The 72,089-nt window shown below is 24.7% G+C and overlaps 2 protein-coding genes across 2 annotated transcripts; one reads left to right on the forward strand and one right to left on the reverse strand.

Moving 5' to 3' along the window:
• Window positions 1–9,484: 9,484 nt before the first annotated feature.
• LOC145836044 (uncharacterized) lies at window positions 9,485–19,687 on the reverse strand. The gene is made up of 14 exons (XM_082943834.1): window positions 19,609–19,687; window positions 18,063–18,120; window positions 16,202–16,300; window positions 15,533–15,596; window positions 13,369–13,410; window positions 12,929–13,003; window positions 12,425–12,513; window positions 12,136–12,303; window positions 11,669–11,878; window positions 11,254–11,342; window positions 10,848–10,902; window positions 10,481–10,677; window positions 10,095–10,137; window positions 9,485–9,957 (listed from the first exon to the last, which is right to left on the reverse strand). The coding sequence occupies exons 1-14, from the start codon at window positions 19,623–19,625 to the stop codon at window positions 9,748–9,750; spliced, it is 1,416 nt and encodes a 471-aa protein (XP_082799960.1). The 5' UTR covers window positions 19,626–19,687; the 3' UTR covers window positions 9,485–9,747.
• Window positions 19,688–28,448: 8,761 nt separating this feature from the next.
• On the forward strand, window positions 28,449–32,004 carry LOC145836669 (testis-expressed protein 9-like). Its single transcript, XM_082944454.1, has 3 exons — window positions 28,449–28,710; window positions 28,915–29,298; window positions 31,299–32,004. The coding sequence occupies exons 1-3, from the start codon at window positions 28,449–28,451 to the stop codon at window positions 31,793–31,795; spliced, it is 1,143 nt and encodes a 380-aa protein (XP_082800580.1). The 3' UTR covers window positions 31,796–32,004.
• The last annotated feature ends 40,085 nt before the right edge of the window (window positions 32,005–72,089 follow it).

The raw sequence follows: 72,089 nt of genomic DNA on the forward strand, positions 1-72,089 counted from the left end.
TTATATATGTTTATATTTTAGCAGAATATAAAGTATTTAAAAAGCAAGCTGAGATAACTGTTTCAAGCAAATTTATATTAAAGAAAAATCTCTTTTTGAGTAAAGCAAAATTATTCTTTTTTATGTTTACAAATGTTATTTTCTTTCTATTATTTCAGTTAAGACTTAGACAAGTTTTTCAAAGAGAAAGGAGTTTTTTTTTTGATTGATTTAGTGGAAAGAAATTTGTTGTTGTTAATATCATTGTTGTTAAAATTATTATTGCTTTTTTTTTTCAACGTATCTTCATGTTTTTATTTATAAAAGTTAAGTTCAGATAATGTAAAAATCACTTCTTATTAAAGAAGTAAATATTAAAGAAATATTCTATAAAAAAAAAATTTACAATAGTTTATGTAGCTATTCAAATGTGAAATATTTTTATTTTCAACTTAAATTATCAAAAGAAAAGAAAAAAAAACCTTTTTAGCACAAAATACTTAATTAAAATAATATATTTATTCTATATTTTTTATCTAGTTTAAGCAATTTTTTTTTATGGATACAGCTTTATTTTACTTTGTTTGAATATTGCAGTTTTACGTTATTATTTTTTTTTTTTCAATGTTATAGTTATATTTTACTGTTACTTACTTTTTGATAGGTTAAAATAAGTTGGTAGTAGAGTCGAAATTCTTAAACACACATAAAAAAAAGGAAATAACTCAATATATATATTTTTTTTTCTTTTTAAATTATATAAAAGGGTAATTTATTTGCAAAGTTCTGGATTAATTTTAAAATTGAAATTTCAGATAAAAACTTAACCTTTTAACGTAAAGTTAGATATATATTTATGTGTATATAGTGTTAGATATATGTGTGTGTAAAAATTCTTTAATTTTTTTGGAAAATTCTTTTTTTTTTCTATTTATTTTTTTTAAGAAAAATATTTAATGTTGTAAAGTTTAATAGTGTCTCTTTCTATAGAGCTTTTCGTTTTAGAGTTTAAATTTTTCATTTTTTTCATTTTTAGCTCATTATAATATTGATTAAGTTTGGGTATGCAACTCGATGACCGAGAGGTCTTTTTGCTATCCAGGTCATTGAACCAAAACATTTTTGAGCAAAAATTTTTGTTTGTTTTTTTCGCTTTTTGTTCAATAAACTATATATACTAAGTTTACTAACAACTAATCCCGAAAAGAGCAAACTATTACTCATGAATTAAAAACTACGCACAGTAACAAAGTTGAAATTTGAAAACTTTTTAATGAGCTGGTTTACAAATGTGCTTTAGTTATATTATATAAAAACGTTATCATTATGGATTTTTTGAACTCTTTAAATAACAATTGTAAATTACAACTATAACTATTTTCACTTTTATATTAAAAACAGCTCAAATTTAACGATTCTCCGACTTAACTGTAAAATTCATCTGAAATTCATTTACAAACTTCTTATTGTTTTGGTTTATTTAATTGATTTCTTAGCTTAGAAACAAGGATTTATTAATTTGAGAAACTATGAACTACGTTTATTCCTAGCAATTTATTTATTTATCTTAAATAGTAAACAATTTTCATGGTGTTTCGAACTATTCTAAAGTTTTTTAAGATACGAATTAGCAAATCTTTTAATTTAAGTTTAGTGAAGATACTTAGTTTTAGTGGTTTTATAGGAAAGATTAAAAAATAGAGGATTTGTAAAAGGTGCAGGTTTGGACATTTGCACGTCATATATAAAGTTTATAAGAACAGAGTAGTAAAATAATAGTAATGGAAATGTATAAAGTTTTAATGTACAGTAAGTTGATTATTATACAATATATTAAAAATACAGTCTCTAGTTATTATTTTTGAAAGTTTTTTTTTTTATCTTTAATCTTTTTTAGAACTTAAATATAAGCAATATTATTTTATTTTTTTGGTTCTGTTTATATTTTTATTTTAAAGTTTGAAAAGTTTTGTTAACAAGCTAGCTAAAACATTTGGTTCAAAAGCTTAAAGGTAATGTTTTTTGGAATTTCTTACACGTTTAATTCTTTAGCTACTATTTTTCAGACTATAAGTTTAAAAATAACTTTGAATCTTTTATTTCAAAGGCTAAGTATTCTTTTGGTTCTCTCCTTAAGTTGAAGAGTTTGGGCTAGTAAGATTAGAACTCAGAATATTTTTGTAATAAAAATAACAACTTAAGTTGACTTAGCCATTTTTTGAAAAGATTAAATATATCTTTATAACTGTTACTTATGTAATATTTTGTTCTTTAAATTTTTATCATAAGCGAATTTTTATTAGGGTTTATAATTAGATTGTCTTGTTGAAATATAAAGTTTTTTTAGCTTTGTTTGTTTTACTCCATACCGCTGTGAATAAATTGTTTTATTAATTAGAATACAGTAAAAATTTTATAAAACAGTGTAATTATAGTAAAAATCGAATAAAAAACAACACAAATTATATATTTTTTTATTAATAAACAAATTATTTTTGAATATCAAAATGATAAATGTGAGTGCAAATTAAAGAAAGAAATACATCATCTTATTTTATGAAATAATCTTCAGTATCATCAGCAACGTTTTTTTCGATGAAGTTATCTTGAATGTTGTGATTTGATTACAATTCATTAAATCTCAGCATTCGCATATTTGACCTTGTGATCATCATTTTCTACGTCATCATTTTCATCCTCAACGTTATCATTTTCATCCTCAATTTCATCATTTTCATCTCCAACTTCTTCATTTTCATCTTCAACATTCTCATCTGTCACATCATCATATTCATAGTCTACGTCACTATTTTCATCAGTCACGTCATCATTCTCATCTGTCACACCATCATATTCGTAGTCTACGTCATTATTTTCATCAGCCACGTCATCATTTTCATCTTCAACTTCTTCATTTTCATTGTCTACGTCGATATTTTTATCATCAAGTTCATCATTTTCATCTCCAACTTCATCATTTTCATAGTTTACGTTCTGATTGTCATCGGTCAAGTCGTCATTCTTATTTTCAACGCCGTCACTACCAAAATTTTCATTAGATACCATCACCGCTGCCACGGTATCGGTTTTATCTACAACATCAGTTTTCAGATATCTGTCAGTTTCATCCCGCCATTTTATCGTGTCAGCTTCAGCTTTCCAGTGTGATTGGTCAGCATCAGAGGAATGAGCCACAAGCGAAGCAGCTGTTGTCAATTAAGTAAATTTCAAAAAAAAAATTATTTTTTTTTTTCAAATGGTGTATACCGCAACAACGCTGAGAAAAAGCATTATAAAGTTGTATAACATGCACTTTAAACTACACCTAATATTCTTAAATTAGTTTATTTAAAAGATTAATCGGTCGTATAAAATTTGAAGTTTTATTCTAAATAAATATTAATGTTTTTTGTTTAAGTTTTTAAACGAGCAAAGTTTGAAAATAATAATTATTATAAACAGTTTTTTAGGATGCTTTTTTGAGTCCTTTACACTTTAGCAACAAACTTTGCTATAATTCGTAACGAATAAAGTATAATGTAGTAATTATATAAGTAACTAGATAGTTTCATTTGAGTAAAACTAAATATAAAACTTATATTTTATATGTAAACAAATTTACACTTAAGAATTTATGTACTAATAAAGCAAACTATTTACTTTAGATGTATTATTTTGTATTTAACAACTACGAAGTCTTTTAAAGTTATACTGAATAAAATTTAATATTAATCTTATGTAAATGGTATGGTATAAATTTATTATTTTTGTTTTATATGTAGGGTATGTGAAGGCAAGTTAAAGATTATTTTTATGGTTTAAAAAAAAACAACATATTTGAAACCATGTTAAAACTATTGTAACTTATTTAAAATTATAAAATGAAATATTTTAAAGAACAATGTGCGTTTAATTAAAATCATGTATTTCTTTAGTTTAGCTGTTGCATTGTCAACAAATAAACTTTTTTTTAAACCAAATATGTAGTAATAGCTTGTTTAATTATTTCAAAACATTGTTAAAACAAAAACTACGAAACTTATAAAGATTAAGTTCAAATACTAAGTTTTAGTTTTCAGATATAGTTATTATAAGCTCTAAAACTTTTTAAATACTTATAGTAAAAATTTTTTTATTGGTAGTTAATAAAAGTTTAAACCTATTTTAGAGTTAGTTATTTTAAGCTTTGCGTTTTAGATTAAAACTTATATATCAGTAATAAAATCTATGGTACAAAATTTGTATTAAACTTGATACAAATTTATTTGTACCCTGATACAAATTTAGGTTAAAAGTTAAATTTGATAGTAAAACAGTACTTGAACTTCTAATATTATTACCACATTTATACTACTAAGTCATTTTAAACAATCATGTTATTCTATTTAATATTTATTAGCTGTTTAAATATCTTTTTAACTATTAAAACTAATTTTGATGCTCTTTTTCTACATAACATAAACTTAAAAAAATAATATTGCAACTAAATAAAAAATAACTAACATAAAACACCAAGAGCAGTTGATAGAAAAACGCAAAAGACGAATGAGAACAACAAATTCATGATTTTCAGTTGCTTCAAGAGTAAAATGTAAGCGTTACTAAAAAATAAATATTTTAATTTGTCATCTTCATGATGCGTAGGTTAAAAAAATCCTCGCCTACTGAACAAAGTATAAGTTTTTTTCTAGTTGTTATTATGTAAGTTTTAACTTTTGTGTTTAATATACTTTCAATTTGTCAAAAAAAAATTATTTTTTAAACCTTTCAAACTGCTTTTTATGTTAAAATTGTTCACTTTAAGTTGCTTTCTGTTATGTTCAACTTGTGTAAACGTGGCAAGTTATATAAATCAACTAAAGTTAACTTTCTAAAAAAATATCCTTATACCAAATTTTATAATGATAAACTTATATATTATTAAAGTTTAGGCTAAAAAAACTGTGTAATCAAATACTCTTCAAATATTATTTGCAGAACATGCGTTACTAAGCACATTTATTATTTAGTTTTGAGGATAAATTACAGTAATTCCCAGGCTATACTTTAGCACTATTTTCAAACGATGACTTAATAAAAAAGAAATAAATTTTCTAGCTAAATTACTAAATAAAACAAGCTCAAGTAGACTATTGTTCATTTACTTTCATTACTTCAACGATAAGCTATAATATTACTACTAGTTTATTTTAGCCCAGGTTGACTTTAAAATTATTACAGCACTTTATGTTTTCACAATTCAACGTTTTAACAAGCTACTTAGAACAAACAAGGCAGCTAGATCTTTTTCGTAAACGTTTTAATTGCAAAAAATATCTCAGACATTTGTCCAAGTGTTCTTATTTATTTTTTTTTATATTATCGGTAGCACCTACTTCTTAAGAAAACGGCTTTAAGCCGCTATAGCCTGCTCATTATTTCAATCAGTTAACGTTTTTCTAAAGTTTATAGATTTAGCATTAAAAGTTATTTTACAAAGCTACTTGGTTTATTTTTGATAAGTTAAAATAAGTTTTAACAATAAAATATTTTTTTACTGTAAACTAAAAAAATGTCATGTATAAAATTAATTTTCAGTTCTATTTAAGTAATCACCTCAGTTCGTTACTATTGTTTTAACTGATTTTTTTTTATAAATTAAATTTTCAAGACAAACAGTTTTACTGTCATGAACAGTTTGTATATCTCGGCTAAAGTATAAACAAAAACGATAAGTAAAAAGTTTTAAACATTTCCACTGGATATATAAAAGTAGCAAAGTCGGAATATTGAATTTTATGTAAAAAAAATGAGTATAACTTTAGCTAATTAAAGTTTATTGAAGCTGAATATTGTATCTGTTGCAAGTGAAAATTTTATATTGATTGTAAATCTTTATAAAATTAAATGATTAAAAATGAAAACGTAAAAAATTTGATCATTGTTATTACCCTAACAATTGTGGTCAATACTTTTATTCAAAATTAAGTTGGCAATAAACAACAAGGTAGTCATATGCTAAGTATAAACCTGCAGTAAACATTGTTGTTTTACATTTTAACTTTCACATACAACACAATTTACTTATTAAATATATAAAATATCTGTATGAAATATTTAAATTAAACAGCCGACTCCTACTTTACCAATTAATTATTTTATTAATAATAAAATACTATATATATTTAATTCAGGTCATTATGATTTTATGTATGTCGCTGCAAATTGATTATCGGTCAGTACATTGTAAGCCTAGTAATAATTATGTTTTTTGTGTTTTGTTTTTTCCTTAAAGTTTAATCTTTTCATTTTTTCACTTTTTGATTTTTACATTTGAACTAAATCTGCTTCCTAATTCTATATAACTTTGATTCAATCATTACTAACATTTAATATATAATATACATGTTACACCGAGTTTCTGTGACTTTTATTGCCTTCAGCGTCGTTAAGTTTTATTTAATTTTATTGATTTACTAACTAATGGTTAATGTTTTATTTTATTTTTGTTCTAAATAGATTACATAAAAACAAAATTAACGTTCTTGCAATACAAATTGAATAGTTTAGGTGGCCTCATTTACATTGTGACGTAATTATTAGTTGTAACAAATGTATTTTTTCGTTAGTTTACGACAGTAAATTTTGATTTAGTTATCTTTCCTATTAACGTAAGTTGTTTGTTTATATTATGTTTTGTTGTGTAATTTAGCTTACTTATTTATTTTAGACTTAATAATTACAAATATCATATAGTTTTATAACAGTCGGATTTAATATTAAGTATTTCACCTATTAATAACTATTATCTGTAGAATATATCTTATTTTAATGAAAACATATATACACCTACTTTATTCTATGCTTCTATTCTCTCATTACAGTAATTATTTTTTTACAGAACCCAGTTGAAGTGTGTTGATTCGTTGACACACAGAAACATATGTTGGTAAAATTTGACATAAGAAATAGGAATGCAAGTGTATTTTAAAAAGCAAATCATAGGAAAAAATATAATAGTCTTACTTATTATCTTATTCATACTCAAATTTGAAAAAGAACCAAGCCTAAAAAACCAAAAGGCGAACTAAAAACGATGTTCGACTATTGATTAAAAAAAGATTCGGAAATTTTTAGATTTCTATACAGTACTAACAGAAACTTTGAAAATAGCGACTACAACTTAGTAATGAAAAACAATCATTATTTTTGGAAAACAAAATATATACTCTGTTGCATTTCTTCACTAAATAAAATTTGTTTAAACTAAATTTTTTTTTGGTTATTTTAACTCGTGTTTTTATTAAAACTATGACTGTGTTCAAAACTTTAGTTTTAAGCTTCAATTTTATTCTAGTTTTAAAAGAATTAATTTACTGCATTGTAATATTAAATCTAGTGTGATTTCTTAAAACTTTTATGCAATTAATTATATTTGATATCTTAAAGTTTATATTTTCTTTTATGTAACTTTGTCGTATAATAAAAACTTCAGCTTTTATTTCATAGACGTCTAAATTTAAAAAATATTTTAACTTAACAAATTACTTTTTTCTATAATTTTCGGTTTTATACACTTTCAACATTCTAAAGATTTTATGTTATATATTAATTCATATAGATTTTTAACTGTTTTTATTAACTTAGAAAATTAATGCTTTTGAATTTATTTTATCATCAAATTGTTTAAGTTTTTCTCTATGAACACAAAACAAATTCCTTTTTTGCAAATAAGTTAATAAGCAAAACTAGCATAAATGTATGCAGTCTTAGCTAAAGTAATGATAAAACTATTATTGTTTATGATTTCGTATTTAAAAACAAAAAAGGTTCAAAATTATTTTATAAAAAAGGTTATAATAAGGATGAAATTGTGATTCATTTCACAATAATAAAACAAATCAAACTATTTTTGAGTTTGCAAAACTATTCTTAGAATTTCTAAAACTTCTATATAGACCACAATAGTAATCAATGGAATGTTGATTAAGGGATGTACGTCAGTCCTGGACATGACGTTAAACTGTTCTGGTGTATGACTTGATAACCGAAACGTTTTTTCGTACACCAAGTCCTTGTACTAAAATTTTGAGCGCTTTTTGTCGTTTAATAAACAATATTACTTTAAAGTTTCAACCAGAAATTAGCGATATTTCCCATTTTAGATAACCCTGAGTTAATATGATGTAATGGTAGTCCTTAAATATTTTAAGCTTACTTAAATAGCAGCTAGCATCAAAAATTACAAAGGTTGTTTAAAATGTTTTTAACTACCTTTATATCAATTATCTTCAAAAAACAGCAACAAAAGTCTTAACTATTATTTCTACGTACGTAATTTTAAGATTACAAACGTTGAAAAATAAAAGCTAAAAATTGCCCTGATACAGATGCGCATTGCATCGTATATACCAATTAGCTGTAAATTAATAAAGGTTACGAAGATATTTTATTGTTAAATTGGATTTTTTTATTCCCAAGCTTATTACCGTAAATTAATAAAAATTTTCGTTAACAAGGTATCAATAAGTTCAGCATAAGTATTGCACGTTTTAAATAGATACCGATCTACTTTTGGATAACAATTCCTAATACCGGTTTTCTACCAGACCCTATTTCAAACTAATATACGGATAGTGGTTACGGTTCATCACTTACGTCGACCACACTTGCGAGAAATAATTATTATCTATCTATTTCAAAGCTGATTTGTTATAAATGAAGTTATGTTAATTCTTACGTTTTTGAAACTTCTACTTTTCTTACCTTTACTAGTAAAATCTGACACATGGCCATTTAATTTCAAGAAACTACAGCAATTATAAACGCTAGATATACGCCATATACGAATTCTGGCAATTATTTTGCCGTTCAACTTGTAATTCTCAGTTAGCTAAAAAATAAGTTTTAACCTATTTAAAATACCCTTGTTAGCAAACTTCTAAAACTTTTTATGATAATAAAATATTTAACAGGTTATTAGCATTTTGTAACTTTACCAGCTTAATAGAAAAAAAACTTTGATATTAGTAAATATTTTCTTTGTACAAACAGATATTTAAGTTATTCAAACTAAAGTAATCTACTTATTTCTATGAATACATTTAAAAATTTTTGTAAAAATTTAAAGTTTATAGAGTTAAGTACAAAAAAGTATTTAAGTACTGCCTTAAATACAAAGATTAAGTATGATAATAAGTAAAGTACTTTTAATATTATTGAAGGTTCTTATACACTTTCAAGTTTTTAATCATAAACTAAAACCAGCTTGAAATATTTGAATATCGAATTTGAAAATAATATATATAGTGTATTTCGAAACTAGAGAGATAAAAGAGTTTACCTAATTTATTATTTACTAAATAAAGTTCGACTAGTAAACCAAAACTCATTAAAACGATAAAAAATAAGTTTCCATATAAATTCAAAGTAAAAAAATACTAACGCAATAAAACTTTAAAAATATTAAAAATCTATAAAATCAATTAATCTATATTTTCAAAGTTTAAAAACTAAAGATGGGTGTACTAAATAGACTAAATTATGTAAGTACTAAAACTTGACGAGTATTTAAAAAAGGTTATTACCTAGATAATATGTATTCATCTTTAAAAGTTATATTCTTAAATACTTTAAGAAATATAAATAACAAATATCAAACTTAGATGTAAATATAATTTGCTTTAAAGTTTAAACAACATTACAAAATACCAGCAAGTTGAAACGACACTACAACATACCAGCAAGTTGAGATTTCATTACAACACAACAGCAAGTTGAAATGACCCCTCAAAGCTTGGTGCTCCTGATGACGGTTCCCCTGATGCCGCTTCTCTCGCCCTGGTACTTCTTCACTTCCGTCACCACCGGCCTCACTGCCCCCTTCCTTCTGATCTCGGCCCTCCTGAACTTCTCCTTGTGCTTCACCCTCGGGTTGCGCTTCAGCTTTGCCTTCTTCCTCGACGCCTGAGACTTCTTGTACCCCCTGTTCTTCTCCATCTGATATAAAAAATTGTTGTTTTATAGTTGAAAAATATTGTTACATTCCAAACATTTTGTGGTAAATAAGTTAAATATTTTTTATTGCAACTTGAAGTACTTACAGTTTTAAAATAAAAAATAAAAACTAAATTAACCTGCCGAGTCACTTCACGTTTTTCTTCTTCTTCTGATTCGCTTCTGAAAGTAAAATTAACTTAAAACATTGTATAAATAATCCAGATAATATCAGTAAATTTTATTTTTTATAAACTTTTTTAAATAAAAGTTTTACTTAGTTTATTACTAATTTTTTTTTGTGTATTATTTTTTAAAACTCCAAAGTTCAATTGTCTCGAAACTTAAAAAATATTTCATTATACTCAAAAAAAAGGTTCTTTATTCAAGTGTCTTTATAAAAAACAAAAGTGTCTAAATAATTTCAAACATAAATAATTACGCTTTTAAAACTGGATCAAAATCTATACAATCATTCTAGTTTTTAGACTAAATTTTTCAATTATCTACTTCAAACTTAACTAACTCTTCTTCATTGCTGGAAGATTCTTCTTCAGAGCTTTCCTGCATCATTCTCATTTTCTTCCTTGCGACTTCAACTTCAGCCTTCTTCTTGGACACTTTAGGGAAAAGTCCCTTTTCTCTCATATCCTCCCGCCATTTGCTGATTCTCCCCTCTCTGAACTGCTGGTAATCGTCCTGGTGGTTTGACTGATATTCCTCCTGTGAAAATGAATACAAAATCTTTGTATTTTTACTAAATAGAAGTGTGAACACTTATTGAACTACTTTTTTGATAACTTTGTAGCATATGACTATAAATACGAACAGTATATGAGTCGTGAATTTGAAAACAACTTAGTTTATTTGCAATCTTTATGAAAAAAACTTACTATTTCCTTCAGCATGGTTTTCAAATTAACTGGTTTTTGTATTTTATCTGCACCCCTAAAAAATTAATTTGTTGTTATATTGAACACAAAGGTCTGCTTCAAAATAAGCTAAATAATTTACTTAATACATTAATTATATGCTGAGCCACTTTAAAACGCATGAAATTTTAATATTTACTTGAATAAAACTTCTGATGAAAGTGTATAAATATAAAAACTAAAACATTAAAAATAACAAAAGTAAAGCATATTACTTGTAAAAAATTTTTACAGAATGTTTTGAATTTAAATTGGTAGACACAATTCCTAAATTAAACTTATTAATATACAAAAAATTTTAATGTTAAAAATTGTTTTTCTCGTAATAGATAATCATTTTTCAAACAAAAATTATACTTAAACTAACTGCAGCCAGTAATCTTTCTGTTCGTCACTCAGCATGAATTCAAACAACGGTTTCAAACCGGACATTGTTTCGTCTTCTTTTTTCAAACGCTGTAAAATAGAAAAGTATTAAACTGAACACAGTATGCTAATATTGAGTTTATAAAAAGAATCTCCAAACCGTGGCAGACAACTCCGTATGTGTTGCGAATTACACAAAAATTAAATTCTTTACTCTTGTACTGAACACAATGCCTTAATATTGATTTTTTTAGCATATTATTAAGCCGAGGGCGACAATTAAAGATATTGATTATTACTCTTTAAACATTCAATATTTCCAAAAGAGGGTAATAACGCCGCATCACAGTTAGGAAAGCAAATCTAATAGTCTTAAAAAGGCATCAATAAAACTTTGCTTAAAAAACAATAACAACCTGCATGGCTTTCAAGAGTCCCTGTTCGATTTCGTTGTTGGGGTCTTCGTGGGTGGTCTGCTTGACGAGAAGGTAGAGTTTCATGTAATCGCAGTTGTTGCCCAGCGTCAAGTACCTCTTAACTGTCCACTTGGAGGTCTTCGTCTTGAACCTTTTCAAAAAGACGAGTTGAAGCACTTGTTCCATAAACCTGAACTCTTCTATTCTTTTCTGTTGGTTGAAACTTGTTCAACTTAAGTTTATTTTTAAGCAAAACAATGTGTTTATCAAAAACATAATAGACTTGTTTTTTATTACCTTTATTTTACGTTAATATTTATTTAAATTATCAGATTGTACTAAAAGAAAAAGCAAGGCGAGTCAAAAATTTTAAAGATTACTTCTTTTTGTTCTGAGATCAATTTAGAAATGCATACTCCAAATAAGTTTTTATTATCTTTAACTTTAATTCATTTTTTAACTTCAACCTTGAGCATTTGTTCCAGGGGAAGAACGAGCGGGTATTTTTTAGCAACTTCCTCTTTCAGCTCTTCCTCAGTCATGTCCGAATAATCTTTCCTTATATAATCTTTATCACCAACAGAAATTTCCCCGCCTACGTCGCCTTCAGCTTTACGCTTTCTATTCAGTTTCGGCTGAAAGTGAAAGTTTGAGTTATTCAAATTAAATCGTAACTTTAGTGTTTAAGCTTTCGTTTATTTTTCTTACTCTTTGTAGCAAATAATTTTAAACAATTGAAATAAATTTGTAACCAACTTGCATCAAGTCGAAGTCATTCATCAGTTCTTCTTGAACTTTTCTCGCTTCGGCAGCTTCGTTTTCCAACGCTTCATCCCTTTCATGTCCTTTAAATATGTTATTCATTATGCATTAATAATTCATTTCTTTAAAATAAACCTACAATACTATTCGTTAGTAATCTGTTCGATTACATTTATATATTAAAATATAAATATATTGTAAATTTTTTCAGCGTTTTGTTTTGTAGTTTAAAGTTTTCAATATGCCTATACTCATAATCATTGCAGTTTGAAAAAATATATATATATACTAATTTATGTTATGTTTTTATTGAATAGGCGATTATTACTTTCTTTTTTCTTAGCTTTAGGAGATAAAGCAAGAAAAAATGTGACATATTTTAAAATAAACTTCAATGAGTTTTATTTGTTTTTTTAAAACCTTATAACCTTGCAAAAATTTCAGTAACAATGTATGCTTTAAAATAAAAAATAAAAATACATACAACAAATGGATAACCTTCTAAATGGTCATAAGTATCAGCATCGTAGTAAGCTTTCTTATTTGTTCCCCAAGCTTTGCTACTAGCAACACCTGTAGTAATAATAGTTAATTACTTAAAAGTTAGTTACTTTATTACTTTATGTTTTAATCAACGTAATTAAAATCATACAAGTTAAAAAGTCGTAATAAAGTTCCAAACTACGCTACTTAACCTTAAGATTGTGATTTACTTGAGTATAAAAAGATAGAAAAAAAACTACAGTTTGTTTTACACAATGTATTATTGTTTTTAATTTTTAATTAAACTTGTAGTTATTAAATACGAATTAATTAAATACTTGTAGAGATAAACAAATTTCATTATTAAATAACGTAAAATTAAATATTAGCTTTGTTAAAAGTTAGAAATAAATGCTCTTTATTTAATTTATTCTAAATTATTTATAACAACTTACCAGGCAAATCAAGATCATCTTCCATTTCTGAAGCTTCTTCATCTAAAAAAATTGGTTTAATTTAAAAATAACTTATTCAAATTTAAAGTAGCTATATTTTCAACAGTTGGACTATTTAGCAGTTTTTAGTTTACATTAAGCTTATGTCTTTAAAGGGCATAGGGGAGTCCAAAAAAATTCTTTTACAAAAAATAACATTGGCTTTAATATGAAAGCAAGTACAAACTACAAGCCAGTTTTTATAAATTCTAAGAATCTTATTCACATTTTGAGATACTGTAGTTTTAGTAAAAAGTTTCCGATACAAATGCATGGTTGCCACAGATCAAGCTGAGAAAAAATTCCTGACTTTTCCTGACTTTTTACCAAAAATTTCCTGACTTTTCTAAATCAAACTCTTTGTTTAAACTAATTCTAAAATACATAATCTAACCCTTGAAACTATATAAAGCTTTCAGTATAATTTTAATACAGGTTAAAACAACAGTTTTTTTTTGCTAAATTCAATCATCGAATATCCACTACATCACTTTAACCATATGTGTATGATTGATGTATTTGCAATAAAGAGCTCTATCAACAAAATACTTGTATTATTACTTTATAAACACAGCTTGTCTGAAAAAAGACACAATTTTATAGCATTTCCTAGCATAAATGTATTTAAATATAAGGAAGTTTTACAATCAAAACCTTAAATTAATAATGAACTTTTACAATTAAAACCTTAAAAGAATAAAAAGCTTAATCATACTCTGTTTTTTTTTTACTATATGTACTAAAAATTATTTAAACGTTTCTTTGTTAGCACTTCAACATTTTTATCTAATGAAGATATGGTTTCCTTCATCTGGTTTGCATCCTGCTTCATTTTCTTGGCAGTAAAAACTATTTGCCTCACTTATTTTAATCGTTCTCATCTGCTGCCCCTACATTTGTCGAAGAGAATTTTTTCTCTTAATCTAGCCACAATTTGTCTTAATCATTTCATTTCTTTTTGCACTCATTTATTTTTACCTCCAATTTTTGCCTCAATTATTTACTTAAACAAAAAGCACTTTGATTTCAAAATCACGCTAGATAAACGTTTTTGTATATTTCACAGTTTCACTGTGGAAGTGTCCTTGCTATAAATCACCAATACTAAAAGGCTTACGAAAACAGCTTGTTGAAGTAGGGTAATTGTTCAATATGTTAATAGAAAAATTTTGCAGTTTTATAAAGGATATTTTATTAATTTTTACCAGATGAAGCGATTGGAAATTAAATAATTTTGGAAATTTTTAGAAAAATTTTGCAATTTTAGTCTGACTTAAAAGGATAACAAATTTATTTTTTACAATTTGAAGGCTTTGGAAAATAAGGAATTTTGTAAATTTAAACTGACAAAATCTGACTTTTTTTTAATTTTATCAATTTTCCTGACTTTTGTAATTTTTTTTAATTTTTCCTGACTTTTCCTGACCATGTGGCAACCCTGCAAATGTATGGACCGTAACTTTTTTAAGATCAATTTTCAAAATTTTAATAACATTATAGATAAGCAAAATTGTTATGTGCAGTTATACTATTTATATTATACTAGAAAAGATCGCAATTTTTTGCTACTGAAACGTGGTAGTAAACTAAATATTTAAATTGCACATCTTTATTGAAATCAATTATATAAATTTCAAACAGTTTAAGAAAATAATTTGGTAAGATATAACTTATCACAAATATTTAAGCAAGATTTTTAAAGTTGATAAAATGTATAAAACTATTAGTGTAGGCTAGTAAGGATTTTGTTAAAGGCTATTCTTTTACTACTAATTTTTGTTAGTTGCAAAACTACTTTTTTCTAACATTTAAAACATTTTTAATTATGCGGTTTATAGTCTGATTTGAAGTTTTTAGTGTATAAAACATAAAAACAGAACATTTGTTATATTTTCATTAGCTAAAGCATAACTTTTTTATATATTTTTTATCTGAACAGGTGAATAGAAAAAAATTGTCACTTAAAGCTATAATACTTAACTTTAATGCATAATTTATGTAGAGTATATTCAAAAACTTTCTTGCCTATGAATTAGTTTTATTAAGCAAATAAAATTTTATTTGCCTGTAAGCAATTTTCGCTATATATTCTTATCAGTAATAGTATTTTTAATCAAATTTATACCTTCATCATAATCTTCTTCTTCATCTTCATCGCTACTACTTGGGGCTACATTGTAAATTTCATCCTGTTTGTGAAATTATTACAAGTAATATTGTATGCAATTTTACAAGTCCTTTAAATCATTAATACTATAAAACACTTAAAGTGAGTACATAAAAACAGAAAGTGAGAAAAGAAAAACCGAATACTCTTTTTTGAGAACATGAATAAGAAGAATTATTATTTTTAACTATTTGTAACAAACATTAAGTATAAAAATTTAAAACTATCAATAAGTAAATATTCTATAATAAGTATAAAAAATGTATAACATTTTGCATAAAACACCAAACAATAAAGTTTTATAAATTTTGTATTAACATATGAAGAATTCCATAAAAACTAAAAAATGTACCAGTTTAAATAACAAACAAATCAGTTCTATACAAAAACAAGATAATAACTTAATTAAAATGCTTTTAGTAAAATATAAACAATACATAATTTTTTTAATAAAATATACATAAATACAGGTAAAAAAAAATCTTCCTAATTATAACAAACTAAAAAACTTTAAATCAATAAAATTACAGTTGAACATAAGTTGAATACAAGTTACAACAAAAAACTAGTTATTTTAAGTGGAAATATAAAAAAAACATTTTTTCAACATAAAAATTTTAAACAAACTTCTTCAGAACTTTCGCTGTCACTTGCACTTCCAAGCAGTGCCTTGTCTTGATTGTTGTGAAACTTATCAACTTCATCATACATGTAGTCTTCATCATTCTGTTACAATATTTGTTAGAGTTATATACCTTACTAAAACAATAACAAACAGAAAGTATATAAATAAAAAATGTATATTACATATATAAAAAATCAAGTTAAAATGACTTTTAATTAGGTTTACTAGGCTGAAACAAGCTTTTGTATAATTTATTTATATATTCATGAAATTATGGAAATTCATTTAGCTATTTTAATTATAATATAACTAGATTTTGACATATATAACATAATATAAATCACTGTTTTTTAGAATAATAAACATATAATACAGTGCTTATTCACTTATCCAGACACGTTGGGCAAGATTTTTCTGTAAACATGTCGTCCTGATAAGAACAATTAGCAATTTTTTTCATATAATTCTATAACTGCTACATATAATACAATGTATCATAAAAGTGTTATGGTAAAAACAAATACATAGTAATTGTGAGTAATATATAATAAAATGAAAAATAATAAAAGTTACATTTTAGGTTAATTTATTTTTTCTAAGGTAGAAAAACATTAGGCTTACTAACCCTCTGCAACGATATACGTTTTTTGAGGGTCAAGCAAGTAAAATTCATCATTTGTAATTCCACTTGCCCTTAGTATTAATTAAAAAAAAATGTTTAATTTTTGTTTTAGAGAAAATATAAATTTAATTTATCTTCAAAAACAAAAAATAATGTAAACCTATCTCTCTAAAAGAAAAAAAAAACTTTCAAACAAAGAAAAAAACAGAAATAAAGAAAAACTTTGACTAAGTTTGAAGTCAATTTAACGGAAACATATCAATACTAAGAAACTAGTTTTTATTGTAAGTTTTGCTAAAATAAGAAAGAATAGACGTATGTTTAATAAATTTTTCACGTTTTTCAGCTGAAAACTTACGGAATTTATAAAATTACTTAATTTTCTTATACAGCATGAAAGCTTAAATATTTGTATCATAAAAAAATGTTAGTGTTTAATACTGAAAATTTTTTGAATTTTCTTCTGAACTAAACTGTCCGGATAAGTGAGCGTCTGGATAAGTGAATAAGTACTATACTAAAATTGTTAAAAAGTTTCACAAAACCACTTATATTTTTTACATAGTTTAAATATTAAACATGCCTTTTTTAATTAATACACGATGGTTTCTTCATTTGTACTATCAATTACAAAGTACATCATTAATCATTTGCATAAAAACAATTTTTTACTTATAGTTGCTTGTTTTATCTCTCATTAAAAAGTTTTAACACCTCTAATTATTAGCTACAAGAATGTCATAAAGTTAATTATTTTTTATATTAACTTGTAAGAGCAATAATAGATTGAACAAAGAATTGCCTCAAGTGCGTTTGCAAATTTTTTTAAAACAGAAAACATTCATAACACAGTTTAAAAAATAAGACTGAAACAATGTAAATAAGAAAATAGTATAAGAGTATTATAAAAATTTAATTACCTAAGTTTTGCAAAAAAGGAAGAATTGAATTATTAAGTGGAAACCATGCATTAGATGAAACTTATTACTTCTTTTTTTTTTTTTTAATTTTAATAACGATTTTTTTTGAATATTTCTAAAAATAAGGCTTATAGGAGTTCATACATTTTAAATAAGTATTAAACAGAGATAAACTTAAAGATTTTATTCCAAAAACAATTATAATAATTTTAAAAAATAATAGACAAATTAAAAAAAAATACATAATTGAATACATGTTTTAATGACAAACTTTTACTAATTTGCTTAGGCTTCTATCTAAGTATACCATTAATAACTAACCGGATCTACAAAATCATCATTTAGATCTGCATCTATATCTTTTGGTTTAGAGAAGTTCCTGTTTAGTAAATACATTAAATATTTTTTTAAACTTAATTTTTTAAAAGAAAAACAATTAAAACATCATATTCCCATTAACTATACTAAACATTTAAGTATAGCTTTTTTAGGTAAACAAATTGATTAAATTAAAAGTTTTATCAACTAGATTGAATAACATCAAATGGTAAAATATAAAACAATAAAGTTATTTTAAGAATTTAAAACCAATTGGAAAATGCTGAAGAAGAATAAATAGGCTTATTTGGTATGTACAAACAAAAACAGCCTTTAAAACTTTAAATACAGTTAGCTCTGCCAACTTATACTTTACTTTGGCCATAGGAAAATCAAAAAAAAATACCAAAAATTAACATTAGCTCTTATTTAAAAACTTAAATTATTTACTACAACAAGGTTTTTATACACATATTAGTTTTAATTAAGGGTTTAGGGGTGTTAAACACTTTTTTTTAAATTTGATCTTATTTTATAAAGTTTTTACTAAGCTACAACATGCTTTTTACAGATGATAAAAATTCAAAACAACTTTTGAGATATAGCCCGGTCAAAGTTGCAGGCAGCTATTGGATCCTTATGGGAGGCGCAAACTAAAACAGCAAACAACTAGAAATCACTAAAAATCTATCTTCTCCTACGTTTTTTAAGATAACTACCTCAAAATTTCAGAAAGTGTTCCTTGATATATTTAGAAAATTATGTCAGAATAAATTTATTTAAAGAAAAAAATTAAAATTCTATAACAAAAAGACAAAAAAAAAATGATTTTTTTGTATTTTTATTTTATTTTAACTTTTTACTTTTTTTAAACTCTTTCCAACAGAGTTTTCTAAATATATCAAGGAACACTTCCTAAAAATTTGAGGTATTTATCTCAAAAAAACATAGGAGATGACAGATTTTTAGTGAAATAGTCTATTTTTGCCGTTTTAGTTTGCGCCTCTCATAAGGATCCTATTTCTGCCTCCAAATTCGACCGGCTACACCTCAAATGTTATTTTGAATTTTTATAATCAGTAAAAAGCATCTTGTAGCTTAGTTAAAACTATATAAAATAAAATCAAATTTCAAAAAAGAGTTTTGAAAAACATAATAATAGACTGAGACAACTTTGGATTAATTGCATAAAACACGATGGACAAAAAGTTTGAATTAAATGTTTCTTTTAGAGTTTTAAACTTGGTCCTTCTTTTAGAAATATGATGAATTTTATAATTTTTTACCCTTATATGTCTCTTTAAAACTAACTTGAATTTGAAATTCAATAAAACTTAACTGCTAGCTTTTTCAAAAATCTTAAAAGTAAGATCATCTTATAAAAAAGTACCTTACTCCCCATATAGATATTAATAATGCATAAGTGTCATATTTCCAATAAATTTTACTTAATTTTAAGATATACAACCAAGAGTAAAAAAAATTATGAATCTTATTGTATTTTAAAACTAAATACTAACAATTTTACATAAAAATAAAATACACTTACTTTCTTTTTCTAGGCATGTTGTTTTTCAGTAGTATAACCAGAGTACTTTGTATATTTCTTTATAAATCTTTAAATTTCTAACTGTGTTACAAAAATCAGCTTATCAATTAGTTAATAAGTAACTTTTATTAATTAACTTATAAAAAAAAACTCTATAAAATTTGTAAACCAATTTAATAACTAAATGTATTTATAAAACGTGATTATCATAAAATAATATTTAACTTTAAACTATTGCAATTCCTTATTATAACTTGGCATAAATCCTGAATGGGTTCAAAAGAATGAAGTTTTAGTGAGTAAAAACTTTATTTAAAATTATCATAACTAGTTGTAATCAGGGTTCCTTTAAAATAAGGAAAGTTTTCAGAGGCTCTCTGAATGCTTTTTAAGAGCAAATTCTTGTTTTCAACACTCATAGTTTTAAGTAAAAATTAAAGTTAATGTAATTTGCTGTACTTGACTACAAAGTACAATAATAAGTTTAATTTAAAATATTTTCACTCAACAATTTTTTTCTTTAAACTACTTTTTTTCTATTCATTATTTAAACAGTGTAGCCACTCTTTTGGTAAAAAAAGCTATCCTGAGTGACCTTAAACTATCCTAGTCATATTGAGTTTTTTCAAATACTTACAAAAGTTATTTTGCCTCTGTTGCAAACTACTAATATTATATGTTCATTTTTTCTTATAAACAACAGGGTTGCCACTCTTTGAGAGAAAAACCTTGAACAATACTTGTTATTTAAAATAACAAGATACTGAAAGTGGATCAACTAAATCTTATTTAAGTCCAAGAATTATAATTGTCCTGAAATTTTCTTAAAATTTTAAAACAATCCTTTTTTTTTAATCAAAACTATCCAGAGTCAGCCTGACCATAATATACTGAATTATTGAGAAATTTTCAAAAATTTCTCAATATCCTGAGTTATCCTAAATGTGTGACAACCATGTTATTATAGTGATTCATTATAAAACAAATAAAAACTTGAAAGTTTTAAATAAATATAAAAATTACCAAGTTCAAGATTGTTTGTTTATGTTTAAAGATTAAATATACGTTCAAATTTTAAATTTTTCTATCTGATGAGTCCTTTAATAAAGTTTGGTACTTTATTAAACTTTTTTTTTAAATGATAAAAATAATGGTTCCTTAAAAATATTTTATTTTGGACTCTCATTATGATTATAGACACATAATTTTCAAAAGAAAATATATAACAATTTTATCAAAAACAATAGTAGATTTAATCAAATTTTAGCCCAGCATTACTAAAAATAAGATAAATTAAAGAAAATTATGTATATTTTTATAGACATAAGTCAAGAGATTTTCATTAAAATTGAAAAGTCAAGGGAAATCAAGAAAAGTGAGAACTTGTAAAAAATAAATAGTGGTTCTGCACAGTGAAAAAAGTTTTTTATGATGTCTACTAATCTTATTAGTGATTTTCTAAACTTTGTAATTTTTAAGGCAAGTAGGAAAAATATAAAAGCATGACTATATTTACAAAGCAGCTCAAAAACTTGAAAAACTGAAATAAACAAAAATGATTAACGTTTATAGTGAACTTCAGCAGCAGCAGTTTTCTAAGAGTTGTTACCATTTATTTTTACTAATTTTACTTTGTATATTTTAAATCATATGTATCTTCTCCCTTAGACTTTAAGTTTTTTATAGTTTAATATTTTGCTTAATAAGTAGATGGGGAAAGCAGTTGTTTAATAAAATTTTGAACTCTTCACAGAAACAACTTATTATTGTAAGTACTAACTTCTTAAGTTATTTCACAAAATATGTTGTCAAGATAGGGGTTTTAAGACAACATTGAAAACTCTCTAAGTTGAAGCTTGCAAGTTTTAACCTGTGGTTGACATATATACATATGTTCAACCCTGTGGTTGACATATATACAGAAAAATATACTGATCATTAAAACTGTACTCTACCATAAGCACCACATCATTTACTCTCTTAAATTTCAAAATATACACAATAACAATCATGTTTTACATTTACCTTTTATACTAAGGCAACTAGAAAATAAGTGAGACACAAATCAAAACCATTGTCAAAAATGGTCAGCTTGGTTAGAAATAGGTTTACTTTTATTTTGTTCAGGTCTTTATAATTAGAATATATTGTTATTAAATGCAATTCTAGTGCTAAAACACAGTAGCATTGAATTTACATTTTTAACTTGTGTCATTTATACATGTGGCTTGGTGGCATAGGGGTCCTGATAACAGAATTAAAAACTCTCTGAATTGAATGTTACAAGATCAAAATATAAATATGGCCTACACATATACGAAAATTATATATATTGTTATTTACAGGGTATAAGTTGTATGTTTTTTTTGTTTTTTTTAAGGTAGAAAGTTATATGTAATAAGTAATGTAATAAATAATAAGTAATGTAATAAATATTGTTATAATTTTACTTTTAGAAAATTTATGATTTTATAAAATATATTTCATTTGGTATTAAGAAGTTATTTAAAGAAAACATAAAAACCTACAGAATATTTTATTTAAAAATAAAACTAATGTAAACCAATTCTATTTTAGGTTTTTGTAGTTTATTTTTATATCATAATCAATTATTTTTAGGCATAAAAAAACTGTTTTAAACTACATTTTTTATAATAACAAAAATTTCAAAGAAAACTGTTTTAATTAAAATATAATTTTACTTGCCTCTTTAGTATATAACTTTTAACAACCAAAATAAAATTAAAGCTATGTTTTAAACAAAATAAAAATCCCTTGGAGACACTCAAAATGATAAAATCTCAATTTTATACACAAAAAGTGTACAGAAACAAAGCTCAAATCCACAAGCAAGTATTCAAGCTTCAAAAAAAAAAACAATAACCCAATTATGGTAATCAATGTAAAAACTTTATAAAAACAATCAATGCAAATCAAATCAAAACATTCTACAGTTCAAGTAAAGTTAGTTGAAATATTGAAGAATAAAAAAAATTACCAAAAATTAATTAAATTATGTATTCATTGCTTTCTTTAAACAGGTTTTCGTTCATATTTAATATTATTTTTTCTACAATAATTTTAAACTTTAAAAATTTGATTTTTAGAAACATTCACTGTTCACAAAACAAAAAGACTGTTCAGGTTGTACCTTTTTTACTGGGACTGAATAGGCTAATTTCAAATTTTGTTTATATAGAACTTAATTAATTCAAAACTTTTATGAATTTTAAAATAGTCATAAAAAGCTAAATTAATTCTAAGAAAAAATCTCTCCAGAAAAAAAATAGTTTTTTGTTTCATGTTTTAATACAAATAGTTGTTTAATCAAAGAACTTTTTTGTTAAATTTTGAATATAATCAACAAATTTCTATAATAAAGTTACCATACAATTACTCTGATGTAAAATTTTAGTTAAAAACACACATTTAGCTTACTCAGTATTGTAAACTCTTTGATTTTGGCAATATTAGTTAAAATTATTGTTTATGTCACTACAAACTCACTAATTTGATCAAAAATATTGTACTTAGCACTAACTGACTAACTAAACAAAACTAATTTACTTAATAAAATCTTAAAAGTATACTTTTATTGACTACTCAAAAACCAACATTTATTTGTGCCTAAATATTTACTTCAATTAACAAAACAAAAGTACACAAACACACTTACTTTCAAATTTAATATTAATTTAAGCTTGTAAATTCTGCAGTCTTATCTCATGTATAGTTCTAAAATAATAAATTACTATTTAAAAAAAAACAGCTTTTAGCTTAGTTAAAGAAAAAAATAATTAAAAGTCTTTAAATAATTAACTATTTACATTTAGGGATTTTTTTTTACTTTCGTCTTTGTTTTTGAAAACTTCGACTTTTTATTAATGAGTTAAACTTACTTTATTATATTGAAATAATAATAATTTTTAGCTTAAAAATCATTAAGTTTCATATAAAATGAAGTTTTTAAGCTTACAATGAACGTTATCGTTAAACTTTGTTTTACTATATTTTATTTTAAGAACTGCTCAGTTCAAACCTGCGCAGAGTTCCCGCCCGATCAAATTAAAGATTCGCTTATCGACCAAGGGTAAAGGTTTGATTTATAGGTAACAGTGGTAGTAAAAAAAAATAATAGATAAAAATTAAAAATTTACAGACAGTTTTTTTTTAGTTTAAATAGAAATTGATCGCAGGTAGGAATTGTAAGTATACTTTTTGTTTTATTTTACTTGTTTAACACTTTTTTTATTTTTTTATACTTTTTAATATTAAAGTGAAAACTTTTTGTTTTTACAAATAATTTAAAACAATAATTTGAAATTATTAGATTCTGAACAAAAATACTTGCGATAGTAACTTTTTATATGAACCAAAATAATAAAATATAGACTTTTTTTCTAAACCATTAAAAAATATTTGATTCTGCTTGATATATTTTAAATCTAACCTTTCCTTTCAATCCCGGGTTTCTGAAAACTTGTTTAAAAATAAAAGTTTTTAATGCTATAGCGCCTTTAGTTTCCCTTATAGAAAACATACTTAACTTTTAGTAACAGAAATAACCACCAGCAACAGTAATGCTAATTCAAAATAAAATAAAAATCTAATTTTGATTTACCAACAATTAAATTATTCACCAAGTGATTAAAAAAAAGTATTACAACTTGTATCAAATAAAACTTTTTAAAAATATTGAATATATTTCATTAAACTAAGCATGTAGAACTATAAAATATTTTTAAAATTTATTTCAGAATTACAAATTAAAACAACATTAAAGCTCATTACCACCACATATACAAAAAAAGGTTGACTTGCAAAGATAAAAAAGGACACAGTTTTGTTCTTTTAGTTAATTGTTTTTGTTGTTTTTTTAATTAACTTAACACTCAAGCCATTTTTTTTTACTTATGTCCAATTTTTTTAATTAGTGGCTATGCTAGCCAAGATAAGGGGCTGAATGTGTATCATTCCTGTTGACAACATAAACGAAACTTGATCAACTTTAGTACTTCCTTCATGACTTATACTTCATTGTTTTTGTAATTTTTTTTTTTATAATGATCAAAGATTAACGAACTAACTTCTTTTATCTTTTAAGTTGTTTTGATTTTTTCAGAGAGACGTTTTAAAAATTAAACTAAAATTTGTCAAAAACGGGTTATTCTGATAGCCAGAATTAAGCAATCTTGGATTAGTGCTTTTTATTATTAGCAATTATTTTTATTCTCAACATAAATAGTTGCATAAAGTTAAATTTAGTTAATATTCAATCAAAAAAAAAAAAAAAAAATTCAATCGGTTTTGATATTATAAATATTATTCTACGATTGTTGATCAGTATTTATCGTCGATAGTAATCAGAAGGTTGCAGGTTCGAAACCGATTAAAATCTTTTTTTTTTTTTTTTGATTGAATATTAACTAAATTTAACTTTATGCAACTATTTATGTTGAGAATAAAAATAATTGCTAATAATAAAAAGCGCTAATCCAAGATTGCTTAATTCTGGCTATCAGAATAACCCGTTTTTGACAAATTTTAGTTTAATTTTTAAAACGTCTCTCTGAAAAAATCAAAACAACTTAAAAGATAAAAGAAGTTAGTTCGTTAATCTTTGATCATTGTAGATCATTATAAAAAAAAAAATTTACAAAAACAATGAAGTATAAGTCATGAAGGAAGTACTAAAGTTGATCAAGTTTCGTTTATGTTGTCAACAGGAATGATACAAATAGGGGCTGACCAGATTTTGATTTGAAAAAATACTTGATTACAGTTTGAACCAGTTCTAAAATTGATAATAAGGTTAAAATCTGGCTAAGCTCAACTTCAATCTGGGCATGACATTAAACTGTTCTGGTGTATGACTCGATAATAGAAAGGTTTTTTTACACCAGGTCCTCAGACCAAACCTTTTGAGCGTATTTTTTTGTAGTTTGTTCAAAATGATATTAGCAAGATTTGTATCATTAGTCTAAATTGACATCCAACAGAATCAGGTAGAGTCTTTTTTTTTTCAAATCAAAATCCAGTCAGACTAAGATTTGAATCTTTTTATTTCACAAAAATGTTTTTGGGTCTACATATTGCAAGCTATGGTTAGATCTGTCATTTGGAAACCACTTGTTTCAAGTTTTTCAGTTTTTATGTTAATAAGGTACCTATGCCATAAACTTGAAATTAAATATATGGTAATAGCACATTAACTTGCATAATATTTATAGTTGAAGATAGGTGATATTTTTTCACTTAAAGTTTTTTCCAATTTCAAATAATCTATTTTATATAAAATTAATTTAATAAGCTTTTTAAAAAAGGTAAGTTTTAAAAAATAAGTAAGAGATTAAATATAATTATTGATTCTGAGTAATGTTAATCTTGAGTTTCACTTTTTATTATAACAAAAATATTAGGTTTTGACATTGCTAGTTTTAAAAGTATTAAAAAACGTTCAAAGCTTTTGTGTTGCATGATATTAAGGGCATAGGGGTGGGGAAGGTACAAACTTTTTTTTGTAGAAAAATTTAAATTAGTATGTATTAAAGCTTAAAGTTTAAACTATAAGTCAGTTTTTATAAAATGAAAAAAATATAATTAACTTTTGGAGATATAAAATTTTTTCTAAAATTTTTTAGTACAAAGGTATGGACTGCAACTTTTTAATGTCAATTTTCCTAGAAATTAAGAAATCACTAGCAGTTTATCTCCTCCTTCATTTTTTGAGCTTGAGACATCAAATATTGGAAATAGTTTTTTTAAAAGTTTAAAAAAACTTTGAATGTTGCAGTTTTTAAAACATTGAAAATTAATAATTTTTGATAAAAATAACAAAAAATTGATGTTTTTGTTGCTAAAGGTTTTATTTTTTAAATAAAAAAACATCTGTACTTATAATTTTTATTATTAATTGTTGAAATATTGTGAAAAGTTGAAGAAGATTGGTTAAAAAATTAAGGAGGAGATAAATGTTGTGTGAAATAGTCTTTTTTTTGCGTTTTTGGTTTGCCCCTTTCATCGGAAACTTATCAAGCTCTCCAACTTAGGTTGCTTATATCTCAAAAGTTACTCTTAACTTTGTTAAGCAGTTAATTTCTGATACCCTAAACAAAACTCTACAAGTATAGATCATATATATATATATATCATATGGGGAATGGGATGTTTCTAATGAAAGATCTATTACTTTTTCACTGAGAAACCATGTCCAAATAGATTTAATAGTAGAACAGATGTCTTTTACATAAAGTTAAAAAGTAGTTTTTATATATTTTTATGAGATTATGTACATATAGTCAGTTAGATTTTTATCAATCATTTGACAGTTAAATTATACTAGTATTTTTAAAAGTATCAGTCATTTTGCAGTAATCTTAAGTGTTAATACTAAATGATATAGTGCAATGTTCGTTTTATTATGCAATGTTCTTTATTTCTTTATTATACTAGTCTCTATTTATTTTGCAATCATTAACTTAATGTTAATGCCATACAACATTATGTTGCCTATAATAAATTATAACTTTTTTGTATTTCGTTATGTTGTTGTAATGCAAATTGAATAACATTCTTAGGTTATTTTTAAATACTTATAGCTAAATGAATTATGACATCAAATATCCCATTAATATACATACAACATCACCTAAATTTTAAAGGTAAGTAAGTATATCTACAAAGTTTTATTTTAAAATATTTTGTTTTAATTAGATTAGACAACTAGCTATGCTTCTTAATTTTTCAAAACGCACCATTTTACAGATAAAATTTACATATTTTGTGTGATTATGACGTCATAATATTCCAAAAGCTATGAAATGTCATTAAGTGTATGCCTATAATTATTAGCTTTAATTTAAGATATAAAATATAAGTCTAGGACGTGTATGAGTGACTTTATTACTATTTAAGTCAAAAAATCAAAAATTATGTGATTTTTGGGTTCCAGATCAGTTTTTTGGGGTGCAGTTTTTTTTTTAGGAATTTTTTTAATTTTTTTTTTAATTCTTCTTAATGATACCATAACACATCCAAATCAAGACTCCTCATATGGATTTTACAACATGACCAAAAAAATGTGCTGTACTCCCTACCCCTACCCTCTTATTCCCTTAATATAAAACTGTATTTTGTTATACAAAGTTTAAATGAATACAATTAAACCCTTAATAACTTTAGACAACTAAAACTTTTACCTTCAAAACTAGTACAACAATTAATCAATTATCCTATAGTATTGTTAAAAAATTCTAATGATTATGATGAATAGAAATTACAATAAAGATTTATATAGACCAGACATATTAGTTTGTTTAAAATTTTCAAAAAATATAATATTTTGAAACTAGTATGACTTTTCAAAAATATTTTCAAAGTTTTAATTTGATTAAGTATAACCAAAAAAACCTTCTACTTAATGATTAGTAATATAAGCTCATTATTTGTTCATTTTATCTATCTTTTTTTTTTTAATTAAAAATATTTAGTGTAAGAGAAATAGATGCAGTTTTTATTAATATTTTTTATTAAAATTTAAAGTGGGTATAGTTGTTAAGAGGGAATACTAATTTATTGTTACGTTAGTGTAAGTTTAGACTATAATGATTTGATTTTAATAAACATTTTAAAACTTACTTAATTTCTTTTTTGAATTTTAATTGGAAAATATTTGGTAACAGTAAGCTTTTAGTTTTAAGACAAGTTATTTTTTTGAAACTTTTGAATATTAATCAAGAAGTAACTTCTGATAAATTTAGATAAAATTTGCTTTGAACCAAGAACCTAAAAAGTTTATTATGTAATAGCAAATGCAGACGTTTAGTTGTAAAAAAAACAAAATGTCTAAAAGCAAACAACAAGTAGAAAAGACTCTCGAGGAGAGAGAAGAAGAATACAAGAGAGTGAACGCAGAGCTTGAAGCGCAGACGGCGGAGCTGGTAAAGGAGGCTGACAAAGTTATGCAGAAGCAAAACAGTTTTTTGTACAACGAAGAAGTAGAAGAAGAACCAGCCGATCTAACACTTGATATTTCTGAAGACATAAGAAAAAACCTGTCAAGTCTTGATCATGACAGCAGTGCCCTGTTGTCCATTGCAGCAGGTTTTTGTAGTTAAATCCATAAATCTAGCACTTTATATTGAAAAAAGTAGCAATAGTATTTATTAATTTTCTATTATTTTTTTGTAAAAAACTACTACAATCACTTTGTATTTATAAGATAACTTATTTATTTAATTTTTCTAAGTATGTTTTATTCTTTTATTTTTCTTATTGGAACAACCATAAGCATACTTTTAACAACAGGTGGTTTTGAAGACTACTATGAGGACTTCAAACATATCACTGGCACTGCTTCTAGGCCATCAAGCGCTAGAGTTCAAAAACTACCAAGGAAGCAGGTGAAAGGAATAAGGCCATTCACATCTCATATTCCCAAGACTTCTTCAAATAAATATAAAAGTCACAATTTTGGAAAGAACAATGCAAATTCTTTAGTTTCTAAAAGAAACAAAAGTCTGCATGACATGGATGTGAATGACGCTGATGTCATGCCAGAAGCTGCTGCAGGAATGGCAACTGAAGCTCAACTGAGGCTCCTGAAAGCAAAAGTGCATGTTCTGCAGGAAGAGCTGTCAACAATTACGAATGAACTTAAAAAAGAAGTTGAAAGTCGTTCCAAAGATAAAGGTTTCTTATCCGTGTATTTTACAAGCTAAAAATATTGTTGAGTGTTGTTGTTACATATAAGCCATATAGCTGCAAATTTTTCACAGTATATTTTAAAAGTGTGTTTACTTTTACTAAAAAATGTTTTTTGTCAAATTCATAAAGTGATAAGTATTTTAAAGTTTGTTTCTGCTAGTTTTTAAAATTATAGTTATTGTATTTATTGTTAATTATTTTTTATAATTTTATTATTGTAAATTATAACTGTTATAATTAAAAACTAGCATTAGTTTTAATTAAAAACCATGCTTATAACTTGAGGAATTTATGATTATTCATTTATTATAGTTGTAAAAAGTTTTTGGTTTTTTATTTCCCTTGGTCACAATAAAAAACTAATTAATAAATGATGTTCCTTACAATTTATACAAATTTGTTGTATGAATAAGTGTGTCAAGTCTAAACAGGACACTTAAACAAAACTTTTTTTTATTATACACGTAGTGTTATTAGTCTCTACGTATAGGATCCATTTTATCTCTAACTGCACAGCATAGCTGACAAAAAAGATATTTTATTAGTACCTTACCTTTGAAGCAAATTTGTTATAAGTGAAGTTGGGGTCTAGCACTTCCGAAACTTAAGTTGCCATGCTAGAGCTGGATGCAAGACTATCTTAAAATAATTAAAAAACCTTTACAATAGCTAGAATTATATAAAAGTATTTTGTGGCAGTTGTGCTACACATTAATCATTGGTTTGCACCAAACTTTAACTCCTTCGTTAACAAATAATCAAAAACTATGATATAATTATAAGTTTTATAAACAAAATTCTCACACATGAATTTAATTAAGCAACAGTAGGAAATTTATACATCATTTTAAAAATAAGTGTTTTTTTCTTTAACTAACATGTATTAAGTTTTTAGTCAGAAGTTTTTATTTAATATTAACATCAAACTTTAATGTTCAAAATAAATTGTTATTTACAGCTTGTTTTAAAAGCTAATTTTTTAAAGTTTAAATTTAAAAATCATTCACGTTACACATTTTTGTTCTAAAAGTTATTTTGTAGTCAACTTTTCAAGTTTAAGTTCTTTAATAGTACACAAATCATTCTTAAAAACATTTTAACTATATTTTAATTTTTGTTTTAGTTATTTTATTACTTAATAATATTTTGATTTGGCAGAAAATCATTAAAATTAATCATTAATAGTTCCTATAAACTTTTTTACATATATTGCAGTATCTATCTGTAAGTTATCAAAGTATGATTAATTAAAGTTTATCTTTAAATTGATTTATTATACAAACATGTTGGAGCAGTATTCATACAATTTAAACATTTAATCTTAACTTGTTTTAATAATCATTGGAAAGCATGCATGATAAAACTTATGTTCCATAATTAAAATTAATAGTAAATAAAAATATTAAATATTAAAATCCTTTGAGTTCTGGTTATAATTTTTTAGTTCTGACATTTTATTTTTTAGTTATCCAACTACTATTTTAGGAAAAATTTATGTTCCATAAAACTTAAAGTAGAAAAAGACTTTTTATTTAAAGAAAAAAAAAATAAAAACTGCTTACCATATTTTATACAAGCAAATTTTTTCAGACTTATATGTATCTTAAAAATAAAGTTTAGTTTTTTAAACACTGAAAATCTACATGTAACTCTTATATTTTTAGCTACCATATTACAGCTGCTCTTAACAAATGCAAAAATACAGCTGCAATCTGTCTTGTAATTGTAATAACTTTAAAGTATTTCTAATTATAAACTTATAAGCTATAAATATAAAACTAAGTTTTTAAAAAATATATACTGAATTAGTTGTACAAATTCGTCAGTATATTGAATAGCTTGAGTTGTTTTTATAATTTAGTATTGTTGAAAGTCATCTTCACTTGGTGCGTCCGAGTAGCTTGAAACTAAAGCTTTTTTTTTCTTGAGTTTTATTATAATTAAATTTTAAAAAGTCAAACAAGTTAACATCAACATTGTATCAGGCGCTCTAAAGACCGTTAACGACGAACTGGAAAAGAAAAAGAAGACTTGCTCGTCCCAACAAAACCAGATTCAAAAGCTGAAAGCTCAGCTGGAAAGTGAAAGGAAAGGCTGCGAGTCGAAAGCGCAGCAGCTGAACGCCGCGAACAAGCAAATCGAAGCAAATAAGAGGCACGAGAAGCAGCAGAAAGCTGCCAGCGACGCCAATGAGGTTAGGCTCAACAGGGCGCTGGAAGAACTGGAAAAGGCCAAGGCGGCTCTGAGAAAGGAGAAGAGTTCGAGCAAGGAGAGCTCGGGCAAGCTGGCGGAGGAAGTGGAGATTTTGAGGAGCAGCAACAAGAAGTTGGAGAGGGTGAAGGCGGAGTGCGTGAGCATGGTGAAGAAGCAGCAGAGCCTCATCGGGGTCCTGAAGAAGCAGATCGTTCACATTGAAGCGGCCAAATTGCTCAGCTTCACTGAAGAGGAGTTTTTGAAGACACTTGATTGGGAAAATGTTTAAAAAAATTGTAACAAACGGAATATACTGTAAGGTTCATATTTTGCTTTTTATTTTATAATTAATGAAAAGTGTAATATTTAAACTAAATTTTGGTAACTTCTTGTACTTTTATTTTATTGTAAATAAAAATTTTACTTATGTAAGTTATTATTTTCATCTATAGTACCGACTGAGGAGCGCAAGTATGAAAGTTTTATTCAACGTTATGTTCAAAAATGACTGATACCTGACTAAATATTTTAAGTTAAATTTAAGCGAAAGTTTTCAAAACTATATAATTCAATATTGACTGGTTTAATATGAACCTTATTTCACTGTGTTTTAATTTTTTTGTTGCTTTTTTATGTGTAGTTTTGTTTTAATACTTTTTTTTCGTGTTTTTACTTTACATATAACTAAATATTATAAACATGAGGTAATTTTTTTTTTGCTAAACTAATTAGTTTTTAGCTGATAAAAAACATTTTTAAAACCATCATACTTTTTTTTTGTTTTTTAAGTATGACATTTTTAATCTACTGCTTCTATATAAAAATAAATTTAAAGTAAATGTTATTGTTGACGAATTTTGTTATGACTGCTGTTTATAGATTAAAAATTTATGAAAACTAAGATCAGAAAAACTTTTTAATCTTAATGGATTTATATCTAAATATTGTTTTACAACATCTTAACACAAAAACTATTATTTTTGTGCGTTTTCTTTAAATAGAAGTTTATGTTAAAAACGTATACTACTTTGTAAATGAAAATCAGTACTTAAATTGTGCCATTTTATAAAAACCAAAAACACCTTGTCTAAAAATTTGTTCAAAATAGTTTTTAAATTACTTTTTAGCTCTTATGTTTCACAAATTTACATAATAAATTTAATGTAAAGTTTTAATCTCTTTTTCTTTGGATTTTATTAACTAATGAATTTTAAAACATTTTTGGATTTTTCTTTTTTTTTGATAATTTTAATAGAATAAACAATTAAGCTTAACTCATTTTAATTATATAACTTATTAAAGTTTAACTATTTTTTGTAAACATAAAGATTATGTGGGTCATAATTGTTGTAGTAAGAATAAAATATATTAAGAAATTTTTATTTTATTATTGAAATAATTATTAAGATTATTAAAAAGGTTTTTTTAAAATTCAGTTTATGAAAGATGTCACTTATATTTTTATAATCTTGTGTTTTACTATTAAGTAGTTTGTTTTCCATATACCTCATTAGCATCAGTTTCTAAAACATCCTAATACAATTAATTACATTTTCGTTTTCTTATTTTTACATAAAAAACGTCAGTATAAATTTAATTCAGAATGGGAAAAAAATAAATTAATTAAGGATAGAGGTAACTAAAATGTTTTTTTCAATATTGTTAACCAGTGACAAAATTAATAATTTATTATTTAATCATAATGCTATGGGTCATGATGTACAAAAAAACTTCATCCACAATACTTTTTGTTCAAAAATACTTTCTTAATAGCAGCCATAAATCTACAATTCTAAATTAATTTACGTTAAAATAACATATATAGTAGTCGACGATTCTACTTTAAATAACTCTGTCTATTTATGCGCTTATTTATTTCACAACATTTTCATATACAATCACAAACATTAAGTTTAATACTACATGTTTGTTTTATTATATTATATACCGTGTATATTGTACTGTATATTTATTTTATTAATTTGTTACGACGTAACATTTCTGCACAACTTAATTTATGTTTCTTTAAAAGACGTGCCTATTCTTAGAGCTTTTTTGAGGTTAGTACATGTTTTTATTAAATTTGTAGTTTTTGTAGACAATTTTATGTTTTTATTCCAAACTTTGTTTTTAAGCCTTAAAGTATCCTTACTACTCACATAAAAATCATACATGCATTTTTTCTAATGTGTGTTAATATTTTATAGACTCCGTAGATCTGTTCTTAAATTTATTTGAGAGCAGTGAAACGCCGTTAGTCGGAATAAAATTTTAACACAAAAACATCTGTGGTATATAATAGTCTATATAGTTAAAATAGCGTTCTAAAAATATGGTTATTATAAAATAAAACTAGTTTATTTTTTCAAACTTGTGATAAAATTTAAAAACCTTTTTTTTTAATTTAATAGATTAAATGTAAAAAGAGTTAAAGAATACTTTCAATAATAAATTTTTATAAGAAGTTTTATTTACTTTTGATTTTTTTTGCTTGTACGTACAACATTTCAGTGAATAACTTTAATACAAACAAAAAGCATAAATTATGTTTAAGACTTATACTTAGTTGTAAGTTTTCAATACAAGAGAAAAACTATACAATAAAATCGCTAGTTTGTTTTAATTACAAAAGTGTTGTTGGTATTGAAAAGAATGCATTAAAATTTCATTTTATATATGACCTTTGAAAATAAATTTTTGTACAAACAAGACTTAGCCACCTCAAAAGTTCAGCACATTAGCATTTTGTTAACCCATGCTTGGGATGATACAGATTTCTTTGTTAAAACCTCTCAAGATCGCTTAATTATGGCATTTAGAGTTAAAAAAACAAACGTTAAATCAGTATTCAGAACACGTTACCTTTGGAATTCTGGCAAACCTGGTTTAGGTTTTTAAAATTCAGGTTATTTGTTTCTTTTCAAACTTATTTTATAAACACTTGATGATTATTTTTTTGTTTTATTTTTTATTAAACTGAAGCAAAATAGACTATATAGTTATAAGAATTAAAAACTTTTTAACGTGTATATTTTATAAATTCAACAAACTGATTATAAAATCAGTAAATAAGGGCTTAATTTGACCCTGTTAACAACATTAATATAAATAAAAAGTTCCTAGTAAAATATCACATAGAATTTAAAAAAAGTCTTTAGATTTTTATGATTACTTTGAGTATTTCTGAGCTCTTCTCTAAAGGTTGTAATCTGGATTTAAGTTTGAATGAGAAGTATTTAGTGTAATAAATTATATGATATTAAAAACAATTTATTTTTTTATAACAAAATTTTTATAAAAAACATTTGTAGCACTAAGACTAGTTCTAGTAGTATACAAAGACTTTAGTTTATAGCCACTTATTATATTGTTACACTAATATCTATTTTCGCACATGTTAATGATCAACTTCTAAAAAACTTTTGTCATTTCTAAACATTTCTGTATTATTTGTGATTTTATCAACATAAAGGTTCTTTTAATTGTTTTAAACTATTTCTTAAAATTTGTAGAACTAAGAATAAACAAGTTATTAGTATTAAACAGTTTTTTTTTTCTCATGTTTGTTCGCTTATGTTAAAAACAAATATTCGATTGTTTTTTACAAACTAAATAGCTAGCTTTACCAAAAGTTATAACCCTGGAGTTTTTACTTACTTAAACGAGCTGTTTTAGTAAATTTACAATCGACATTGAAAATAACTTTTAGAGTCAGATATTGATTTTATCTAAACTTTAATGTTTAAAGTTAAAATATAAAATTTTAATGTCCTAAAGACCTAAACCTAAAACTAAATGAAGTTGCATGCTTTATAAGAGTTTTATATGAATGTTTCTTAACTATTAGAACTTATTAGAAAGTTATTTTCTAGAGACAGTTAAAAAAACTTGAATAGCATTATGAGTGATACAAGTTTTTTAATACCAAAGTTATGGATTCTATAAAATCAAAATAAGCTTAAATAAGGTTCTAGCTTTTTACGGTAAGCTAGTTGTTTTAAAGCTATTTTAATTAAACATTAGTGAGTCCTTAAGAACATTTTAGACCAGCTTTTATTGTTTTATGATGAAAAATTGTGATAGCCATAATTTTAGCTTATACAAAAGAAATGATAGTTTTTTGTTATTTAATTGAAAAAGAACATGGGTGGTTTCTAAGCTTGAGATACTTAAAAAGTACTATTTTTTTTAAATATTATTTTAGTAAGTATAAAAAAAATCTTATTTAAATTTTTGTTATCAGTAAAGTGGTTTAGTCATTCGTTTTATAATTGTTTATAAACATTTCAAAATAATTCAATCTAAATATAGTTTAGTATATTTACACAAAAAAAAAACATAATACATAAATTAAAATTTTGATTATTTATCTTTTTGCTTAATTTTTCTTTTGATGATTTGCGTTTAATCATAATAATATATAGTTTTAGAATCTATCTAAACAAATGTAGTTTTTTATATAATTGAGAACATTGAAATTAATACACACTTTTAAGATTTGTTTTTTAAATGTGAAGTAAACACGTAGTCTTAAATATTAAAACTTCTTAGTATATTACACTACACTTATGTTTGTTAACAGTTAATTATAAACTATTTTTTTAGTTGTAAACTGCAATTCAGGTAGATAACTTATTATGCTTATTTCAAAAGTAAAGTTTATCTACATACCGATATTAAGTTTAAATATTATTAGAATAATTAAACTCTATTTTTAATGTAAGTAAACTAAACATTGTAAGTAAATGTTTTTAAGGTATTCTTTAGCTGACTCAAAACACAAGTGGTAACATCCTAAGAGAAATTGTGTCAAACGTATTTAATATAATGGATGTGGTGAAGAAAACAATTTGAGATGATATTCATCAGCAACTCGAATATAATTAGTGATGTACCGGACCCACAATTTCGGGTCCGGCCGGACCCGGATCCGGACTTTTTTTTCAAATTAGAATCCGGCCGGAACCGGATCCGGATTTTTTTTTCAAATTAGAATCCGGCCGGAACCGGATCCGGACTTTTTTTCAAATTAGAGTCCGGCCGGAACCGGATCCGGACTTTTTTTTCAAATTAGAATCCGGCCGGATCCGGATATCAGACAAAAATGGCAATATCCGGCCGGACCCGGATAGTGAGTCCGGTACATCACTAGAATAAACTAGTCTGAGTCAGAATGAGGTTTTTAAAAACTGGAAAAAATATAATTTTAATCTAATAATAAGTAGAACAGCTAGCCACAAGGTTTACAAATTTAGGTGTTATTTACAATTAAAAATCTGAAATCAAGTTCTTGAACAAAATACACTAGAAAATTACAAAATATTGAAAACTGGACCACCTCAAATTCATTCAAAGTCTAAAAGAAAACTAGCCTGAGTTTTTATAAAAAACTAAACTAGCCTGAGGCAATCCAAGATTTTCTAAAATTTCCAAAAATTTTCAAACTAGCAGGGTTGCCACTGTTTAAGTCAATAAAACTAGCTAGAGTGAGTATAAACAAGCCTGAGTCAGAATGAGGTTTTTAAAAACTGAAAAAATTATTTTAATCTAATTATCAGTAGAACAGCTAGCAAAGGTTGACAATTTGGTAGTAAAGTTGTGGACTGATTGTGGTACACTTAACTTATTAGTACTACCCATCATAATTAAATCCTACCTTATTTAATTAATATCTAACAAATACTAAATTCTAACTGAGACTACTTTCTATAATCAGACACGACAGTTTTGAGTGATGAATCTTTTATATAAAACACAACAAGAGATACTAGCGTATACAAAATTATTAATTACTTTGGTAACACTTTAAAAACTGGAAGCTATTTAAATCTATATGTAAAGACTGAAAACAAAAAACTAAAAATTAAATAAAACTTTTAGTAAACTAGAAACTGTAAAATTTTTAATAAACTATAAACCTGGCTTAAATATTTAAACAATTAAGCACCTGTTGAAATATTCACTTTTAAAACAAAACACTACTTACAATAAGCATTCACAAAAACGTTCAAGATATTTTGTTGCTTCAAGCTACACATCAAACTAACTAACTGCTTACATGTAAACTGCCTGTCATGTTCTGATGTCTTAATACATCAGTATTTAGTTTGAAAAATTTCGTCATATGATTCTCATTGGCTCGTACATTCAACCGTATTAACTCTAAATATTCACTGAGCTCAACTTTAAACAATAAATAATGCAAGTATTCATTACAAAGTTTTCAATTTACAACATATGTAAAGAGTTGCATTTCATGAAATCTTTATTTCATAGTTTAAATGTAAAACAAATGTAAATTAGTAACGTGTACAAAATGAGCCAATCATGGTAGGTGTTTAATTTTAACTGATGATAATGAATGTTATTAATTTACACAGGGTTTGTTTATGAAAAATACTTTTCAATATGCTCTTTTTTACTAACTAGATCCGGGTCCGGCCGGATCTCTGTTAGGATCCGGCCGGACCCGGATCCGGACTTTTTTTTTTCAAATTAGAATCCGGCCGAAACCGGACCCGGACTTTTTTTTCAAATTAGAGTCCGGCCGGAACCGGATCCGGACTTTTTTTTCAAATTAGAATCCGGCCGGATCCGGATATCAGACAAAAATGGCAATATCCGGCCGGACCCGGACCCGGATAGTGAGTCCGGTACATCACTAAATATAATGCAGTTTGTAAAAGTACTAGTAATTGTTTTCATTTGAACAAATGCATTGAAAATGCTGCAGAAAAAAATTTGAAGAAAAAATATCTCGAAAGTTAAATTATTTTGCAGAAAAAGGTAGTTAGATTTTAAAAATGGTAACAAAATGATGTTTAATTTATACTTAGAAAAAAAAAAGAATGAGCTTGAAATAGAAAAAAATAATAATTAAGATAACTCTTAGACAACATACATGAATTTATTTTATAATTGTAACTTTACTAATATAACACAACAAATATAAATAATAATAAGTATGTATAGAATTTTAAGTTTAATAAAGATATTTTTTGTGGAATTTTTATCTTGTTGTTTGTTTCTTAAATTATTTTTAGAAAATTTACAGTAAGTTTACAACAATTGGTAAATAAATTGAAGTATAGTTCTTTAGCCAAGTACATCGTACAAGAAGACAAATAATTAAATTGCATGCAAAAATGTTATGATTTATTTATTAAATGGTACACTGTTTTAATCAAAACCGTTATTCTTTAAAATCTTTATTGTTAAATAACTTTATAGCAATAGACTATTAAAGAAAAAAATTAAGTTTAAAATATCTACCTCAAACGGAGTTGTTAAATTTTAATTTGTTTAATTAATAAATTTAAAACATATAATATAACATACAAATTTTTAAGTATATGTCAAATTAATTCGAAATTGGATTTAAAAAACTCGTTTAAAGAAGCAGTAAATTTTTTTTATTGAAACTACTTATAATAATTTAATTATTTGAAGAAAAAATTATATTTTTCCTTAACTTATAAAAATTATAAAACATTTTTTCATTACTTAAAAAATAAACTATTTTTTGAATCTCCCTCAAATTCTTTATTAAAAACAAATTGAAAAGTTTCAGTAGTATTTGATATTTTTCAATACATTCTAGACTGAACATATAAGAACTCATTTAAAACTTAAGTTTATCTAAGAAGGTTTCTTAGAAACCTAAAGTGTTATTAAAAAAAAATCTGATAGTTAAAACATTTTAAATATTAATTTAATCTTTTCTGCTATACGTTTTGATGATTTTAAAAACCAATAATCATAAAGCTAAGAACAAGGAGAATAAATACAATTTTTTTTGGTAAAAATAGTTTACAAAAAACCAAATTGTATTAATTTTTTTAATGCTCATTTAGTTTTTGAATGATGTTTAAAAACTACAAGAAAAATATTATTTTAGAAATATTAAGAAAAACAATTAATTTTACTTACACACAATCACTAAAAACTAAATAAAGTTAACTTAGATATCATACTTTTAACATTTTTGTAAATTTACAAGTCTTCAAAATAACATATTAAAGCTTATGTAGTGTCTATATAAACAACTTTACAAACAATAAACTGTCGTTTTTTGTTTGTCAAGTCTTCATAAAACAACCGTTGCTTATATAGAACGATGTTTTGCAATGATGGTTAAATTTCGAAAAATACTTATTGAATCATACTTCAGATTTAAAAGAACTTCCAAGCTCTGAGCTTATCATTTCAGAAGTTGAAGCCTTTAACGCTGCTGTCAGATGGCTGAATTCCCGTATAAAAGCACTAAGCAAGTTTGCAAAATGTTTCTTACTAAAAGTTCGTCGTCATTTGTTATCAGAATATGTTTCGAAATATTTTTCTGAAAAGTCTTTATCTTTCTCTGAAATAGCAGAATGCTTTGCAGTAATAAATGGCATTTCGGAAAACAAAGACGAGTGTTTCGAAAGCATATTCAATATTTATTCTACAAATAGGTCTTGTCAACAAGAACTATCTCGCACGTTGATTTTAGGGCATTTTGATGTAAACTTGCATAAAAGTTGTTGTCACGTGATGCAGCTAAGCGACGGTGATTTCATTAACCTTGAAAACCTTCCGCCAAAAAACGCAGGAATACAAAAAGAGCGGGAACGTTTCGTAGCAATTTGCTTCAAAGGCGAAGTTTAAGTGCTTGGCGGCCGCAATAAAGTAGAAGATTTGATCGAACCCGTAGAAAAGTACTCGCCAGTCAAGTGTACGTGGAAGACATTAGCCGAGATCGATCTTAGATATTTTTGTGCTTGTGGGTTTGTTGATGGAATATATGTTATTGGAGGTCGCGATCGCCATTCAACTGCAACTAAATTGTGTTTGAAATTTGATACGAACGACTCAAACTGGAAAAGCATAGCTCACATGAACGAAGCGCGAAAATTTGCAGCCAGCGCAGTCTTTGAAGAAAGGGTTGTAGTATGTGGTGGTCGTGATAACTACAAAAATGTATCGAACACACTGGAATCATACGATTCTGTTGCTGATGCTTAGACACAAATGCCGAGCATGGTAGAAGGAAGAAGTTCTCACAATTTAGTTGCACTCAGAAGTAAGTTGTACGTAGTTGGAGATGACAGAACAGGACACAAAGTGTACGACAAAACTTTTAAACAATTTGTCGCTTTCAAATATTCGAAACAAATTAGTCATTTCAGCAGAGTTGTTTCGTTCGGGACTAAACTGTTTATAAATCAACCAAAAACACCATGCGTAGTCATCTATGACACTGATAAAAAAAATGGTCAGAAGAATCATGCGAAGTAACAGAGAGTGTATGCCATTTTTCTTGCGTTACATTATCTGCTTGCTAACAGCTTAACTTAAAAAATAAACTTATTTTCTTAGTAGAGTAAACTAGATGTTTTGTTTTTTTTAGCGTTAAAAATTTAATATTAGAAATAAATATATTTTTATAAAATTGGAATTTTTATGTAGTTATTGTTTTTTACCTTTTAAACAGGTAGTAATTGCTATCGATAAGTAGTTATAAACACATAAGAAAAATAACCAATTAATGTTTTCTTTTAAGTTTGAAGCTGCTGAGTGTAGAAAAAGTCATTGTTTTTAACAATAAAGTATTTGAAAGCTATCACTTTTTTTGTTTAGTGAGTAAACAAACATCAATATATTTTTTCACTTTTTAAAATTTCATAAGTGATGTTTGGAATAACAATTTAACTAGTGGTTTCAACCTTTTCAAAACCTTTGCACGCTAGTAAATAAACTACTTATAAAATTATTACCAGTAAATAAATGCGGTGCTCACTAATAAACTTTTCTAAAACATCGTTTTTTTACGTTAGCCTTCATTATTTTGAATTTTATATTTTTGAATAATTAAAAAAAATTTTAAACGACTGTTTTCGTTAGAAAATAATTTATGAAACATCTCACTGATTTTAAAGTAAGAACAGATTTACAGAATATAATACTTAACGTACATGTAAAGAAATATTTGGTAAAATATTTATGCATAAAAATAAACATTATATAAAAACAGGATGTAACAATTTTTCAGAACTAAAAGCTAACGAAACAAATTTGAAATTTAAAATGAGCCTACTACACCAATCTAATACCAAGATACAAATTAATTAGAATATATATTTAGTGTATATACAGTTTAATTAGAGCCACATGTCTCATTAGCTTCTAAAAAGTTCGAGATACGCTGATTTAGGTTACGTATTTTCGATTTGGAAGCTTTTTAATTCAGTTACTTGAAATGAAATGTAAGAATTACTTTATGTTTTTTATTTTAAAACAACATTTGTTCAAAAGAAACTTTTCTGTGTTTAACTTTTTGTTTTGAATTACAAATAGTTATAAGTTTAGCTTAAGACTTAAATTGTTTTATTGTTTTTAAATTTTTTCGTATCATTTGAACTCAAGGTTAAATTTATATTCCTAATATACTTGTTAGTTAATTTTTTATGTACAAAAACTTCATGTTTAAAAACTTAATGTGGTATTTTGAACGCATTATAGTTATAAAACGAAAAATAAAATGGATTGATCGAATTTATAGTAATATATAAGTAAACAATTTTTAAGTTTTATCAAATACATTTAAGGTATAAAAAAAAAATCCTAAAACCATAAGAAAACGATTTAATACTTCTTTGTAAACTTATATATTTCAAAAATTCTACTTTAGACTATTTTTTAAACATTTTGAACTAAAAATTTATTGTATATGTCAAAAACTACACAGTTTATAAACTTTACATTTTTCAACTAAGTTACCTTAATAAAACGAAAAACATTAAAAACGTCAATAAGTTAATAGTATAATAAGGTTTTTTTTTGTATTTGAGAGTAATTATATAATGATATAATAAAACTTTTAAGCAAATGTTTACTTGTACTTTACCTTAAGCGTAGGTCAGTTTAAAAAAATAACTAACGTACATAAAAAACATTTAGTTAAGAATTCAGTATAGATTACATTTATAGCTATACTTACCTATTCCTGGGTTTTCAACCCTTCAATAAATAAAATAATTTATAGATGATTCAAAAACTAACTTTTTTCTATTTAACTTATTTATTGTACATTAAAGTTTTTAACGAAGTTCAAAAAAACTTATTTAGGTTTCCTTTTTCGGTAAGGTTTGTAATAATAAAAAGGTCAAAAGATATGGTTTAGACATAAACACTATTAACGAAAATTATTAATTATTTTCCATTTGCAATAAAAAGAATTTTTTATGCCTTTGTATTACGAATAGCTCTCGCATTTCTTTCGAAGCTAGAAACACCATTGTTTAGAAATTGCTAAGTTTTAATTTTGAGACTAATTACATTAATAATTAAGTTAACTTAATTTAACAGTAATGCTTTTTATGATTTTACTTAACATTTCTCAGAAGTAAGGATTCAAATTACTGAGACAAGGTTTTCGTAACAAAAACTTTATTGATGAAGTTACTTTGAAAATTGTTAGTAGGTTCATTATATGCTTTTTAATATGTTTTAGTGATATTAAAATCAAAACGAAAATGATTTTAACTATAATTTTAGTTTATCTTTAGAATGTCTCAAACTTTTTATCACTTTTAGACTTGCCTCTGAAATTATTTTCATAAAAAATAAAAGGAGCTGTTAAAATAATTTCATACAAACATCTGTTTGATACTAATATTAACATTTACTTATTTTAATATTAATAGTATTTCAAACTCATATCAACTAATCAAGCTAATATTTATCATAAACGTTATTTAAATTTTTATTATATGTCATTCGCTTTAAAATTGACTGTATTATTTCGATAACTTATTGTAGTTACTACGAGTTTTAATGAATTGTTTAAATAATTTCAAAAATACGTGGTTGTAGAGAAGTTTATCAGTAACAAATTTGTTTTGAAACCAATTTTATTAAGGAATAATAGATTTATTTACTTTTATAAAATAATATAGACAAAATGTTGCGGCTTTAATTTAAGTAGTTAAGTTTTTACACTGCTTTTAAATTTTTAATTAGTAATATTTTAGCATTTTAATAATTTTTTTAAATCCAGATTGTTAAAAACAAAAGAAGGTTAACTGGATTGAAGAATTTTGCATAATATAAAAAAAAGAGTGATTGCTTATAATAAAACGTTATATTAATAGTGTAGTAAATATTGAAAACGAAAAAAAGCTTGATACATAAAATATATTTGAAAAAAGATTTATACTTGTTTTAAATAGTTTTTTTTCAACTTAAATAGGTGCACTGTACGTATTATTAATAGTATAAAATTTTTACAAGCATATAAATTTTGCAATTCAGTTTTTAAGCCATTTTTAAGTTTGAATGTTGTTAACATGGTACAACAACAGTATAAAACTTAAAAAAAAACATTTTAAGTCCTAAAAATAGGCTAAATAGCATTTTTAAAATCAAATTTTCGAATATTTTATGTTTACTTTACTAAACTGTATAAACAATGAACTTCACCGCACGATCTACAACAACAACATTCGAGACAATCCTACGACCGGTTTCGTCCTTATTAGGACGAAACCGGTCGTAGGATTGTCTCGGATGCTGTTGTTGTAGATCGTGCGGTGAAGTTCATTGTTTATATTCGATGGCATGAAACATCTCAACTTGTTGACGATGGCCGAAATAAATACTGGCTTTACTAAACTGATAAGTAGCTACAACCTTTGAACGAACCAATGATAAAGCAGACAAGATTTAGAACGAAAATCAAACTTATACTTTGTTCTGTGAGAGTTCAAATATAAAGTTTCGAAAATACAAAACGAGTCCAAATGCAGTTTGTTATTTTTTATACAAAAAAGATTCACAGTTATAAAGACACGGTAGCAGCAAGCCAAATGTTACGTCACAATAGTATGCAAGTTTTTCGTAGGCCAAAAAACGTAGTGTTCTCACGCGCGCTCAGCCCGATGAGTTTTGACGTTGCAGCATTTAGTGTAGTATTCGCCAAGTATTCGCCAAGTATTCGCGGAGTATTCGAAGTTTTTTTAAAAAGATAATTTATCATATTAAAGTTAAGTATATACCAAAAAAAGTACCTTCTTTTTCTGGATGGTCTGAAGTTTTAGAAAACAGTTTTTATTTTTAAGTATATAAGTTTTAAAATACCTTAAATTACGTCACAATAGTAGTATTTTTTTTCTATATTTGATATCCTAAAAAAACTTTGTTTCGGAGAATTCTCCTATAAAGAGTCAAAGTTAGTCTTTAAAAGAGGTATTGGCGTCTTCCTTAAGGTCTGTAGTTTTGCAATTCAGTCTTTGATTTTTAATTTTGACGTATTTTTTTCAAAAATGACGTCACAAAGAAAAAAAAAACAATTGCTATAATCAAAAAGTTTCGGAGAATTCTCATATAAAGAGACAAAAATGGTCTTTAAAAATTGAATAGGCGTCTTTCCTAAGGAATGTAGTTTTGCAATTCAGTCTTTGGTTTTTAGTTTTTGACATATTTTGTTCAAAAATGACGTAACAAAAAAGAGTTATTTTTCGTCGTTAAAAAAATGGTTTCGGAGAGTTCCCCTATAAAAAGTCACAAATGGTCTTTAAAAATGGTATTGGCGTCTTCCCCAAGGTCTGTAGTTTTGCAAATCAGTCTTTGATTTTTAATTTTTGACGTGTTTTTTTTCAAAAAAGACGTCATAAAAAAAGTCATTTTTCGCCCTAAAAAACTTGTTTCGGAGAATACTCTTATAAATAGGCAATATTGTTAATTTAAAATAGTATGGGGCATTTGCATCTATTAAAAAATTTTATTTTTGAAATTTCTTTTGACTTTCTATTTTTTTAAAATTAATTTATGTAAAATTAATCGTTTTTAAAACACTTCCTTAAAGTTTTTCCTAATAATGAAGATAAAGTAATAAAAAAACTTAAAAATCTATCTCAAGTTTTGTAGTTTTGCAAATCAGTTTCTGATTGTTTTAAAAACGTTTCAAAAATGACGTCACAAAAAAATCATTTTTTGCTTTAAAAATCTTGTTTCAAACATTTCACCTAGAAATATTAAAATTAATTATTCAGAATAGAATAGGCTCCTTCTTCAAGATTTCTATTTTTGAAAATTGACTTTTGTTTATCGATTCTATTACAATTAAGTCTTAGAAGAATAATCTTTTTTTAATTATTTCTTAAGTGTATTACATCATAACGAATATTAAGTGATAAGAAAAGATTAAGAGTCTTTATCAAGTTTTGTAATTTTGCAAATCAGTTTTTGATTGTTTTAAAGACGTTCTAGATTTAAAAAATTTAAATTTATTTCTTAAAAAAAGTATTTCCGTCCTCTTTTTGCTCAATAGTTTTTCAAATTAATCTTTAAGTTTTAAATTAGTTTGTTCAACCTAAATTGATTATAAATAAAATTTTTAAGCCAATCTAATATAAAATGACTTATAAAGTTTTTTACATTGAATAATTTTTAAAGGTTAAATAACAATTTCCAAAAAGATTGTTAAAGTTTTAATTCTTTATATAATTTAAAACAATATTAATTTACTCTATTCAATAAAATAAAGTTTGATTACAAAAATTTTCAAAAAAAAGTAGAAACGGCACATAAAAAAAACATAAAACTAGTTATAAAAACAAGTTAATAAAATATGTATTTGTCAAAGTTAAAATAGTGTTCAAAACACTAGTGCAATAAGTAATAAAATTTAAAATTAATTTTAAAAATAAAAGTATAGTTAATAGAGTAACTGACTAATTCAATCAATTCAGATTAAAGTTAACTAAAACAAGTTACTTGGTTTTTGTAAATAGCTATTAACTGATAATCGTTTGAAAAGATAATTATAGTTTGTAAAACAAACTAGATAAATTGTGGTGTAATTTGTATTTAAACTTTCAGTAATCAAATTGTTTTACAAACAAATTTTTGATTATCATATTTTTTTTTATGCAACATTAAAATAAGAAGTATAGTTTTCCTTTTTTTGTTGTTCTTTAAAAACGATAAAAATAAAAACTATAATGTCAGAGGAATTTTTACTGACGATGCTATATTTATATGTTAATTTTTTTTTTTTTTTTGGTTATTTATTGTTAAATAACTTGTCTAATTAATCAGCGATAAGTTATAAAAGCTTTTTTAAATTTTATATCACTATAACCTTCTTATACTATCAAAACTTTTACATTTCTGCTTTGAATACAAAAACATATTTTTTATAGTCCATAGTTTTACGATTCTTGGTTGCCACAGCAAAACAAACTCTAACTTAATTTGTGTAAACATTTTTTGTAAACAATCTAAACTTTCTTTATTAAACTCAATTTATAAGTATTTTAAATTCTAAAAGTATATTTTTAGCAACATTATGCTTTTTATATAATAATAATACTTGTTAAAAAATTATAGATCCATTTAAAAACTAAATAAAATGCCAAAAAAAAATATTTCACCATTGAGCCAACTTAGTGATGAGGAGCTATTTATTAAGACAGCTATTGACTGTTCTCTACTATATCACATAGAAAATTGTAGTGTTAGAACAGCTGCAGAAGTATTCTTAAAAACAATAATTAAAGGAAAAAGATCCAAAGAATTTATGAGAAGATTTATTGAAAAATTTTTACGTGTTTGGAAGAAGAATGGAAAAGATTTTGAAAAGAAAATCAAGCAAAGAGTACAGAATGAAAACATCACAAAAGTAAGTTCTTAAAAAGTGGATTAAATAATTTTTTTCAATCTTTAAGACTTTGAATTTCCTCTTTTATACCTTTGTTTTGCTAACTTGATAAAACAGAGCTATTTGAAGACATTTTAAAAATTTAAAAACAGGTTAAATGTTATGACAAAGAATGTTCTTCTGGTGATACTTTGGATGAGCAAGTAAGTTTACATTTTGTAGTTTATTTTATTTTAAATTTCTAATAATTATAAATTTATAAACAGGTTAAATGTTATGACAAAGAATGTTCTTCTAGTGATACTTTGGATGTGCAAGTAAGTGTACATTTTTTAGTTTATTTTATTCTATACTATCAATTGTTATAAATTTATTTTATTAGGTCGTTGAAATTTATTTTATTTTTGAACAAAGAAGTAGATTTTTGGTGTTTTTTTATGGTCATGTTTATAAAAGATCAAACATATCAAAAAATTCTACTGTAGTAGTTAATTTTTACAGAGTTTTATGTTGAAGGGGTGAAATTCTCAATCAAAAATTCCTTCTTGTATTATTTTTTCAATTTTTGATGTTATTATTTACTTCTGAAAACAAATTACGTGTCTTAAAATAAAAGTTACTGTTTAATGCAGTTCTTTATTAATTGCTTTAAAAGTTTCTTTACATTTTAAGTCAACTTTATATCTACAAAAAGTTATTACTGATGTTTATTTTTCTCTTTATTTTTACTAAACTATAGCTACTTAAATTTTGTTTATTTTAAAATTCATTGATTTTTAAATGCTAAACTTTGATTGATTTTAATAATTAAGTAAAACAAACCAATTTCCAACTAACTTATAGTTAATAAATTGCTTTTAAAAGCTTAGTTTTTTAATTTATTATAAAGCCGGATGGTAGTAAACTATTTGTAACATGTACTTTAATTTTTTTTCATCTACGAAAAAAGTACTTGACAACAAAAAGAATATACATACTATATGAACAACAATATTGTGTAGTAAATTGATAACTTTATAGGTTTCAGAAACATTTATCTATTTCAACTTGCTTAGACGAAGACGCCAATACCTCTTTTAAAGACCAGCTTTGACTCTTTATATGAGAATTCTCCAAAACTATTTTTTATGACGAATTTTTTTTTTTTTGTGACGTCATTTTTGAAAAAAAAAAGTCAAAAATTAAAAATCAAAGACTGAATTGCAAAACTACAGAACTTGGGAAAGACGCCCATACCATTTTTAAAGACCATTTTTGACTCTTTATGTAAGAGTTCTCCGACACTATTTTTTTATGACGAAAAATGACTTTTTTTTTGTGACGTCATTTTTGAACAAAATACGTCAAAAATTAAAAATCAAAGACTGAATTGCAAAACTGCAGAACTTGGGAAAGGCGCCCATACCATTTTTAAAGACCATTTTTGACTCTTTATGTAAGAATTCTCCGAAACTATTTTTTTATGACGAAAAATGACTTTTTTTTGTGACGTCATTTTTGAAAAAAAATACGTCAAAAATTAAAAATTAAAGACTAAATTGCAAAACTGCAGACCTTGGGAAAGGCGCCCATACCATTTTTAAAGACCATTTTTGACTCTTTATGTAAGAATTCTCCGAAACTATTTTTTTATGACGAAAAATGACTTTTTTTTGTGACGTCATTTTTGAAAAAAAATACGTCAAAAATTAAAAATTAAAGACTGAATTGCAAAACTACAGACCTTAGGGAAGACGCCCATACCATTTTTTTAGACCAATTTTGACTCTTTATATGAGAATTCTCCGAAACTATTTTTTATGACGAATTTTTTTTTTTTTTTTGTGACGCCATTTTTGAAAAAAAAAAACGTCAAAAATTAAAAATCAAAGACTGAATTGCAAAACTAAAGACCTTAGGGAAGACGCCCATACCATTTTTAAAGACCATTTTTGACTCTTTATGTAAGAATTCTCCGAAACTATTTTTTTATGATGAAAAGTGATTTTTTTTTTGTGACGTCATTTTCGAACAAAATACGTCAAAAACAAAAAATCAAAGACTGAATTGCAAAACTACAGACCTTAGGGAAGACGCCCATACCATTTTTTTAGACCAATTTTGACTCTTTATATGAGAATTCTCCGAAACTATTTTTTATGACGAATTTTTTTTTTTTTTTGTGACGTCATTTTTGAAAAAAAAAAAAACGTAAAAAATTAAAAATCAAAGACTGAATTGCAAAACTACAGACCTTAGGGAAGACGCCCATACCATTTTTTTAGACCAATTTTGACTCTTTATATGAGAATTCTCCGAAACTATTTTTTATGACGAATTTTTTTTTTTTTTTTGTGAAGTCATTTTTGAAAAAAAAAACGTCAAAAAATAAAAATCAAAGACTGAATTGCAAAACTACAGACCTTAGGGAAGACGCCCATACCATTTTTTTAGACCAACTTTTACTCTTTATATGAGAATTCTCCGAAACAAAATTACATCGAATACTTGGCGAATACTACACTAAATGCTGCAACGTTGAGTTTTGGCAGTAATCAGCTTGCAGTTCGCTGATCGAATTTCAACCACTTTAATCTAATACTAATTAATAGCGTTATAAACAAATTGTTAGTATTCAGATCTTTATCAACGGCTAAAATAACTGATGTTTATGGTATGTATTTTCATATCAAAAACTTTTAAAGTATTAAAATCAAATTAGAAAATTTTTTCAAGCTTTATAAAAAAAAATTTTTAAGAAATTTTACAGTTTTAAAAATTGCTAATAAAATTTATGAAAGTAATTGGTCGTCTCTAAAAACTCAATATGCGTTTAAAAGTTTTTTATAATTTTTTTAAAATATCTTTTAAGACTTATTTTAAATATCTTTTAAGCTAAAAACTTAAAAAAAATCTTTTTATGTTTTGATTAACCAGTTTATAATTTTGAAAAAACATACAGAGTTACAGCAATTCTTACATAAATTTTTGTAGAATTTCTGTATTTGATTGACTTGAGAAATATTAAAAAAAAACTACCAGAACAATAGCAAACTGAAAACTATTTATCTTCTTTTTTTATTACATACTTTTTAAGTTCAATGTATGTAACTAAATAAGTGCATATATGCAAACAAAAAACTAATTAAAATTAAAAAAAAAAGTTAGACTATTACTTACATATAGTAAAAAAAATCAAATATTAAAGTTGAGCTTTTTAATAAAAATAAGTTAAAGAAAATGAGATAGAAATAGTTTGCAAATCTAAAAACATAGTATAACGTGGATGGAAATTTAAGAATAAGTACTTTGCAAAACAATTTTTGGATCAAATAAACAGTTTAAGATCATAATCATACTTTACAAAAGATATAAATTTTTCTAATTAATTTAAGTTGTTCAAAAAGTTCATTTATTGAAGTTCTAATGAGTTTGTAATATCATACAATTTAAGTTTTGATTAAACGTAAGTTTTTAAGACTAGTCAATTTATATAGAAGTTTACTTAGTTTTGTTGTTACACTGACTTTTGAAAACAATTACATGTTTAAGCTTATACTGAAAGCTTCCTTGTTTTAATGCAGAATTTTACAAATGAATAACATTTATCGTAATTTAGCGATATTTTCTCCCATTTATATTATTTATATTCATTTTAACTTATAAATGCAACATTCAAAACCGTAAACGTATATATATATATATGTTTAATTTTTTACGTAACATCTGTTTAAAAAAAAGTTTCAAAACTGCATACATACTAAACTCTTTCTAAAATATTTTAATCTTAAAAACTTTAAATTAAAAACCAAAGTTTTTAAAGCATTGTTAATTTGTTTATTTCAATAAAATTTCAAATTCTTTTCTTTTTAACAATTAATGTAATGGTGATAACAAAAATAAGTTTTGTTACATAGTTAAAAATACATTAGGTCTTTTTAAAGTAGTTTTGTTTTATAATTCACAAAAAAAAAATTCAAGTTTGTCATTTTAATAGTCGTATCTAATTACGAAGAAACTTATCTAAACACTTGATTTTTCGATACAAAAATACTTGAATAAACATTTCTAATGTAGTTATGTTTTCCTTCTAAATTAATATCTATTTTTTTGTCTTATTTAAAGTCTGTTAGAACCGTCATATTGATTTTTAATTTTAAAGTGAAACTACTTTACTATTTATAACAGTATAATTTGTTAAAAAATGTTTTTTTTTGTTAAAAAATGGTAATAAAAAAAACGATAAGTGCGAAATTTATAAAAGTAGTTAAATTAAAGTTTGATTAAATCAATAAATCTGAACTTTTTCGATTAAATCAGACAGCGTATAACTAACAGAAGAGTGTTTTGGTAATAATGTTTGTACTAATAAACACAATGGTTTTATTTAACCATGTGACTATTACAAACTATACCTTTATTTTTATAAAATGTTCTGTAAAGTGAACTCACTAACGTTAATAAAATTTAAAAAGTTTTTTAAATTTTAGATTGTAATATCCTGTAATAAAAAAAAAACCTATTGTTCTACAGGTCAACTAACTTGAAAAAAAGTTAAAGACAACTATTTAATTTATTAGTGTTTAATTTTGAAAATAGTATAAGAACTTACTGACTATTAAAGAAATAGTCTGAAAACATTTAGTAACTTTTTTTGAAAGTACAAACCCACTTATTTCATTTATAATAAATATAAATTATTTAAGTCAAATTTACCAAATGTCGCAAAGGCATTTTGTATAGGTACAGATTAATTTATTGCAAACAATATCGATTAAGAAAATAAATAGTTAAACTATTAGCATAAAAAATTGATAAAAGTTAAAATGTTCCAGCTTGTTTAGTTTTTAAACAAATTGAAGAAACCGGTATAATCATATTTGATGTTAGGATTGTTTATTTTGTTATATGAGTTAGTTTTTCAGGTCTTGACTATATTTTTAGTTGTATGGTATTAGACAAGTTGTTAAATACATTTTAAATGCAATTTTTTCATGTAAATCTTCTTCGTAGTTAACTATAGTTTACTTTTAATTGATTTATTTTTATCGTATGTTTTATTTGTTAAAGTTTGAAAAATAGGATTTTTTTAATGAGTTTTTATTAGCTTGTAATAGATTGTAAAAGCATTTGGTGCACAACACAAAAACTAAAAGGCTCCTTCGTACACCAGGTTCTTAGACTTAACTTTTTGAACACATTTGTTTTGTCGTTCAATAAACAATATATTGTATTAATTGCACCTCCATTAGAAAATTTTTAGATATTTTATCTAAATAAATATTTTTTTTTGAGTATGAGAAATTTATTACTTTAATATTTATTAAATTAGTTTATAAATAAAACAATTAAATAAACTTTGTTTTCAATAATATTTACCTTACAATAGTATTGAATTTAGAAAACACTTAGTCAACCAATACATACATTCAACTTTTTCGTAATACATCAATTAGTATATTTTAGTTATTTTACTTAGATTGCTACTGGTGATTTAAATTGTAAAGTTTAATTAAATTTATAGCTATAAACAATATAAATTATTTAAATACTTTGAAATTGCAACCTTTTAGTTATACAGTTTGTTGAATTTAGAATCTTTAAAAAAATGTAACTATATTTATTATTTTGCTTGCATCATAATCTTAAGTTGTCGCATAAGTTATGTTAGCAACTCATTAATATCAATATACTTAGCTAAATAAATACTCCTGATACAAAATATAAAACTACATAATGTATAACTTGGGAACGGGTCAAAATTGCACGAGAGTAAAAAAAACAGAAAAAATGTACTTAAAAAAACAGAAACAAAAAACTAAAATATAAATTAATAAAAAAACAAAAAGAAAAAAAGTTACTGACCGAGGGTAAGGGTTAGGGGTAACAGTAATAAAAAAAAATAAAAAAATAACTAATAAAAATTATTATAAAAAACAAAAACAAAAATAATTAATTAAAAAGAAAAAAAAAAAGCTACCGACTGAGGATAAAGTTTAGGGGTAAAAGTGAAGATAAAAAAAAAATTGAGAAAAAAAAGTTAATCCGTGCAAAAATATCTCCGTGCAAAATTGTCTGCTCGTGCAAAAGTGTCTTCGTGCAGTTAAGTCCCCTCGTGCAAGTTTGACACCTACCCGTTTTACACAATTACTTACTAATAATTTAATTCTTTTGTGTATCATATAGAATAGACAGTGTAAAATTATTTTGCGCTTGAATTAGTTATAGACGTTTCCGAAAATTAGAAAAAAAAATCAAGAAGAAATAGGAAAACATCGTACAGCAAGCTACTAGTCAAAATGCAACAGGTTTTACTGCTGATATACCTTTTAGATATTTCAAGTAAAATAAACACTTATCAAACGTTTCTTGAAAACCAAAAGTTTTCATTGCTAACCAAATTAAACTATGTAATTACAATCTATAAACTGTCAACAAATGTTTATGCTTAACTTAAAAACTTAAAGTATACGTAAAAACTAACCATCACTTTTAACCTGAAGTTTGTATTTTTCTACGTTAGTTAATTGATACTGAATATGAATTGTTTTTAAAACACATGCAATTTTTATTAATTTGTAATACTACTTTGCAAATTTTATAATTTTTACTTTTAATTTTTTTAACTTCAAACTGTATGATACTTTTTCAAAGTAAAGTAAACTTAAATTTTTAAAAAGTAATGTTTCTTGTTTTAAATGCTTTAAGTTTTAAAGCTAAAAAAAGTATGGTTGCCATTTTTTTAGTATTGAACATCTTTAAGCTTATAAAAAACTTGTTGCTACGTTTGAAAAACACATTTCAAAAATGATACATACTATAATATATGTTTATGAAATGTTTTATATAAATTATAAAGCTACTAACATACTATTTCTAAGTACTTATTAAATTGAATGAATCATAAGTATTAGTTTTTAAAATATTTAAATAATAAAATTAATGTGTTTATAAGTCGTTGTTTTCTTAATCAGTTTTAGTAAAAAAAGTTCTTAATCTTAAAACTGTGATCATAGTTTAGTGATTTTTGTATTAGATAAAGGTATATTGATCTTATTTTATTGGTTGTACTTCCTAATTAGATTTTGTAAATTGACTGTAATTGGATTGTTAAGACGGATTCGATGAGAAAAGTTGTTTTTAGTTCAATGAGTCGTTCTGAAAGTTTTTCCAAAACACTTTGGCTTAGTCTACAACTTTGTAACCAGTACTATTTTGCACAATATTAGTAGTGTAATTTTTGAAAAAATATACAGTGTAAATTTATGTGTTCTTTTATTAACCAAAAAATCTTGATAAAGTTTTTCTCAAAGCACTATATAAAAAGTTTATATCTTGTTCATCCAAAATATCTTAAAAGAATATTTTGAACAAATAAGAGTTTAAAGAGAAATGTTTTGTAAAATTTCTATCAATTAATAGATTAAATGCAATTTTCAGTGAATAAAAAAGTTGAATTTAGGTTTCTAAACTCATGAGACAATTAATATTCAAGCGATAGTTTTATAAAAGTTTGATAAATCTTTTAAAAGTATTATCATTAAAGTTTTCAGGGCAATTTTCTAAAAAAGAGCAAGTTTTCAAAAGTATAAAATGAGTCAAAAAATATTCATTAAAAACTATACTGTTGAAAAAATGTAATCAACAATGATATCGCAAAGTAAAAGGTATTTATAAAACTATGATAAAAAAGTTAATGAACACTTTTACATATATATACGTATGAAATAAAAACATTTTCGACTTAAAAATATTGCGGAAAAATAAACACTATTTAGCATTAACTTTTTTTTTTAATTTGTGCAGCTATTTCATTGACTTAATGCATTTTTTTTTTAAATCTCTATAAAATTTCTAGCAGCATAATAGTTTACACAATTGTTAAACGGCACTTGTAATAAATAAAAAATGTGAAACAATAATATACTCGATTTTTTTAGGCTTTATTATAAACTAAACCAACGAGTATTTAGTTTAATAAACTTGGTCGTCATAAAAAATTAACGTTATTTACTATCACGATTCTTTTGTTTGTACTACATTAAACAAACGTAAATTTAAACAGTTTTTTAAAGTTTAATAAATATAATAAAAAGTTGTTACTACTTTAAATTTGTTACAGTAGGAGTTAACTTTATTGATTTTATACTTTAAAATGGCTTACATTTGAGCCAAATTTTATTATGTTAATAAAATGATTAAAGCTTCTATGTTAACACATAACTAACATTTTATTAAAAAATATATATCGAATATTTGTTTCAAATGGTTAAAATAACAATCTATTTTTAAGTTAAATTTTTCAAAAATCTTTTTTGTTGTTTTGTTTCTATACAGTTACAAAAAAGAAAACTATACAAGAAAAAAGTAGTTTTTTAAGATTATAATAATAGTTAGTATAATTTTTAAAATGAATTAATTTTTAAAACTAATAATACAAAACAACTATTTATTTTTATGAAAATACTATATTTGACAGTCGTTTTTATTTTGACGTGCTCTAATTGTTTTTTTTCTAGTATAAACGTTTTATTATGTTATATTTGATGCCTTATAACTGATTATGTTTTACTACCCGGTTTTTCAATTAACAGAAAACAAATTGATACACATCACATCATGTAGTTGTGTTTAATATTGAAACTGTTTTAATTAGTTGAATTATTTTTAAAGAAGTTCGATACTGTTGCAATCATGATATAAACTTTTTAATTTTATCAATATAAACCTTTGTGTAAGAAATACTCAAAAAAAACATAAGCCAAAATTTTATTGTACTATTTTTTATGTTTTAATATATCGTTAACCAATCAACGCTAAAAACAACTTAGCGATAAGTAATATCTTCTAACAATTCGAACAAAAGCATTTGTTTACAATTTTTAACTTAGTTATAGTTAACTATTTCAGAGTAACCAAAATTTTGTCATTTTGAAGTTGATCAATTTAGGTTTTTACTACTGAAAGGTTTCTTTAGTTAATGATGAGTCAATAACGATGGAGTTATTATAAAAAGAGATAAGATTAAAAAATAAAGGTCGAAAGAAGACTTAATTTAGTGAGAAATTTATAATTACTGAATTAAAAATTTTAAAACTTTTCGAATTTTATTACTTGTGTAAAAAAGCTATTTTGTAGTTTAGCCATTTTTGATGATAATAGATCAGCTGACTTAATGTGTTTAATGATAAGTGTATAGGCGTTATTGAATGATGATAACAAACCAGTTAATAATAACAAATTGACCCAATGTGATCAATAAAAGTTAATACTATTGTTCATTTATTTCATAATTCATTACCTAAACATTGCATTCTGTAGTTTTTTGAGATAATAATAATAATTAATATTATTTTTAAAATGAATTAGTTTTTAAAACAAAGTAAAAATCTAATTATAACAATTAATTTTAAATACAAACACGTTATATATTTTAAGTTTCAAAACCCCTAAACGATATATAGATGAGTCAATAGTAAAACTAAACCTTTTTTTTTAATTGAATCTTAGGACTTTGTTATATTCCTTTATGAAACTCTTAAGTATAGAAAATCTATCAAATTCCTAGATTTTTCATCAATAAATTTAAATTATATAGTATTCATTAACACTTATTTATACTTAAATTGCCGAAGAATATGGTAAACTTATTTAATATAAAAATTAGCTTAACGAAATGCTAAAATACGTTTTATTGAATACTATTACTAAAATAACATGATCTTTCTTAGCTAAAGATTTGAAATAAAATCGCGTCTTAAACGCAATGAAAATATACGGCAGACTTTAAGCAACGTACCAAGCTAGGTGGCTCGTTTTGAAAATTACAAACTTTATTGTATTTATAATTTAGGAACTTTCTACCTTTTTTTGGCTGAAACACTAATAAAGTAAAAAGACAAATGTAGACAAACCAAACGTCGTATAATTACAATATTGACGATAAAACAAAAACACTAAAATAATGTTTAACTCGTCTAGTTCAATGATGTTTAACAAGGTGGTAACAACTGTTAAATTATCACCGTTGAACTTAATAAAGTTTGAAACTAGGTTTGCTAACTTTTCTTCATAATTATTGACCTAGTTTCAACCTACGTAGACTAATATAGCGGGGTAAACATGTAAGAATAAGCACAAATTTTTACTTATTAGAAACTGCTTTTTGCTACTTTTTTTTAATCTACAGCTTCTTAAGTAAAGACGTTTTTTGCTGCTTTAAATTTGTTTACTTTGATATTTGGTTTCAAAGTAGGCATAAGATATCAGAGAAAAACGATTGAACATTTGTATTAAATGATGGTTTGTATTAAAAGGAGCGTTAAGTATACTTAAAAGCTGTGTAAGTTTGCAAACATTAAAGCAGACAGACTTATAGTTTACTTTTTTCTTTGTATAATAGAGACTTTTACATTTGCATTATTTTCCACATCCTTTTTCATCGGCTTGAGAGTGCTAGAAATAACTTTTTTACAAAAAAAAAATTACTTAATAAGACGGAATTTCCAAATTATCTTTAAAAATTATCACATAAACAGGTTAAAATACCAAACAGTTGGAAAATAAATACTTGTATACTAATCATTTGTACGACAAAACACGCCCGTAGTTTTGATAAACTAAAACATTTGTAAAAAATGTATATTAATCAGTAAAATACAAAATTTACTCCTGTAAATGATTTAAATATAAAACAAAACAACTATTTGTTTTTATTAAAATACTGTATTTGACAAATGTTTTTATTTTGACGTGCTCTAATTGTTTTTTTTTCTAGTATAAACGTTTTATTATGTCATACCTGATGCGTTATAACTGATTATGTTTTACTACCCGTTTTTTCAATTAACAGAAAAAAAACTGATATACATCACATCATGTAGTTGTGTTTAATGTTAAAACTGTTATAATTAGTTGAGTTATTTTTAAAGCAGCTCGATACTGTTGCAATCATGGTATAAACTTTTTAATTTTATCAATATAAGCCTTTATATAAACAAATACTCAAAAAAAAAATAAGCCAAAATTTTATTGTACTATTTTTTATGTTTTAATATATCCTTAACAAATCAATGCTAAAAACAACTTAGCGATAAGTAATATCTTCTAACAATTCGAACAAAAGCATTTGTTTACAATTTTTAACTTAGTTGTAGTTAACTATTTCAGATGTAACCAAAATTTTGTCATTTTCAAGTTAATTAATTTAGGTTTTTACTACTGAAAGGTTTCTTTACTTAATGATGAGTCAATAACGATGGAGTTATTATAAAAAGAGATAAGATTAAAAAATAAAGGTCGAAAGAAGACTTAATTTAGTGAGAAATTTATAATTACTGAATTAGAAATTTTAAAACTTTTCGAATTTTATTACTTGTGTAAAAAAGCTATTTTGTAGCTTAGCCATTTTTGATGATATTAGATCAGCTGACTTAATGTGTTTAATGATAAGTGTATAGGCGTTATTGAATGATGATAACAAACCAGTTAATAATAACAAATTGACCCAATGTGATCAATAAAAGTTAATATTATTGTTCATTTATTTCATAAGTCATTACCTAAACATTACATTTTGTAGTTTTTTGAGATAGTGTAGTATACTTAAACCTTATAGATTGAAAGAAAAGTGGAAAACTAAATCTGAGTACTAAAAAAAATATAACTATTTTTCATTAATATATTTTTATTAATCAAGGTAAGTTTAAATAAACTTCGAAGTTTTAAACTAAGTTTGTAAAAACTTATTTAAAGCTTGTTTTAACTGCTTTTTTTGAAACAAATTGTTATAGTATTATTTTAAACTCTTAAAAAACTGTTTTTTAAAATTTTGTTGCTGTTTACTTTTATGACTACTAAAGATAAGCTTGTTATAATTATAAAATTGCTAAAATTAAGTCAAGTACTTTATATAAAGTTATATTGTACTATAAGTAGAAGTAATAAAAAAGATTTATTAAAATAAAGTCAAGTAATTTATATAAAGATATATTGTACTATAAGTATAAGTATTTAGACAGATGGAGGAAAGATTTAAACATGTTTACAAAAATAGGTTTATATATGCTTTGCGTTAAGACTGAAATAAATATTAGTAAAAAATTTTGGACTATAACAAAAAAGATAACTTTATAAAATTTTCTGTTACAATATTTCGAACATCAAATTTTTCTAAAGAAACTAGTTTTTATTTACATAAAAAAATAATAATAAACATGCAGTAAAAAACTCAAGGTCTTTATTTAAAGTAATTTCTGCTTTTAACAACTATAAATACCTTGGTAAAAACACTTCTCAAGACTTTAATTTAGTACAAAACTTAAAAAATAAAAAATAAATGTTTGAAAAAGATTTGTATTAAACAATAAATCACGCTTTACTTTGTTGAAAATTTATTTCTAAGTCAAGCACTATTAGATTTTATTTCAAACTTATTTAAATATATAAAAATACAATAGGTAAAACTTGAGTAGATAAATTATCCTTTTCTAAAAATATTAGTTACTATAAAAACTGTTATATCTGTATGTTCAGATGCATATTTTCTATACAAATAAAAAAGCAGTGTTTTCAAATAAGAAAATAATTTTACTCAAAATACCTTAAATAGAATATTTTTTTATATTTACAAATCTATACTTACAATAAAATCTTTAGTTTACAACAAAGTTTTAACGCATTTTATGCTAAAAAAAAAATCCATAAAAATGTAGTTTTAACTTTTATAATCTAATAGCTCAGTAAAAAAATATTTGTAATGGTATTGCATTTATTTAAAATTCTGGTTTTATTTAAAAAAAAATATTTTAAAATTTTTGATTTACATAAAAAAAGAATTACATAGCATCTAAATAATTTTAAAACATTATGTTATAATTTTTTTCTAAAATCTTAGTAATGTAGTAGTGTATTAATTTATTAATTCCAATATTATAAATTACAGTAAAGATAAACTTAAGTTTAAAAAAATGTTAAAAGGTAAGTGACACTATTATGTTTGAAAAATTTCGTCTAAAAATAGTCTAACACACCCTCAGTGTTATAAAATAATATATTACAGAACCTATTTATTATCATACTTTTCAACTTACAAACCATTAAAAAAGAAGTTTTCAATATGAATCGATGGAATTATATCGGTGAGTCTTTTATAGAAATAAGATTTGTATCAAGTTAAAGTTATACATTTTTAGTGAATTTTATTTAAAAACACAAATAAAAAACGAAGTCTGCTTTTGAAATGATTTAAAGTCATTTTTGTTTACAAATTAAAGTTATTAAAGTTTTTTTTATGTAGATTAACACATTTGTTAGAAAAAATTAATGTAACATAAACTTTTATTAAAGTTATATCAACAAATTTACTAGATACACACTAGTTGTTTATTTCAGTACTAATGTAAAATATCAAGACACAACTTGTATTTTAAAGTTGAGCTAGTAGCAAGTGACAACTTCGTTTCTATTATAAAATATTCACAGGGGAGAGAGGTCAAAATTTAATTTTATAGGTATCTTAACCTTGAGCTTACAATAACTAATAGAACTTGTTCGTACACTCTCTTAAATTATTTTTATGGGTTTGTCTTTTTTAAAATACATTAACAAATCTACTTGTTTTAAAACTTTTATTCTAAAAAAGCTAAAACAAGCTGTTGAAATTATTTTCACACTGCTTTGGTTTTAAAACTTTGCTTTATTCTCTGTTTTAGAATTTCATTTATATTTTTCTCATTTATTTTTAAATTATTTTAAAACAATTTAATTTGATTTTAACAAATTTTTATTTATTTCGTAAACAATTTTAGAAAACCTCTTTAGCTTAATTATTCCTTTAACAACCTAGTATACAACACTTAAGTCATTTAGTACTGGTTTTACCTCTTAGTAACCGTTGTTTTAATAAATTGTTCTTTAGTTTACCAAGCTGAAAATAATTTACAACGCTCATAAATATCGAACAAACTCTAGTTTACCCTTTAAAGATAAACCACTTTCATTAGCTTATCATGTGAACGATATTTAGTTTATTATCACCATTAAATATTATTCTATAGCTTCAACTATTGCATTACAAGTTTCCAGTGGTATTATAATAGTGGAATACCAAAAAATAAGAAATTCCACGGGAAAATCTGAAAAGGTAAATCCTCTGAAAGATCTCAACAACACGGGTAATAAAGATTCTGGTATTATTACTAAAAACAAAACTGAGGATTGGCAGTTTTTCATCGAATAGGAAGGTCGAAAAACGTTCTACTGATTTTGAACTTAAAAGTTTATAAAAACACAAAATCAAAACAAAAACTTACAAGCGTAAAGCATTATGTAAAAAAAAAAACAATCTTCACCTTTATATCACCTTTCTAAACGCTTTTTGCTATTTGTATCATATATTTGTATTTAATCTGTGCTATTTTGTACATTCCGATAGTTAGTTTTAGGAGCTTGTAAAAAGTAGCCAAACTCGGCTGCTTCCCAATTTTAAATAGCTAAACCAAGTTAAATAGTTTTTTAAAGCCATGTTTTAGTCCAAACCTGCTTAAATATAACTTTCTACCTAAATAACTTACTGTATTATTAACTTAAATTTGTTGTTGTATTAACTTAAAGCAAATTACAACAAGTTGTTTAGCAAACACAAACTTACTGATAGCCGTTTTAAAGCATTTTTTTAAGAAACCTACAAGCAATTTATGAAAAACTACTTAAGAGTTTGATTTATATTTTAATCATTGTTACCAGTTATATTCACAAGTTATGTTATATTTATCAAGGATTAAATTTACAGTGATATTGTAAAACTTTTCAAACAGCTTGTTTTAATCTAAGTTTTTATTTAAAAATGATAATTCAAAATTCATATATTAAACTAGAATATCAATTATTCATAACTTTTCTAAGCAACACAAACAATCTGATTAATATGAGCAATATTAAGACCGATCAAATTTTAATTACCTGTAAAAAATAATTAAATATTAGTTTAATATCACATACATCCCATGATCGTATTTTGAACTGAATAAAATAAGAGAAAAACAAAATGGTAGTTAGTTTTTTTATTTTTTTGTTTTTACTTTATGAAATTAGCTGTTGATGTCAAAAGTTAGTTTAACAAACATTTTTTACTGACATCGAATTAAGAATCATTTACTATTTTATATAGCACTGTCTTTGATTAGTGTTTCTGCTCGTTTAAATAAAAATATTAACACAACTTTTTTAATGATTTTACACAATTTTTAAAAAGCTATGACTTCAGATTCAATTTTTAAGACGATTATATAGGTTGTTCAAGATAAGTTTTAAAGACTAGATACAGCTATAACGATAAGGGCTTGATGAATATGATTGCTATACGTATTTAATAAAATTATTATAACCCAAACTGTATTTATTAAAAACCTTGGCTAAATAAATCTGTAAATCTCTTTAAAACTATTAAGTTTAAAAGTAATATAAAAACAACAATTTTATAAAATTGTTGGATAACGAGACTTTTTGAGACTTTGTACAGAATTAAAGTCTAAAAAAGAAAATTCATAGGGAATTTTCTGAACTGAAACTACATATTTGAAATTTTTTAAAAAGTTTGACAAATACAAAGAATATTAATAATAAACTTTAGCCACATAGCATTCAATATCGTTTTTTTTACGAGCGTGAATTTGGCTTGAATGGATTTTTTTGTAATTTTTTTAAACTAAACTTTAAAACCATTTAAAACCAATTAATTATTGTTTTAGAATATATGACCATACAAGTTTTACCTAAACTCTTAGCACTTGAGCAAGAAATCCCTCAAATAGCTTTGCTAAGAGCTAAGGTAAAACTTGTACTGGTCATATATTCTAAAAACAATAATAAATTGGGAAAAATATAATTACATTAGAAACTTAACTATACAAGTCTGTCAAAAACAGAAACTATCAAAACAAAATTTTATTTTTGCATAAAAGTCTGTAAACCTAAAAATCAAAAATCGTGCAAAATTGGAATTTTTCTGAAAAATTTATTTAGGCTTATGGTATAAAAAAAGTAAAAATTAGAAAAAAAAATTAATTACAAGTTTAAACTTAGTTTAATAATCATGTGAAAGAAAAACAAATGAACAAAATTATTATCTTTGGATAAAAACTTGTAAGACTAAATAAATAGAAAATAAACTCTAAATTTTTAAAGGGGCCCATTACAAAAGTCAAACCCCAATTCGATGGAAATTATTGTGAAAAGCAAAGCAAAATAAAGTTCATTAAAATAAGATTAAAAGTTCAAAGTTAGCATTAAAGAATTTGAAAATAATTGGTTTTAAAGTTTGGTTTAAAAAGAAAATACAAAAAAAGCCATTCAAGCCAAGTTCACGATCGTATTTTTTTTTATTACGTTTTCGGCTAATACTTTTTCATACAATACATTAGTAAGTATTACTAAAGTGTAAAAGTAAACTCTACCGGTAGAACTTTTTATGGGTAGTTTTAAATTTCGGGTACTTTTAACTGCAGCAATTTTCCAAAAAATAAAGTACCCAATATTTCGATGATGTCATTAACTTTACTTTGGGTACTTTTCAAGCTTAAACTTTGTAAACAAAACAAAATTGCTGTCTAGGCCAATGATAAATTCACTTTGTTTATTTTTCTAAATATGAAAATAATTATATCTAAAATAAAACAATAGAATAGTATGTACTAAACTTTTCCCTATGTTAACAAAAATATAGAAATATAATTTTCAACCTTGATATTTTTTTGTGTAAGTTACAATTTTAAATTTAAACACAAATTAAGCTTTTGAATTTTTAAAATTTTCTTATATAGTTTATTGATGAATATAAGTCATAGAAAGTTTTGAACTAGTTATACATAAGTTATGTACTTCAATAAAAACTACTTTTTTTAGTTTGAAATAAAGTTAACAGAGTAGCCATCAAACCTAGATGCTTATATGAATATTGGAATGTTGTATAAAATCCTATAATGACTTGAAATTCTGATCACTTGTTTTTTCTAGAAAAGTAATTAAGACTCGCATTAAAAAAACATACTAAATTCAGAAGAATAGAAAAAAATTATCAAAAAAACTTTAGGAGTCACTTTGGGTACAGGAAGGGTGTAGATCACTTTAACTACAAGTTGATGTCACTTTATAAATTTTAATCTAAACTACAAGAAGCTTGATAAAGATTTTTATACCAAAACAAATTTTGATATGTAACATTAAAATAGGAGAGTACAGTAGGTTTTAATTGACATCTTTTTTTATTTTTTGTTTTCATTAATAAATATTAAAAGGTATACTTCCTTAAAATTCGAGTAGGGTTGCCAACGCACCTAAAATCCAGGAACTAGACATTTTAAACAAAAACTTGAAAAACCTTGAATTTGTGAAATTAAAAAAACTGAAAAAATCTGGTATTTGAAACAAAAATCACCTAAAAATCTGTAATTTTTAAATTAACTCTAGATGTAAAGTAATGAAATTTTGATAAAATATGATAACTTGAAGTCATAAAAAAAACTATAAAAGAAAAATTTAAAAAGTCAATAGCTTAATTTGTGTTTGAATTTAAAATTGTAACTTACACAAAAAACATCAAGGTTGAAAAATATATTTCTATAATTTTGTCAACATAGGGAAATGTTTAGTGTTATTTTATTGTTTTATTTCAGATATTTCATATTTAGAAAAATAAACAAATTGAATTTATCATAGGCCTAGGCAGCAATTTTGTTTTGTTTACAAAGTTTAAGCTTGAAAAGTACCCAAAATAAAGTTAATGACATCATCAAAATATTGGGTACTTTTTTTTTGCAAAATTGCTGCAATTAAAAGTACCCAATATTTAAAATTACCCATAAAAAGTCCTACCCTTTTAGAATTTCTATAATCTTACAAGCAGAGGCTTTGCAAACAACAACTAACTTATAATTCTAGTGTGTAAAATTTTTTCAAATACTTTATTTGGTTTACATAATTCTGGTTGTTTAGTTAACATAGTTTAAAACTTATTAATAAAACATATTTTAATTAAAATTCTATAATTACTTTAATAGCCATAACGTATTGCAGTTTACTTGTGTACATGTTACTTTTTTTTATTTCAGTTGCATGTATTGTATAGAAAAGTATTAGCAGTAAATTTTATGCAATATTATTAAATGCAAGGTTTTTGAATGAAATATGTCAAAATAATAATTGGTTAATCTATTAAGCTTGTAGTATACACTAAAAAAAAAAGTTAAAAAACGTGTTTTTGTTTTTAGTAAATATCAGTGGCGTAGCGTGGTATTTTGGTCAGGAGTGCGCAATCTTTTTTCTCAAAAAATCCCCTTAATCAGAACTTTTGTAATTAGCTATGCAAAAGATCTTTTATAAGTAATACAATTGAAATAAATTCATAAAGTAAAATAAGTTCGAAGTAACTGTTTGTTACTTTAAAGTTTTTAAGTTAAAAGTATACTTTTTAAATTTAATTTTTCTGATTGTATCTCTTTAAAATAAAAATCGCAAACAAAGTTTATTTCTCATAAGCCGACACGCTTTTTCTTGTATGTTTACAAAAATAAATATCAGAAAACTAGCAGTAGTCTAAACATTTATTGTAACATAAAAAAAAAACTTGTAAAAATGTTTAATTTTCCTTTAAGCGTGACGTATTTTTGCAAACTTTTTGTAGAAAAATCTGTCATACATAAGGTTAACTCTTGCGGTGCACTACATCAATTGCGTGCTTTTTGAGTCTAAATTCTTATGAAGTTATAACATTTTTCCTTATGGAGTTATTCATCAACATCGGTGCGCATTTTCGCTTGCGCACCGAATCAGTATATTGAGTAATTTCCATAACTTGTCACTAATTGGTATTCAAAGTTTCGTTTAACTTTTCAAATACTAGATAAACATAGACGAAAAAAGGCAAATTAAGTATAAAAAAAAACAATAAAGGATAAAGATATTACATTCTTTTTTTTTTCTTTTTTTTGGTGGCACGCATGCGCCAGTGTCCCTCCCCACGCTTCTTAAATACTAATATATGATAATTTGGTAAATACTTAAAACTTCAAGTATGTATAAGTTTTAAGAAGAAAAATATCTATTTTAAACCGATTGCGTTAGTTTGTGTTTGAGCATTTGTTTTACTTACCAAACTAATAAGTATATGTTACTTCGTGAAAAGCATGTTCTACAAAATATAAATTTTGTCTGTGTCAATATATAGCTAAAAGAAGAGCATTTATAGCTCGCTAATAAAATATTGTTTAACAATGCTATTTTGCCTAACGAGTTAATTTTTTTTAAATAGATGAAAATCTTAAGTAAATTCTATCACATTCCTTTAACAGGCAACTACTTATCTTAAGAGCATTATTTTTGTAGAAGTCAAGGAATTTGAGTAAAAGAGAAAAAAATTGGTTAAAAGTATTTCAGAGCCGAAATTTGGAATCTTATCTGTTCGTTGTAAATAAAATACGTAAATAGACGATGAACATTGTACACCGTCACATGATAAAGGCGAGTCTTATATCAAAACGATAGTTTTAATTACAACAGACTACAATTGTTATTATGCTAGTTTATTTAAGCTATCAAAACAATTTTTTTTATTAACAAATTCGAATTATTGCTTTAATTTTTCAATTTTTTCATCCAACATCTTAATTTGTTGGTCAACTTTTTTCATACTTTTGGAGAGTTTATGCTCCAAGTCTTCACGCTTTGTAAATTCTTCATGGTACGGACTGAAATCAAAAAACAAAGCAATCAATATAAAAACAAATACTTTATCTAAAGTATATGCTGAGTGTATTTCTAAGGATTTAAAAAATATAGGTTTATAATTAAATATGCGTTGTAAGTAACAATATTATATTATTTAGAATTATCTAATCGTCCTTAGGTATGTCATTTGTTATGTGCATTGAAAAGAGTTAACGTTACTTTGCAACATTGTCTCAAAAACGCCTTAATTTACTGCTTACTGCTGTTTAAAACTACAGTTTACTTAAAAATGACAATTTCTCTAGTGATAAAAATATAATAATTTTTGTTAATAACAACGAAAAAGTAACTGTTAAAACTAATATAAAACTAACAATGTTTATAAACTGTTTAGTCGTAGACAACTAATATAGGTAGAGATGTTATACTACTCCAAAATAAAATTTATCGTATACAAATTAAACTTGTCCCCTAATTATTTCTAAATCCTTTAGAAGAAATTGTATAACGTTTTGTATAGTATAAATTTATTTTAAATTCCTTTTATAGTTTATGATCAAATTAGAGTTGTTGGAGATATTTTAAATTATTTTTTTTAATTAATAAACATACATAAATTAAGTTAAACTAACTCCCAACTATTCCAAATTAAAGGAAAATAACTTGTAGCAAGTCCCATTATAAGGTCTGTTTCAAGATCGTAAACTTTCTGATCATGAACAATTTTGCGCCTGTATAAAAAAGTTTATCACTGCTTATTTTTAGAAGAATGAAAACTACCTTTTTTTAAATTGTTTATTAAACTAAATTATTTGTGTTGCTAGAGTCGTAGTCTTTGCTAAATGATTTTTTTTTGATATGACAATTTATTTACTAAACAAGCAACCAACTCTGCAAAGTCTTTCTCCATCAAGTTTTTAGTTTTGAGGTATTGGTCTCTCTGTTTTCTCAAATCAGCAATCTGCTTTTCTCCACTGGAAAGCTAAAAAAAATTTAAGTACAAAATATTTTAGCACGCTGATTTTTGTATCGTTAAATAAATGGAAAAAAATCTCAATATATTTACTAAACAAGTAGAAAATATTCTTAATAGTTTTAAAACAACAAGGCTTCAATACATATTATATTAATGATTTAACTAAACCGAGAGCATCAATCAAATAAATGGATTTTTACTTAAAAATAAGTCTAGTTTATAAATGAAATAGTTTAGCAGGCTGCAGCAAGTCTACATCAGTTTAACCATTCGTGGTAAAAAAAAACTACATATATAGCAAAGTAAGTCTAATTAAGGAAAAATATTTAATTTGATAATCACTACACTCTTGCATCAAACCAACCATCTTTGAGTTTTTCCCGCCAAATTCCTTACTACACTCTTGCATTGAACCAAGAATCTTTGAGTTTTTCCCGCCAAGTTCCTTACTACACTTTTGCATTGAACCAAGAATCTTTGAGTTTTTCCCGCCAAGTTCCTTACTACACTCTTGCATCAAACTATCCATCTTTGAGTTTTTCCCGCTAAATTTATTACCACAGTTTTGCATCGAACCAACCATCTTTGAGCTTCTCCCGCCAAATTCTTTGCCTTTTTTAGTTTTTAGTATTTTTTCTCCGCAACCGAAACCACCCGATGCATCTTGAACTCCGTACAACTGCTTGTTAGATGCCAAGGTTTTATTGGACGTTTCTTCGCTGCGTCTTGCGGACGTACCTACTTGCTTGCTTAACAGACTGAAAAAATATATGCAAAAGATGTGTTGTAGGTTTGATTATTGATAAAATCAATAGTTTCAATATTGTAAAAAGGAACAAATCAAAATTTTAAAACTTTTATTTGGCAATCTAAGTTTTGCTCGAAGAGCTTGTCAGTGCTTAAAATAAATATATGTAATATCAGTGCTACAAAATATATATTTAAATGTCATGAAAAATGATTTAAAAGGCTTTTTTTGGAGAACTGTAGTAAAAGTTGTAAATGATTAAAAATTTTGTACATAAACCTATAATTTTAAAACTAAAACTAGTTTTAGTCCAAATAAACTGTAAGTAAATAAAATAGTTGAAATTGAAAAACGTTATTATTATAGGTAGCTTGCCAATTTATAATGATTTTAAAATGGTAGTCTTTTATATTTAGCAAAAAATATCAAACTTAAGTTTTTTATACAAGTTTAATTTTTTTGGCTTAAAACTAATGATAAGTTATTTAAAAAAAGCCTAACTTAAATGCTAAAAAACTTTTGTTGTTTAGTATTTAAAAAGAAGTATGTTGTAGACTCTAGAGTCTAGACTACTGTTATTTAAAGCGACGGTGCAAACAAAACTGTTCAACGTAGTTTTTTATTTTAGATTCCACAAACTACATTCCATTTAAACTTAATGCTAAAAGCCAAAAAATTATTTACTTACATAGCTAAGGGTTTTGAATAAAAAAAAAACACTTTAAAAAATTGTTGTGGATTTGATGTATGAGGATTTACAACTATAAGTTTAACTAATTACATAAGTTCAACAAAAAGAAGTGATTGTTAGTTTAATTTAAAGTCTATTTTAAATCTAACTGTTGAGAATTGTACTGTAGTGTCTCTCTCGTTTCTTCTTTTTTCTTCATCAGAAGGTCACCATCGGTTATTTTTCCAGAAGAAGTTTTTGCAATGGGCTGTTGAATACATAAATTTTAATCAATCCAAAATATTTTAACAGCAGAAACTGTGAACAATGTACAAAAAGAAAAAAAGCTACGAACTTCCTTTCAATAAATAAAGCATGTAACAGAACTATTAAAAAAAATGTTTCAGAGCTAAGCAAAGAGTGTTTAAAAGTTAAAATAATATTTATTTAGACTTTTTTATTAAATTAAAATAACTACCAGAGAAAAATATTAGATTTTTTTCAAATAAGAGTAGGTTTTTGTCTGAAAGTTTTTTCAATGGTATTATTTTATGAGAAAAATTTTTCTTGATTTAATAATCATTGAGTAATTTTTTAAAGAAAACTAGTATTTTTTTAGTGTATTTTAAATATCATACTTTATCAGCTTAAACAGTTCTTCAAATACTAACCAACTTAAAACAAGACAGTTTATTAGTGTAGCAAGAATCAACATCGTCGTTTTTTTTTAAGTACTTCAACTTTTTTTTGTTTATATCAATTTTCATGTTCAAATTTGAAAGATCTTTAAAATACTCATTTTTGTATTTTTCAAACCTTTTTAAATTTTTATTTCCCAAACTAAAATTGTGTACATAAAAAGGTGTTAAAAACTTAAAATGTGAAAAACAAAAACTAAGCATAGACTTAAAGTTACCAGGTAGTAGTAATAAAAAAGTTTTGACTTATTTTTGCATGTAAATGTTAAATTTTTAACGCATAATCACTGGTATTTGTAATTTACACGTGTTTTAGCAGTTTAAAGTTCCCATGTGTAATTATAGCAGGTTTTCTTTTTTTTTTTTAAACTTAACTCAATTTAAAATTAGATTAAGTAGGAATCGAATCTTGAAGCTAATTGTGTTTTAAGATTTTGCAACTAACTAATTGTATTCCTTTTCTGATAACCCAGTCTTGAGCTTTTCTTTTAAGCTGTTAAACTTGTGTTGAAAATAATCTGAATGCCTGAAAATAAAATAGTTTCTTATTATGTGCCTTTTAAAACAAAATTACAGAGTTATATCGTCTTGTTACATTTTTTATGAACAATTAACAAGGCATTTTGTCCACTACATAGTTTTATAAACTGTTTGTAAATTATATCTTTCTATTATATAACTTTAACTTTTTTTAAATTTGTAATGCCTTAATAAATGTTTGTTTTAACGCAACGCATGTTATTTTTGTTTTGGGTAGCAAAAAACTTACAATTTTTTTTAAACTGCTAAAAATTAATTATTTTTTAAAACAAAATTTAGTAAGATAAAGATAATACAACAAATCATTTGTGAACCATTGTGTTTTATTTTAGGTGGAGCAACTGTTTCAATGCTCAACTCACGCAACGCACCTTGTAAAAACACACTACATGTTTTTTACGTATTTTTAAATTAATAAATTATTAGTTTTAGGAAAACTTTAGTCTATAAATAAAGTACAAACTACATAAGTTAAAAAAAAATATAATGCATTGAATATCTAGTAAGAGATTGAATAATTTTATAACTTTTCTAAAAAAATAAAAAAAAAAAATTTAACTTCAAACACAAGTTATTTAAAACTAATTATATTTATATTATCCAACGTTACTTGTAAAAAACTGAAAAAGTTGAATAAGTATAAAAACCACAAGCTTGATCACAAACATTATGTTGAACACTGTCTCATTTTTTGAAAAAATAAATAGCATTCATAGAACAAAAAGCAATAAAACTTTTATTGCTAACTTGTATTAAGTAAATTAAGTTAAAATTTGTAGCTGATTTAAATATTTCCTAGTCTACTAGAAACATCATTAAACTTTTATGTTGATGGAGGCTAAATACGTGGCTTATATTATGAGTTGTACAACTAAAACTCTCTACACAACTTCAAATTAAGCAGCTAACTTTTCATAATTGTTCAGCATTGTGTCTTTCATTTCACGGAGATGGATGCCTTCTATCAGAAGTGCTAGAACCCTCGAAGGTTGATTTTGATCATACAAACAAATGCCACCGTCCTAATAATTACAATAATAATCATAAAACATTAATAAGTCAATACTTTACGCTATAAACTCGTATTAGCTAACATTGAAATTGACCATAAATGTCATCATTTTTGTTATGGTTTAAGTTAGTACAAACGTGCGATCTAATTCGTTTAATGCGTTAATTCGTCTTGGTATTTCAAAATAGTAACATTTTCAGGCTGTCACAAGGTCAGAAAAGTCAGGAAAAACTAAAAAAATAACAAAAGTCAAGAATAAATGGGAGTTTTTGAAAAAAATAAAAGTCAGTAAAGGTCAGAATATTTGACAAATTTTGAAAAAACGTCTGATTTTGTCAGTTCAAATTTACAGAATTCCTTATTATCAAAGCCTTCAAAAGGTAAAAAATTAATTAGAAATACTTTTCAGTCAGACTAAAATTTCAAAATTTTCCTAGAAACTCACAAAATTACTTAATTTAAATATTTTCATATGGTAAAAGTTAATAAAGTATCCTTTATAAAACTGCAAAAATTTTCTATTAACATATGGAAACAACTGTTGTTTAAACCTGTATAAATATAAGATTGAAAGCTTTATATAGTTTCAGGTGTTTGA

Source organism: Thalia democratica, chromosome 5 (genome assembly GCF_965202585.1).
Source record: "Thalia democratica chromosome 5, ktThaDemo2.hap1.1, whole genome shotgun sequence".
In the NCBI taxonomy this organism is placed as follows: domain Eukaryota; kingdom Metazoa; phylum Chordata; class Thaliacea; order Salpida; family Salpidae; genus Thalia; species Thalia democratica.

Coding starts and splice junctions, on each gene's coding strand:
- LOC145836044 (XM_082943834.1), bottom strand. Junction 10,903..11,253: donor CAGAAAGATTACTGGCTGCA/GTTAGTTTAAGT, acceptor TTAATTTTTTAG/GGGTGCAGATAAAATACAAA. Junction 10,678..10,847: donor AAACCATGCTGAAGGAAATA/GTAAGTTTTTTT, acceptor TCATTTTCACAG/GAGGAATATCAGTCAAACCA.
- LOC145836669 (XM_082944454.1), top strand. CDS start 28,449: ATGTCTAAAAGCAAACAACAAGTAGAAAAGACTCTCGAGGAGAGAGAA. Junction 28,711..28,914: donor CCTGTTGTCCATTGCAGCAG/GTTTTTGTAGTT, acceptor TTTTAACAACAG/GTGGTTTTGAAGACTACTAT. Junction 29,299..31,298: donor AAGTCGTTCCAAAGATAAAG/GTTTCTTATCCG, acceptor ACATTGTATCAG/GCGCTCTAAAGACCGTTAAC.